At 41.4% G+C, this 65,026-nt stretch overlaps 2 protein-coding genes across 12 annotated transcripts; one reads left to right on the top strand and one right to left on the bottom strand.

Annotated features, from left to right (window-relative positions):
- The first annotated feature begins 14,067 nt into the window (after positions 1–14,067).
- Positions 14,068–22,119, top strand: LOC141586829 (putative helicase MAGATAMA 3). Of its 2 annotated transcripts, none has more exons than XM_074408211.1 (8): positions 14,068–14,320; positions 15,609–16,911; positions 17,626–17,814; positions 18,249–18,344; positions 18,445–18,610; positions 18,724–18,856; positions 19,019–20,785; positions 21,098–22,119. In XM_074408211.1, exons 2-8 carry the CDS (start codon positions 15,672–15,674, stop codon positions 21,374–21,376), a joined length of 3,870 nt encoding a protein of 1,289 aa, XP_074264312.1. In that variant the 5' UTR covers positions 14,068–14,320; positions 15,609–15,671; the 3' UTR covers positions 21,377–22,119. The 2 variants fall into 2 exon arrangements, with proteins under 2 accessions (XP_074264312.1, XP_074264313.1); XM_074408212.1 differs by having other exon boundaries at positions 14,141–14,320; positions 15,651–16,911.
- A 22,918-nt stretch (positions 22,120–45,037) lies between these two features.
- Positions 45,038–55,185, bottom strand: LOC141586828 (uncharacterized). Of its 10 annotated transcripts, none has more exons than XM_074408204.1 (12): positions 54,862–55,185; positions 54,686–54,756; positions 53,829–53,961; positions 53,002–53,202; positions 52,693–52,815; positions 52,494–52,531; positions 52,301–52,412; positions 47,519–51,481; positions 46,957–47,100; positions 46,251–46,352; positions 46,022–46,164; positions 45,038–45,546 (listed from the first exon to the last, which is right to left on the bottom strand). In XM_074408204.1, exons 3-12 carry the CDS (start codon positions 53,904–53,906, stop codon positions 45,270–45,272), a joined length of 5,181 nt encoding a protein of 1,726 aa, XP_074264305.1. In that variant the 5' UTR covers positions 53,907–53,961; positions 54,686–54,756; positions 54,862–55,185; the 3' UTR covers positions 45,038–45,269. The 10 variants fall into 10 exon arrangements, with proteins under 10 accessions (XP_074264305.1, XP_074264310.1, XP_074264304.1 ...); XM_074408209.1 differs by having other exon boundaries at positions 46,957–47,097; XM_074408203.1 differs by having other exon boundaries at positions 53,829–53,923.
- Positions 55,186–65,026: the final 9,841 nt, after the last annotated feature.

Here is a 65,026-nt window from a genome sequence, read left to right as displayed (position 1 = left end):
AATGGAGATCTTATATATAAGTCCATTTTGAGTGTCGACATATAATATATGATTAGAAACGAGCTCGTGGACCGAACGTCCATCCATTAACATGAAGTCAATCCAAATTATGAATATTGTAAAGAAAACTGTACAGTTTGCATTTTAAGTCATCATCATGTGCATATAGATAGTAACATTATCATTCTGTCTTAGTTTTACTATTTACATTATTATAATTATTCCATTGTTTAAGAATATGTTATTTAGAAATTTATCATTTCATATGCATGCACATGTTTACTGATTTTGTTTTAAATTGGTATATTATATATGAGAAATATATTTTACTTATATGAGGATAAACTCCCTGAAGGAGCCTCTAACGAATAATCATTAATCGATAAAAGTTGATCAATTTGAGTGTTTGGAAAACTCATGATGAAATTAATTTATAGACCTCTACGATACACTTGAAATATTATCGTTATTATTTCCATAATAGAATATTCAAACTCCTGAAGAGTTTGCTTGAATTATTATTGTCTCAAACTAAAGTTTGAACATATGAGCTTCATACATAAATGAATTTCAAGCCAAATATGTGAAAATACTTATGGTCCAGGAGTATCATAATAGTTGAAAAAATATAGTGATTGTCTATAATGATAATGTCAATCTATACAATAAGATTATTTGGTAAGAAAGATCAATTATTTTTCAAATGAATTGTTAATAATTGGATTGATTCTCTTGAAGAGAATGAATTCAAGAATGATAGCTACATCCTTTTTCCCTTCGATTAGGTTTTTGTCCCAATGGGTTTTTCCTAGTAAGGTTTTTAATAAGGTAGCACGGCGCGTTAATACACTATAATTATGATCATCATGATTGTTGAAATGACAATAGTTATATACATATAATATTATGTCATTCATTGAGAAGATTTTTTTATTACAAGCGTGACTATAAGATTTGAAATGAAGACTCAAAAGTCATCATGAATGACAATATACAAATTGCGAGTTCCGTAAAAATATTTTATTGAAATTACCAAGGATTGACATTGACCGAAGATATCATGTTTATCATCAACTACGGTGGATTCTTTTTCAACGATTGAGAAGTTACGTCAAAAGATGGTTTTCAAGTTATTTCAAGTTATGTAATTATCAGGGGGAGTAGACACGCGATGTAATCTTTTTCCTTATCCATGGTTTTATCCCACTGGGTTTTCCATGGAAAGGTTTTAACGAGGTATCTTATTATGCGTGTTTGGAGGACATTATACTCTTTTCCTTTCTAGTGTTTTTCCCACAAGGTTTTTCAAGTAAGGTTTTTAATGAGGCAAATTCACTAACGTATTTACAAAAATGGACATCCAAGGGGGAGTATTATGAGAATTATGGTGGTTGTGCATAAGTCATGTGCTAATAAATGTCAATTACTATATGATTATTCTAGAATGTCTCTTTACATTTCCATTGTATAACTCCTCATTGTATATTTGTATATATACCTCATATATGCTAATAAGATGTACACACTTCTATATTATCATACACTTAATTCTTTACATTTCATAACAGTTTATGACTATTTATTTATTGTTAATTAATAAATATTATCTTTTATATAATGGAGTCATCACAGAATGCGAGGATGTCTCAATTATTGTGTATACAATTTGACATCATAGTAGTATAGCAAACAACAAACTATCAAACACCATGCAAGTAAGAGTAATATTGTTATATGTAAATAATTATTATTTGTGTAGTAAAAAAAGCATATACTAATAATAATGGTCACAATCTACTAAAAAAAGGATACGCTTATTAACAACATTTATGTAAAAAATGAAAGTCATTTGGAGGAACATTCAATAATCATAATTCACAAAAAGAAATATACGAGGGTCCATTAAATATCTCTCTCTAGAACTTTCCTCTCCCCTCTCTCTAAAAAATAAACACAAAACCCTAATTAATCTTTTGAGCCGCCGCCTCCCCTAGCCACACGCTTCCCCTCATTCTCCCTCTGCCCGTCGCCGGAGTTAGGCTCTCTCCTTGGCCTAACTCCGGCGAGGTCATGCCTCTCCTTGTGTTTCGCCCGTCATGCTGCGATCCTTCTCCTTCTCTTTAAATTTTTTGGATTTCTCTCTCGGTGGTCCGCTGCTGCGACGGTCTACCTTTACGATGCTCCAATGCCGATCGTTCTTTCGTTCCCCTGTCCTGTCGTCGAAGTCTGGCTGGCAACCCCCTTGTCTCTTCCCCTTGTTTGTCTCGATCGTCCTTGGGTGGGTCGATCTTGCTGATGGTCCATTGTGGCTATCGGCTGGCTGGGGTTGGGTCGTTCTCTAACGGGCCCGCCCTTCCGTCCCCTTGTCCTGTCACCGCCGCTCTTGCTTCCATCCCAGAGGTGATCCCCTCATTCCCCCATCTCTGGGATGGCTTGCCTGTTTTTGTTTGTCTGTCTGTGTCGATAAGCATAGCCCATCCGTCTGCTCTCTTATTTTTTCTTTGTGGTCGTATTTTGGGTCAGATTAGGTGATCCCTCCCATTCCCCCCACCTGTCGATCCCAAGTTTTTTTCCACCTTTTTTGTCAGTTTCGTTTTGTCTTGTTGCTTGTGTGACGGTGGTCCTGGGAGGGGTCTGTAATACCCGTCCTTTTAGGGAACTCGTTGACCAACCTTGGCCGATCTTTGGGACAGGTGATAACCTTTAGGAATGCGTGGAAGAGATGCCTTGTGTCTTGTTTAACCTTGGGGATAAGTGGTACTCGATCGAGTAGCTTGGGTACTCGATCGAGTAGGTGCCACTCGACCGAGTAAATTAGTTACTCGATCGAGTAGCGTCTTTTCAGCTAGGGTTTATAATCGTGTTTTGATAAATCGCAATCATTTCCGCCTCTTTCCTTCAGACTTAGATACCGCCTTTCTCCTTTCCCTTCACCAAATACCTTCCATGGGAGCCTTTGAGGATGCTAGTGCCTTGAGGATGAGTTGCTTGAGTCGGGTAATGTTCTTAACGCCGATCTAGGATGCGTAGGTATGTCATCGTCTTCATCCTTGTCTTTTTTGTTCCTTGTGGGATTGTGGTAGTAGTAATAGGCTTTTGTGCTGTTTGTATAGGGGATGCTTGCTTGGTTGATGTCATGTGTTTGATCGAGGAATTGATGCGGTTGGTTAAAGGTAGGTTCAACTACTCAGTTTGTGTTGGTGGTCTAGTGTGTCGGTTGTTGTATTTTTGTTGTGACCGTGTGGCTGAGTATACGTGGTAATCGGTTGGTGTATGTTGTTTTGTTGGTTGTTGTTGTATTGCAGCTATTTGTGATTTATTGTCTTTGGTTCTCGAGGTGCGTCCTCGGCTGAGTGGAGTCACTTGCGGGAGTGGCTTCACGCCCTAGTTTCGCCCTCCGTGGAACCCGCCACGGGAGGGGATGTGCACATTAATGGGACAGGGTTTATCGCTCAGTATGATGAGCGGGGATTTGGTGGGTACGGCTGCGGTCCCCCACTGGCAGGGCTGGTCCAGTGGACAGTCGGTGACGGATATTGGTTGGAGTGGTTGTGACTGTGTGTGTGTGTGTTTGGTTGCGTTTTTAATATGTTGGTACCGTTTATTGTGTCATGCCTCAGTTACTGACCTTGTGTGGTGTGTCTTGTTTGTTTTGTTGTGTCTGCCGTGATCCCTTATGATGAGCAGTCCGTCTTAGCAGGTGTTGTCTTTGATGGTAGCTGGAGTCCTGGCGAGGATGAGTCTTCACGAGTAATGTCAGAAGTAGTTATATAGCTTTGACGAGTTGTACCTTTTGTTTTAGTAGTTTGGTTGTATCACTTGTAAAATAACTTTAAATGTTCTTTTATTGACCTTTGATGATTACTTTCCTCGGGCAACCGAGATGGTGACGCCTCTATATGCTAGGGAAGGTCTTGTTAAGGCTCCTTGGTATATGGAGGTGTCACAAAGTGGTATCAGAGCGACGATTTTGGAACCTGTAACAAATGAGCCTAATGAACGTAGTGAGTCTAATAAAATGAACCTGGTGTATGCATATTGGGAGCCCCAGCCGATGCTAGATTTTGGGTGAGTAGGCGCCCTCATTTCAAAATCATGGCCCCATTGTGCTTAAGCCAGTCACTGGGTATGGGAATGTTGAGTCGGCAATTATGTGCCTAATGTGTATAGTGGTCATACTAGAATTGTCCGTGGTAAAGTTTCTGCTGAAGTTAGCACGTGTGTAGTGATTATGTTAGAATCATATATGATAAAGTTCCTAATGGAACTAATATGTGTGTGTGATGCTAATGAGAAACGTGAAAGGTTTTGCGCGATAGAAGTGTGTGTGTGAAGAGAGTAGAGACGTGGGATAGGGTATGGAATGTAGTGATGGCTGTCTTAGCTTCAAATTGTTAGTAATGGTAGTTCTTATAAGAATCTATAAGTTTTACAATAATAATAGTTAAAAGTTGTGAATTTGTGATGATAATTATCAAAATAGTAATGGATGAATGTGACATAAAAATGGTTGAAAGTTTCCGCTCGTAACCCGATTAATTTGAGTATACTCGTTTAATTATGTGAGGCATAGTCACCTGGCTAGTAGACTTGGACGATGCATGAAAATTTAATGATGAATGAGTGTTTAAAGTAATGTAATTGTAAGTTTTATTAGTGAAGTTGTAGCCGAAGAATTAGACATGGAATAATGTGTCAAATGTATGTGTAAACGATTTAATGATATGATAAATTGTGTTGTGCGAAGTTCGTTATAGAATGATATGGTATGTATCTTGGTTGGGTGAAACAGTGGCGCTACATTTGAGTAGTAATAGTGTGATGTGAATGATTATGGTAACATGTGACGACTTCCGAACTTGGTTTGGAGTCGATACGTGATGTCGTTTTGTAGGAATCTTCAGTTAATCTCGTAGTTCCAATCATGTACCTAACCTTACTTGGCCGAGTATGAGTGCCTACTAGACCGAGTAGACCTCATTCGATCTAGTTAGGAAGCTATGACGTCGAGGAAGTAGGAATTTCCTACGGAAACTCGGCCGAATAGCGCTTACTCGATCGAGTAGAGGCTACTCGATCGAGTACCCTACTTACTCGATCGAGTAAGTTACAGTCGGGAACTTCCGCGGGTTCATAAACCCTTTCTTTATTCATTCTTCTTATTCTTTCCCTTATTTTTCGCCAACCCTAATCCCTAAAATTCCTCTCAAGCTCCTTCATTCTTGTGTATGTGGTACTCTTATTGGGTGATTTTCTTGCCTAAATTCGTCCTTTTACTTCCTAATCAAACAAGGTATGAATGTTTCCTCTATTTCAATGTTTTTGGTTAATTGGAATCACCTAAGATGATAGAATATGTTGAAAATTGATTTACATGTGTTAAAACTTATTTCTAATTGTTGTAATATGATCTAAATGCTTTCCTTGAATGATTATTGATGTTAATAATATAAAAATCGAATTAAAATTGAGTATGAAGTGGGCCGAGATTTTTAGGGTTTGGTAAATTGAATTGAATTTTTGGTTGTCTATTGCATGAAGAAGGATAAAAATTGAGTAATGTGTGTTGTATATATCATGAATAAGGTTGATTTTGTGATTTTCACCCCAAAATTTGTCTTAAAGCTCCGTCTTAAAAGTGCCCCAAACTTAAATTCGTCTCATATAATTGGAAATTTGAATTGTACATGAATGTATTTTGAAGATTTGAGTCCTAAAAGTTGTAATAGTTGAGTTAATTCATGTTAATTGTGTCAAAATTGTCACGGCTGTAGAGACCGTATGTGCTATAAGAATTTGAAATTTTACTTGTAATTTGGGGAAATTGTTGGTGATAGTGTGTACTTAGATGAATATTTCATGATTTAATATGTGTACTTTACATGTTTTGGTGAATATGTGTTGGTGTATTTAAATAGTATGTTGAAACAGATGCCGAGACTAAACCTAGGGACCAGACAAAGTAAGAGAGGTAGGGCTACCCGGCCCGAAGTTGGGGAGGGGAGTGGACCGGTGGTACCAGCTGTACCAGAGTACCCTCTGTGGTCTTTGTAGACTACGCACAAAGGGATAGGCTTGTAGCTTTCCCATAAGATGAGACCGACTCGTTGTGTGGACACGACTCTTTTAGAGGACCTGGATATTGAGACGGATGTCCGTCATATCTTCGAGACTTTGGGATTCACCGGGTTATACCATTTACGGAAGCATTCGTATGCTTTTCTGACCCTTGAGTTCATAAGCTCGTTTAAATACGAGCCGGCTGAGCAGAGTGTGTAGTTCCGTCTTATGAACATGCGTTTTATTTTAAACATGGACCTGTTTGCTTCCCACCTTGGTTTGGCTAAGCCTCCCAAGGGATCCCTTCATGACATACCGTCTGAGTGTGGAGTTTGTCGCCTTATGCCCTGTATCACCGGGAAATCACCCCCACCGCTAGTAACATGTTGATCAATGATGTGCAACATGTCACCTTGAGGATCTTTCTTCGTGTTGTGTCGTGTCTTCTCTACGAGAGGTCTGATATGAGCAAATTAAACTCCCACGAGTTGTTGCTTCTGATGGCTTACCTTAACCCTGAGCGGACTGAAAAAGTGACCTTCAATGCTCCCGCTATAGTATGTGCCATTCTTGCCTTGATGGCTTCCTCTAGCACTAGGTTTCTGAGTTGTGGTGCTATCGCCACACGTTTGGCTGAGAAGCTAACTTCTTTTAAGGCTTCCTCGGAGTACACCCCTCTAGCCACCCTGGAACCTACCATGGACAGAGATTACTTTCTCGACCTGAAATGGTTGAGAACCTTGGAGGATGGTAGTTTAGCATGGAGGGTGTGAGGAATGAGTTGGATGAAGATACCAGCTCCTGAGCACCTCCCACTGACAGAGCCTTTACCTGCGGCAGTGGTAGCTGTCGATTCTGATGAGGAGGAGACCGAGGCGCGTCCTGCGAGGCAGACGTACTTCATCGACCCGGAGATCCTCCGAGTCATGCCTGAGCCAAGGAAGGGGGAGAATGTGAGAGCTGAGGAGGATCGCCCTATGATAGGGAGAGGGCCACGCCGAGTGCGGGAGAGGATGGCTGAGACACAGCCACAGCCGGCAACACCACCATAGCACCCATTTCCTTGTTACCCTTACCTTGATACCCCGGAGACACGTGAGAGCTACCTGGGAGAGAGAGTGTCCTCTACCTTGATGCTCCGGAACATGCATGAGATGGCGTATGCTCAGGGCAGTGGGACCTCGGGACCGCATCCAGTTTGGTGGAGGGGAGTTGGGGATTACAGCGGGGTTTTCCACTCTTACGGGGTGGACGCGTCCACATGGGGAGCACCTCAGTCATACCCCTACGGCGGCTTGACCCCTTGGTACGTGAGACCAGATGCTGGAACCGGTGGTGATGTGGGTTTGGGCGCATCAAGAGCAGGCACCTCGGGTGATGGTGGAGATGAGGATTATGTCATGGATGAGCAGCAGCAGTAGCAGGAGTGATACTCCGTTTCTTTTATCATGTTTGTAGTTGTGTTGGATGTTAGTTTGTTTTGGTTGGTACTTTCTCTTTTAATACTTATCGTATTTGGGTTGTATTGGTGGCCATAAGGTCGTATTTGCTCTTTCTGGACTTGTTTTGCAGGATTTGTAGTTGGGTTACCATCCCGACTAGTGATTATGCGAGCATGTATGTTGTGATAAGGGAGTTTTGAGTAGTTTTGACCTGTGGCCACTCGACCGAGTGCCCCTCACTCGATCGAGTAGCTGCAGGTGTGACAATTAAAGAGTATTCTGATCTTGGGCTACTCGATCGAGTAGCTAAGACACTCGATCGAGTACCCAGTACACTCGATCGAGTAGCACTATTAAAGGCATTATTCGAAAATTTAAATAGTTTGAATGCTTTTATTTTTGCATATTTTGATGTTTATCATAGTTATGGAAGATTAGTAACATGTTTGGGTCGTCCTATTGGTTATGCTTGGGTCCGTGCTTGACTTATAGATGACATTTGGTGAGAATAGATGTGACACAAAGGTTTCTTTTATTGCATTCATTTTACATCCTCAACGTCTACAAGCAAGCCTAACTTATTTATTATCGAAAAGACTTGTTATTTATTTCCTAAAATTTCCATAATTTCATTATACCCAAATTGATATATGCATGCCTTTTATGGTTCTTGATAATTATTCTCGTAAAGAAGCATATATATATATATATAAGACAATGCTAATTTAAATTAGTGAGTAATGTCGATAAGTTACGATATGTGCCCGGTTAGGTGTCTGGAAAGTCGTTTGATGGTGAACTTCGGGGACGAAGTTCCTTTTTTAGAGGGGAAGAGTGTCGCAAAAGAAAAAGCCAAAATTATAACAATTGTTGCCATATGTTTGTAATGTTTTATAACGTCCTTGTTATATTTTATGTACGAGTTTATAATTATTCCTAATAATTTTGTAGAATAGTTTACTATATTTCTAATGCGTTTTATAATATTTAGGGAAGAAATTTGTTGCGTTTCTAATGTTTGAGAAAATTCGTTGAGTTTAAAATGTTTGTGGAAATTGTTGTGTTATAATGAGAAGATGGTCATAATGAGACGACGATGTCTTAAACAGTAGCGAGGTTGTCATCGGTAGTTACGTTGCGCATCTGTGAATCATACATTGTTGAGTCTGGGATAGGATTGTTTGTCGCATGTGGTGTGTTCGGTAATTCAAATAGTGATCTTTGGAGGTTGAACATGTGGTGTGTGTTAAATAGTTAATGATGATGGTATAGTGGGATGATGTTTCTAGGGAGTTGGGAACCTATGTCGAGTAATCGGTGGTGTCGACCTTAGTTTTGTGTCATGTGGTTCGGGAGAGGATGAGTCGAACTTCGGGGACGAAGTTCTTTTTAAGGGGGGAAGACTGTAATACCCGTCTTTTTAGGGACTCGTTGACCAACCTTGACCGACCTTTGGGACAGGTGATAACCTTTAGGAATGCGTGCAAGAGATGCCTTGTGTCTTGTTTAACCTTGGGGATAAGTGGTACTCGATAGAGTAGAGGCTACTCGATCGAGTAGCTTGGGTACTCTATCGAGTAGCTTGGGTACTCGATCGAGTAGGTGCCACTCGATCGAGTAAGTTAGTTACTCGATCGAGTAGCGTCTTTTCAGCGAGGGTTTATAATCGTGTTTTGATAAATCGCAAATCATTTCCGCCTTTTTCCTTCAGACCTAGATGTCGCCTTTCTCCTTTCCCTTTCACCAAATATCATCCATGGGAGCCTTTGAGGATGTTAGTGCCTTGAGGATTAGTTGCTTGAGTCGGGTAACGGTCTTAACGCCGATCTAGGATGCGTAGGTATGTCATCGTCATCATCCTTGTCTTTGTTGTTACTTGTAGGATTGTGGTAGTAGTAATAGGCTTTTGTGCTGTTTGTATAGGGGATGCTTGCTTGGTTGATGTCATGTGTTTGATCGAGGAATTGATGCGGTTGGTTAAAGGTAGGTTCGCCTACTCAGTTTCTGTTGGTGGTATAGTGTGTCGGTTGTTGTATTGTTGTTGTGACCGTGTGGCTGAGTCTACGTGGTAATCGGTTGGCGTATGTTATTTTGTTGGTTGTTGTTGTATTGCAGCTGTTTGTGATTGATTGTCTTTGGTTCTCGAGTTGCGTCCTCGGCTGAGTGGAGTCACTTGCGGGAGTGGCTTCACGCCCTAGTTTCGCCCTCCGTGGAACCCGCCACGGGAGGGGATGTGCACATTAATGGGACAGGTTTATCGCTCGATATGATGAGCGGGGATTTGGTGGGTACGGCTGTGGTCCCCGATCGGGTAGGTCGGTCCAGTGGACAGTCGGTGACGGAGATTGGTTGGAGTGGTTGTGACTGTGTGTGTGTGTGTGTGTTTGGTTGCGTTTTTAATATGTTGGTACCGTTTATTGTGTCATGCCTCAGTTACTGACCTTGTGTGGTGTGTCTTGTTTGTTTTGTTATGTCTGCGTGATCCCTCATGGTGAGCAGTCCGTCTTAGCAGGTGTTGTCTTTGATAGTAGCTGGAGTCCTGGCGAGGATGAGTCTTCACGAGTAATGTCAGAAGTAGTTATATAGCTTTGACGAGTTGTACCTTTTGTTTTAGTAGTTTGGTTGTATCACTTGTAAAATAACTTTAAATGTTCTTTTATTGACCTTTGATTATTACTTTCCTCGGGCAACCGAGATGGTGACGCCTCTATATGCTAGAGAAGGTCTTGTTAAAGCTCTTTGGTATATGGGGGTGTCACAGAGTCGTTTGGTGAAACGGGCCTCGTTGTTGTGTCTTGTCTTGTTTTTTGTGTAAATGAGCAGAATCTTGCAAATTTGGAAAAATTAAACAGAAGCTACACAGTCTTAAAAGATTTGTTGGTTCATAGATGTCAAGTTGCTGGTTCATTCAATTCCTTCAACTCACCGACAGACTCGACTGGTAAAACAAGAAAATTCTGCAGTGAAAATTGAGTGAACCAAGTCTTGCATTCTGACCTCTTAAATCATATCTTCCTAGCAACAGAATTACTAGATTTACTGTCTGCTAATAGCTAATCAAGTAACCATGCAAATCCACAGTTCATGGTTTTAGGAGATGAATACTCGATCACCGTGCTAAAATGTTTTGATACTATCGAGTACGGAGTACTAATTAGGCGAATGTTTGGGTCCCGAGGACTGGAATCTAGTAGGTATAATAACCGGCTTCATTGGGAGCTTTGAACAACTGGAAAGATGGTGTTTGTGATCCATGACCAGAACCGGCTTGTTGTCTGATATCCAGAAGTCTGATGAAATGGGTGGGCCACCTAGTAGGACCGGATCCATGGCAGGAAAAGACTGCAGAGTATGGTGGTCAAGTTGGGCCTGGTGAGGGTCGCATGAACCCCAAGTACATGTTGACAGAAGAGAGAGAGCACAGAGTTCTTAAGCCGCGTCTACATTGGTTATCAGTTGTTTGGTTCGTTTGTTATCGATTGTTTGGTGTCTGTTTCGCGCCTAGTTGTGCCTTTTATGGTTTGTTGGTGTGTCCGTCTTTTTCTGGTGTCGGAGTGTGCTTGTGGCTGACTGGGTGTCCCTTTGGTGGGTTTGAGGCGTGATTGGTAGGGTGGAGTCGAGTTTTTTGGAGTGTCGTTGGTTTGGTCGGGTGTGGTGGTTTCCGTTTCTTTTCGATGATGCATTTTTCTTGTTGCGGATTGTTTTCTTTGATTACTCTAATAATAACCACCCTTTGATTATGGGTGTCCTGTCCCGTAATCTATGAGGTGAATCGTAGGGTCGTGTTATTAGCTCTTATGGTGATCGTTGGTTGTGAGGTGTGGGTTGGTTTCAGCATAAGTTGTCGTTTTATGCCCTTTCTTCTTCGCACGGTTGTTTTATTGAAGTGTTGGTCCTTTGGTCAAAGGGGTCGATTTCTAAGGTGTAGGAGATTTATCTCCATCGATGGCAGACTTCGTCGTCTTGATCATCTCTTTCTTCGTTCTTTTCGCAAGAGCGGAAGTACACCTTGTCCTCGTCTTCCTGCAGCTAGTTGGCATCGATGTATTCTTAAAGTCAAGTGTGTTGTTGAAGCCGGCTTGGGTGTTCGTTGCCAATCCTCCTCTCTTATCCATCCTATCATCAAGGTGCTCGCTTATCTTATTGTTGTAATTTAAGTTTTAAGTATTTATTTTGTATGTGTTAGGTATGGCTTTGTAGTGTCAGGCTTAGGTGTAGGTTGTCTGGTGCTACCTAGTCGAGTAGCTTACGTTGTTACTTGTAAAACATTGTAAGTTATTCTCATGTCGTTGTCAAAAAAAATAAATAATGGAAGGGTTACCGACAACACATAAAAGGTGTAAGGAAAAAATGGTTTCTTAATAATTATATGGGAGGCCGTCTCTCCCAAGTTTTTGTGATAAAGTATATACAATTAATTGATTCAATCGTTTTTTTAACTATATTGCACCCAACGACTTTTCTAATATTTCTTGGTGACATAATTTAATTTATTAAACTGAAATATATTAGATACCCACCATCTCAATTCCTTAGTCCATACTCCCTCCGATCTACAACAAAAGTATCACTTGCTTTTGACCGTATATTTCTTCATATATACGTGACTTTTTTGTACAAAAAGTAAAGTTTTATAAAAGACTTTTTCATACCAAATCTATATATAAAAGTTTCGTCAAAATTTTGATGTTTAACTACCAGAAAGTGAATGTTACCTTTGACGTGGATCGGAGGGAGTATTTTTCTTTCACTTAATTGCTTCTTTCTTGCTTCTAAGTTGTCGTTGGTCAATTATTTAATCATTAAATCACAAGAAAGACATCTATAGAAAAATAAACAACGTAGAATGAAGCAAAATACGGAGTATAAGACAATTAAGTTGTATGACATGGAATATATGAGATAACTGATACGGGCTATAGACATGTACATCAGTACGTATATAGTCATGCATCCACATATAGGATTGATTTATTTAAAGAATAAATACACCAAAATCATATCAAAAAATTATTATTTCACAAAACATTTTACAATGAACAACTTTTACCATTCTGAATGACTTAATTAAATGTCAATACATTATCTACTTACATTTTTTACAAACTCGCTTAATAACATAACATTATTTAGTTACCCGTGCAGCGCACGGGCATGAAATCTAGTAATCAATAATAGAAAAAATAACCAAAAACTAGGACGTACCACGCTTCCAACTATCTATTTTTTTCTTCAACAACCTTAAGTATGCATTTTGCAATTTCCCGCTTAAGTGGTTTGTAGCCTGATTTTACGGATATCCTATGTTCAGAGATTTCCATGTCTGTCATTTTTTTTTCTTTTGATAAAGAAAGGAAACTGGGGATGATGAGACAGTAATAGGAGTTGAAGACTTCCAAGTTACCATGAATATCATAATATGAAGAAAAGAAGAAAAAGACACAAAGCAGAAAACTTTCAAAAGAAAGTTCGAAAAGTTTCGGACTACTCTCAACTTCTAACAAGCAAAAAAAAAAAAACAAAATTAAGTTTAAAGATCGCCAGAACAATATGCTTTTAAAGAAATAAATTAGTGGAAACAAGAAACAAATTTCAAAAGCCCAAAGAAAGGAAAAAACTTCTAGATCTGTGAATCTTCCATCACGATTGATAATCGTGTTTTACAACAAACAAATTATAAGCTTCCAAATCTCATACTATATATAAATTTATCTCAAATAAATTTTCTTGCTTAGTTTTCCGATCTAAACCTTCATTCTTTAGACATATGACAAAAATTTGCTCTCCTAGGCTAAAATAGAGAACAAACGAAGTCTAATTTTAAAGAAGGTAAAAATTAGAAAATTAGACTAAAAAAACTGCTTTTCTATTGAAAACATTCTCAAAGAAGCTTAGTGAAATTGCATTTTCATGGGCAAAATAAATGAACAAGAGTTTGAGAATAGAGATGAAGAAATAAGATAAAGAAAGACAAATATATCATTTAAGATCCATTTCTTATTTTATAGGTTACTGTGATTTTTAAAGGATTTTCTCCCTCTACAATTTTAGAGTTCTAAGTCCGTCATTAACATTTCCTTGTATGCCTATGCAAACACACATTTAATTCTCTCAAAAAAATTATGATTTATTCTCCCTTCTCGTTAATCCGAAGTGATTTCCCTAATAAAGTAAAAAAAAATTCTTACCAATCAGATTTAAACCTCAATATGGTAGAAATAAATACAAAATCTGGTTGCTCCTATAACGAACTTTCAAATTAATACGGAATCCAATAATACATCGAAGGTTGCTACTACAACGAACTTTCAAATTAATACATAATCCAATAATACATCGAAAGGTATAAACTCGTGTTCTTTTTTTTTTAGCTCGAACTTAACAAAATAAATAGTAGGCCTCATGAGAGATTGTCTCCCACTAATTTAGCGGGAAACATAATAGGAAAAAAATAAAGTCGATGGATCCATCACCTCAACATGTGAGAGGTCTCCTAATAATGTTATTGAGAAACCGTCTCCCCAGAGTTTTTGTGATAAATAAAACCCGAAATTGTATGATTGGTGACCTTGGTGAGAGAGTGAGACTAGGAAGAGAGGTACCTTGCCTATATATATCAAATCAACAATTAGTTTGCAACATTATAAACTCATCAGTCATCACCCAATTCATTCATACTCCGATAGACAAGACGGACTTCGGCTGTAATTGTGTAGGACGAACTCCACCTTATAAACCCTATACACATCTTTGTACACAATCATACTTGATTAACATAATCTTTAGATCCCAATTAATTGATTGACATTCATTTTTTGGTAATTCCTTCATTTCTCTCTTCTAATTATTACAACTTTAATTTAATTGTATAAATTGCGTATTTTATTGTTGTTTTCGTATGTTTATTGTTGTTTTAATTTTAAATTGCACTTTTAATTATCCTGTGAATTGGGTCATTGTGAAATTGATTGCTTATCTTGATCGATCATTGTTGTGGCTTGTTGGGTCTGGATAATTGGTGCAGTTAGTGTAAGAGATCTGTTTTCTGTGGGGTTTGTGATGGTGGTTCAATCTAAATGGAAACTCTTTGGTCACATTTTAGTCGGAAATCGGTTTTCGGGTTTGTGACGGCGTTGTATATGGGTGGGAAGTATAGAGCCTTCTAATAGTTTTCGGGTTTTCCAGGCCGTATTCGCTATGTTAACGTAGGGGGTAGAAGGTTTCTGGTATGTGGCTGATAAAAAAAACAATTAGTCTTGTTTATGGCGGTTTTATCCATAGATTCTGTCAAAAGAACCCAATTCACAAGAAAATCATGACCTCTGTTGGTGTAATAGTAGTAATTAGAAGAACCTGTTTTTCAATATACTTGTGTAAGGCTGCCTGACTATAGATTTTTGCTTGAGGGATTGAATTGAATTGCATGGGGTTTCAGTTTCTGGTTTGAGACCGAGTCTTGTTCCGTGTGTGGTGTCATTTGGACAATCCCTGAACTAGTTATACTTGTGTTTGTTTGCTCTATATATCTATTATTCGGTTATGTAAACGTCGGAGTACTACTTGTCTAAACAGGGAATCTCCACTGCCACGCTTCTTACATAATTTGATGTATGGCTTGCCAGGCTGCAAGTGGCCTCCAAAATTATTCATGCACAGTTACTTGTTATCCATTGTGGAATTAATGATTTTATTTTTGTCGCCCCTAACTTTCTTCCAGTTTGATGTTGTTTGACAACTTTTCTGCATGTCCTTTGCGTGGAAGGTTATGTCTAATGACTATAATCTATGTTACTCAGACTTGCTCAGATGTAACTGACACGGGTGCTTGTCTAAGTGCCGGATTCCGTGTTTCTGTGAAAAATATGCAATTTTGGCTTAAAATGAGATGTCAAGTGTCGTACCCATGTCCAGGTGTCGAGTGTTAGACACGGGTACGTGAGGGAATACAGAGTCGGAGCAAAGTGTCTAATTAAGACTTATCGTTTTTGGTGATGACAAGAACAGTAAAATGCGTTTTATTCAATTGTATTTGTGGCTTTGTGCTTTTAATCTACTATTTCAACACGTCTACAAATTAGCTCATATTGGTATGGTGTTTCTGTTTAGGTGGAAAGAAGCCGAAGTTCTTATATAGGTAAAACTTTTCAGGTTTATGCATATATGTAGGAAATGGGATCACGTGGGAGGCCATTTTTTGATCTTAATGAAACCCCACTGGAGGAAGATGAGGATATTGATGGTTCATCTAGTGTTCAGCCCCAGAAAGTTCTCCCTTCTCTAAGTTCACGTCCTCCTGATCTGCGTGGGGTTTCAGTAGGTCAGGCCAGCATTGAAAATAATAGTGCTTTTTCTCATGCTTTTTCCGTTTCTGGTTTCCAACCTTTTGTTAGATCCAGTAACTCTTCTAGTGTAGATAGAACTGATGATCAGGGCCGTGTGAATACATTATCTCGTGAAGTAGTGAATGGCAGTGATAAGAAAGAGATGCGATTGATAGGATCGAGTAATTTGAATAGGCAGGCGTTAGATAAGGAAGAAGGTGAGTGGTCTGAAGGGGAATGTTTGGATCCTCGAGTGAACCACAGGGTACAGGAGAAGTCACTGGTGAGCGGCAACAAACATTTAAAGGAACATGAAGTTGCCATAACTAGTGGTATTGTTGAAACCAACAAGAATTTGAATGGCAACGTAGGTAATACTTCTTCCATGGTTGCTCATGGAGATTTAGAGTCAGTTTCTAAAACAAAGGATATCAAGGGATCTGAATCTAGCTTTCCCGTGAAAAATTTGAATCATTCTGGAAAGCACAAGCTTGATGAACAAAAAGAGGCGATGTTAGGAAAGAAACGGCTACGAAAAACAGTGTTTATAAACATAGAAGATGCTAAGCAAGCTGCCACTGCAAAGTCTTCAACCCCTAGGAAGCAGAGTGTTCTCACACCTGGTATCAATCGCACCATCAAAGGAAGCCGTAATGTACGACTCTGTACTGAGCGTAACGGAGAGAAGCCGAATGATTCTGCAATTAAGGACCAGAATCAGGTTGATTTATCATGCAATGAAGAACGTAGTTCAATGGAATGTATTGACGGTAAATCTGAAAGCAACAGTGATGTGAATGCAGGTCTTCTAGCCAGGCCTAGAAGATTGAACAGTTCTAGTGATCTCTCAATGGAGGGAAGCCTTAGACAAAATTCGTGGAAGCAACCCAGTGATTCTAGGCAGTACAAAGACCAATCAATGTCATCACGGAAGCTAGGTTTTAATATTCAAGCTTCGACTGATGTTAAACCAGCAAACAAGAAAAATCCTCCAAAGAGGCAAACTGTGACCAGTAATCAATATCACGATACATCAGTAGAGCGTCTCTTGCGTGAGGTGACAAGTGAAAAGTTCTGGCATAATCCAGGTAGGCTTCACTTCTCGGCTTTTCACATATGGTTGTTGGCACTTGGCTGTTGTATTATATTGATGTTATGGCTAACTCATTTGATGTTGATTATGATGATATGTTGTTAAATGATGAGGCATGTCTGTTTAATGATTATAATCCGAACAAGAGAGCAAATAATTTGTCTGTCTATAAAGATTTAAATAATGCTACGTGTTAGTTTTATTAAATGATTATTATGATTATTACTTTTTTTTGATAATAAACATAACCCAGCGTCATCTTGTGAAAATGGTGGAAGCTAAATTTGATAAATTGAAGCTTTGATCTTTGTTTGTGTATCCCATTGCTGGCTGACCTGTAGATCGTACAACACTCATCTATTTTTCTCCATTGTTTCTTGTACTATCCGACTTGCTTTGACGAGTACTTCAAGTAACTGTATTTAACGATTCTAAATAACAATAAAAGGTAGATGATTCTGCTTATAGGTATAGTATATTTGTGTAGGCCGACGATGCTCTTACTGGTCTTTTTGCAAGATTATTGTGCCTTCCTGGAAGAAGTACTCCATGTAAAATTTTCATTATACTTGGTAATTCCAAAAATGATCATACCGGTGTAGGGATGTGGGAAGTCTGGGAACCACACGAGGGCATTTCTGTTTTTTTGTCTCTGTTTCTGTCTTTGTTGTTTGAATCGTCTTTGACTCTGTTTCTGTCCGTTTTATAGAGGAATCTGAGCTTCGATGTGTTCCTGGTCAGTTTGAATCTGTAGAAGAATATATTAGAGTTTTTGAGCCGCTTCTATTTGAAGAATGTCGGGCACAACTTTATAGCACCTGGGAGGAGCTAACAGAAACATCTTCTAGAGATGCACATGTGATGGTCCGCATAAAATCTGTCGAGAAAAGAGAAAGAGGTAATTCAGTAGACCCTTATTTACTAAACTTTTAGTATTTACCTTTCTAGGTTTGTCTTTTTAAACATTTCAAGTTAGCTATTTTGTGGAAGAAGCAAAAGCTTAGTTGTTTTATATTGCCTTTTTTATATTTGCTTGTGAATGATGTACTAGTGAAGCAAACAAGTAATAAACTTATAAACCATACTCGGTGCATCTTACTGTTGTTCTAGCTATAATGGACGAGGAGCTTCATAACCGTCGCTGTAATTTAGTAATAGCTGAAAATAACAATTTTTTGGGCTGCCTTTCTGACTTTCTCAAGTCTTACTTAGGTGCTCTCTATCCTTTTCGCAATGTATGATAGCTGTTTTGTTAAGAATTAATGTAAGATGTAATGTCTTGCTGCTGAGCTTCCTTCTCACCTGACTTTGATGTTCACTTTTGGGAGCTAGGATGGTATGATGTGATAGTTCTTCCTGCAAATGAGACAAAGTGGAGTTTCAAGGAGGGTGATGTTGCAGTTCTTTCTACTCCGAGGCCAAATTCAGGTTTGTGATACGATTCTTGAAATCTTGATATCCTTTATCTTTTCATGTTTCTATGGCTTCATTGGCAGATACATTGTGAAATTGTATGCTATATTTGCAGTGCGATATAGAAGAAGCAGTAATCCATCCGCTGAGGAATCTGAGGAGGCTGAAGGAAGTGGGCGCGTTGTGGGAACAGTCAGAAGACACATACCCCTTGACATGCGGGACCCTCTTGGAGCAATAGTTCATTTTTTTGTGGGGGACTCTTATGATCCAACTAATAGGTGGGCTGAATTTTTCCAGGATGATTATACTCTATTCATATACTGAAGTTTAAGTTTTTACCTAATATGACTTCTATTTGAACGTTCGTCTCATTAATATACATTTGCTACAGTACTACAGATAATGGCCATGTTATGAAGAAGCTTCAGCCAAAAAGCATCTGGTTCTTAAGCGTGCTTGGTGCATTGGCGACAACTCAACGTGAGTATGTTGCATTACATGCTTTCCGACGACTTAACGTACAGGTGCACATTCGCTTTGGTCCTTTTGTTTTAATTGTTAATTGTGAACCATGATTCTGAGTTCACTCACTGTTTCAATTGCAGTTCTCAAGTTTTTGCGTTAGTTTTTCACGTTCTTTTGTGTATAATATTATTTCACTCTAAGATTTTAGTTATCCCTAACAGATGCAAAATGCAATTCTCAAGCCAAGTCCAGAACACTTCCCCAAATATGAAGAGCAGACTCCAGCGATTCCTGAATGCTTTACTCCTAATTTTAATGAGCATATTCATAGGACATTCAACGGGCCCCAGCTATCAGCAATCCAGTGGGCTGCCATGCACACAGCTGCTGGCACTAGTAATGGACTGAGCAAGAAGCAAGATCCATGGCCCTTCACTTTAGTACAAGGCCCACCTGGAACTGGCAAGACACATACTGTGTGGGGGATGTTAAATGTGATCCATTTAGTTCAATATCAGCATTATTATACAGCATTACTTAAAAAACTGGCACCTGAAAGCTATAAGCAAAATAGCGAAAGAAACACTGACACTACTTCTTCAGGATCTATCGATGAAGTTCTTCGTAGCATGGATGAGAACCTTTTTCGTACCCTGCCAAAGCTTTGCCCTAAACCTAGGATGCTTGTGTGCGCTCCATCTAACGCTGCCACCGATGAACTACTTGGCCGTGTCCTTGATCGTGGATTTATTGATGGTGAGATGAAGGTTTATAGGCCAGACGTCGCTCGTGTTGGTGTTGACTCACAGTCACGAGCAGCACAAGCTGTTTCTGTCGAGCGTAGAACTGAACAGCTTTTAGTGAAAACCCGTGAGGAAATTTTTGGTTGGTTGCAACAGCTGAAAGGCCGTGAAACTCATTTATCTCACCAGATGGCTTCTCTCCAAAGACAACTTAATGCAGTAGCAGTTGCTGGAAGGTCCCAAGGGTCTGTTGGAGTGGACCCTGACGTTCTTATGGCACGAGACCAAAATCGGGATTCTTGGTTGCAGAATCTTGCTGCTGTAGTTGAAGAAAGAGATAAAGTTTTGGTTGAAATGTCCCGTCTTCTTATTTTAGAAGGAAAATTTCGGCCAGGCAGTAGTTTCAACTTGGAGGAAGCTCGGGCTAGTCTGGAGACAAGTTTTGCCAATGAAGCGGAAATCGTCTTTACGACTCTCTCAAGCAGCGGCCGCAAATTGTTTTCACGCCTTACTCATGGTTTCGATATGGTTGTGATTGACGAGGCAGCTCAAGCTAGTGAAGTAGGACTTCTTCCTCCTCTGTCTCTTGGTGCAGCACGCTGTGTTCTTGTTGGGGACCCACAACAGCTTCCAGCTACTGTCATTAGCAAGGCTGCTGGTACTTTGCTATACAGCAGAAGTCTTTTTGAAAGGTTTCAGCAAGCTGGCTGTCCAACCATGTTATTGTCGGTCCAGTATAGAATGCATCCTCAAATCAGGGACTTCCCTTCAAGGTACTTTTATCAGGGACGACTTACCGATAGTGAAAGTGTTGTGGGCCTACCTGATGAGAGATATCACCAAGATCCTTTGCTTAGGCCTTATCTCTTCTATGATATAACTCATGGCCGAGAGTCCCACAGAGGCGGCTCTGTCTCTTTTCAGAATGTACACGAAGCACAAATTTGCCTTTGTGTATATGAGCATCTTCAGAAAACAGTGAAATCTCTTGGATTGGGTAAAATTAGTGTAGGCATTATCACACCTTATAAGCTGCAGCTGAAATGTCTTCAGCGTGAGTTTGCTGATGTTCTTAACTCTGAAGAAGGGAAGGACCTCTACATTAACACGGTTGATGCTTTTCAAGGCCAGGAACGTGATGTCATCATTATGTCATGTGTTCGTGCCTCAACTCATGGGGTTGGCTTTGTTGCTGACATCCGGAGAATGAACGTCGCACTTACTCGAGCACGAAGGGCTTTTTGGGTAAGCTTATATATTTTGGATATATTATGGTTGCATTTATCAGAATTTCATATTCGTTAGGAAGGAGTATTTCTTTTGGCTCCATCATCCAATTTTATGGAGGAACATGATGAAGGCAGGCAAAATGGCTCATTAAGCTGGTCGTCTCTTGTATTTTATAGCAGCACCCCGACGGTGCAATTCTCGACGTAATTATCATTTTGGGGCATTTAGGAACCAAGTATTTTTTTTTTTTTTTTTGTGTATGGTCATTAATAGTTACTCTAATATTTTATGTTAGTATGGTTGATAATAATGCTTTTGTTTCTACAGGTAATGGGGAATGCTAATGCTTTGGTGCAGTCTGATGACTGGGCAGCTCTGATAGCTGATGCAAAAGCTCGAAATTGTTACATGGACATGGATTCCTTACCAAAAGAATTCTTGGTTACCAAAGGACCTGCATATGATTTTGCACCTAGTAAATTTGCCTCTGGTGCAAGGGGTTCAAGACATGGAGGTCCACGGTCAAGGTTATTTGATATACCTTCAGAGTCCAAACCCGGAGCAGTTTTGGAAGAGGACAAGTCGAAGCACTTCTTTAACCGTTAAGGATTGAACATTTGAACCACTAATTGCTTCAGATATTGATTCTTTGTTTAACCAAAATAGCACTCCGTCTTGGTAGTTGGAAAATTCCTTTACATCCAAGTTGCAGAGCTTCTCTAGGCAAGCCATTAAAAGATCTGAGATACTGAGCTCTATTTCTCTGAAGTTCTGGTCTGCTCTCTGTTCTGAGAAGAGATTTTTCGGCAGGATTAAAACAGTCGATGGCAAGCGTAGGTTGTCAGGTTGATCAGCTCGATACATGGCGCAGAACTTTCATGGAACCTCATCTGGGAACTTGGCATTCATATTCCGTCATAAACAGTGATCAGTTTTTCGAAGTGGAAGAAGCCTAATAAAAGGTGGCCCCTTCGACAAATTTGTAGCTGATTTGTTTTCAAGAAGCAAATTGTATAGGCTCGTGGCGAACACTGGAATATAAAGGCTTCAATTGGATGCAAATACATCTGCAGGTGTAATATGTTGAAAGGTATTACCTTTCAGGACCTGCATTATCAGTTTGACCTTATTATTTAGACTATCAGGAAATCACTTGTCATTCATTACTTCCAATTTTATTTTTATTTTTCCTGAAACCAAGTTATAGAAGAAAAAGCAGACATAATTATGTACAAGAAAATTCTGCTGGGAGGAACAAAGTATTAAAGAATGCTGGTAGAATAATTTTGTACAAAAACAGTTCAGCAATAGATCATTTTTTTAAAAAATATTTTATTGTCTTGCTGGTTCCTTGTGTATATTGTTTGGGTTGTGCTTTTTCACATACGCATTTTACCTTTTCACTTTTTATGGTTTTACCTTTGTCATTTTTTCTCATCTTCTCACCCAAAATCAATTACCTACCCCTTCCCTTCCCACCCACCGGCCTATGCAACCCTCCTACCTACCCTCCCCCGCTCCGGTGTACCCAAGATAACCACCAGTCACAAACTCGCAGGACACGAATCCAGAGACAAAATGAAAGACTGCAGATTAATGGAAATTGTCGGGCAACACAAATTGATGTGATTAATCAGTATCATTAGCACATCGCAAACTCTTGAAACTGGTTTGAAATCAATAAGTTTTAGACGGTCATGAAAAACGATGTCCTAAAAATGAAAAATTAAAAGTCCAGGCTTATACCATTTACATTAATGATGACTGACTTTTTATAACTAAGAACAATCTAAAAGATTCTCACTTCAAAAGATCAACATTTTGACTTGCTAAACATAATCAAAGTACACTTTTAGTCACATGGTAATGTGATTGTCAAATAATGTTGTGGAAAGAATTCATTATACTCAATATTCGTATCATTTTGTGGAATCATTCTACTGTTCTTGTTTACGTATATCCATTAATTGGAAAATTAGAATTTGTTGTGCAAATCCTTGGAGGAATTAAATTACGTTTATTAAATTAAGTTTTAGGGGAAAGATGGTGTAAAAATTAATTTGATTAGATTTTAGGTATGAAGGGTATTAGACGGAAAATTAAAATTTATAGAAAAAACAAGGTATGATCTTTTCTCATAGTGAAGAAGTAAAGTTCGTATGTGAAAAAAAAATGTAATTATTGGGCTGTATTGTTTTATGTCTCTAAATACATTTTATTTAATAAATTTATTAACGATTTAAATTAAAAAATTTAATGTAATTGATGTCTTGATTAGTTGATTACTTGTATTTTTAATGTACTAGATTTAATTAAATAATTAAAAAACGATATTAAAAAATAGAATTTAATTAAATAATTAAGAAACGGGCCAAATCTCGGGCCGTGCGTCGATCTGCCGTGCGCCACTATGTTCCTCGTTGATAAAGAGATTTATCTCGTTCGTGCCGTGCCCGTGCCCATATTCTTGTGTATGTTCCTTGTTGATAAAGAATTTATTGAAATTCTTGTATAACTATGGAACTGTAAATCCCGTGTATAAATGTACGATTTTTTTAGATTGAGATGTTAGACAACTTAGCAAATAAAGATGATAAAAATTTAAAGCGAATTTAAATATTTACTCACTATAAATAATATTTAGGATTATTCAATAAGAATACTCTGAACTATAAGGATATTACTCAAAATACTCCAAACTCTTATTTAACTAGCAATAAACCTAACTAGTGCCCCCTTTGCTTATATTAGAATATGGTGACTCACTAGCCGCTAAGCATGTGAATAAATTCTTACCCCCTCCTTTTCGTTTTATTTCTCTATTACCTTTTCACTTTCTCCTTTCTTTTTCACCTAATCACCATTAAACCTCACAGTCTTCTTAAACAACGTCATTGATGATCCTCACCAACACACTTCATCGATCATTTTAATTCAGCTTCTTACTTGCATAAAATCTGCTTGTTGAAGGGACTCATTTTCACTCAATGACCCAGAATACTACCTAATCGCCTTTTTTGTTATTTTGAAACTAATAAATTCTAGATGGGAAGGATATATTGTATAAGAGAGTTGTATTATTGAATGATATGATTCTTAACTTTGCTTATTTCGTTCTATCTGCTTGGTGAAGGGACACCATTCCATTGATTTTGTTATTATTGTATGTACCTATTGTGGAAATTAATTTGAAAGTTTTCCTCTTTGGTCCTTTTTGTTAGGTTGTAATTGATTGACTGGGTGTTTGTTTAATTTCATTTGTTGATGATGCATTTGATTGTCAAAATAATGGTAGGTCTCATTCTGGGTATTAAAATAGGAGAGATTATAATGGAGGATTTTGTAAGAAGAGAGAGATAAAGGGGATTTAAAGTGAAAAAAATGCAGAAGGGATGTTGTGTATAAGGAAGAAAATAAGTTGGGATTTGCGTTGTAATTGAAACAGGAAAGTTGGTTATAAATAAGTTAATCGGGAGGAAGTTGGGGGGTGTAAGGAGGAACAATAATGAAGGAAATTGGGTATAAAAAATTTGTGTCAGTTCTTGAGGTGGAGGATGGATCAAAGTTATGGTTCTAGTAACAATAACGCAAAAGACCCTCTATGGGGAAGTATATGGCGTCTCTATGTTCAGGTGAAAGTCAAAAACTTTAATGTGGCGCGTATGCTGGTAATGCGTTGCCGTCAGGAGCGAACATGCAAATGAGAGTCCAAACTTTTAACCCCACCTGCCACAGATGAGGAATAGCAATGGAAACTGACCAGCAGCTTTCACATTTAGGACCTGACTGACATTGATATTGAAAAAGAAGGAGAAGAGGTCATGGCTATAAGAGATTGGGTGCGTGCCAGGGAAAAAAAGGAGCGCTTAGAGGGGAGTCTGACGATATGGAATGAACACAATGCGGTTTTCATGTTGAGAGTGCAAACAGATATTATGCAAACTTCATTGAAGTTTATAATGGGAACGAGGCAAGAGAGCGTGACTCAATGGCAGTTCATGAGACGGCTTGGACTTTACAACCCGAAGGCTATTGGAAACTTAATGTGGATGCAGCATTCTTTAATGATAAAGGATGTGAACTTGGAGTTGTTTTACGAGATCATCGAGACATAGTTGGGATGTTGGAGCGGCAGAGGCAAAGGCGGGCTGGGCTGTTCATGGCCTTTCCATGGCTTGGCAAATGGGTATTACTAAAGTAATTTTGGAGTCAGACTCATTGCAATTTATCAAGCTACTTGCCTACTTCAAAGTTCAATCTCATACGACTCCTATTATTTGGTCAACGTTGTCGAAGAAATACGGAGACTCATTGATTTGTTAAACCTAGCGGTAACTTAGCTGCTCAAAGTATTGCGCATTATATGTCTTTGGATTACTCGTGGACTTTGTGTCGAGTTTTCACTCAAAAATTTGTACAGTTGTTTACCTTGTAATTGCAGGTGGAAGAAGATGAAGTTGTGGGTCTCACATTACTTTAGGTTAAAAAGAGGGCAATTCTATTGAAAGCGGAAGGGTGTAATAGTCGGGTATATTGCTAGTTAAATTAAAGTTTGGAGTAATTTGAGAAGTACTCTAATAGTTTGGAGTATTCCTGTTAAATAATCTTAATATTTAGGAGTTGTTTGGTTGATCAAGGAACTTCATTTTCCTAGGAACTTCAATTTCATGGGAATTAAGTTCCTGCATCCAATTCAGGTGAATTTGACAAAAGTGTTTGGTTGCTCATGTAGGAATTAAATTCCATGGAAACTTTCAATGACCAAGGGGGAGTAGGTAAGTCAATTCCTACATCATGTAGGCATTGGAAGTTCCTGGGAACTTCTAATTCCCCCATCTTTGTGAGTTTGCAAATAGGCGGGAAAACTATTAAGAGTTTTTATTCTCTTAGTAGTAAGGGAGTTACAATATCTGGGAATGTCATTGCATCACAGTAGAGTTGTAGATGTTTTAAGGGTTATTACAACTGCCTTATAAAATAATATTGTCCGTAATTGTGACGCAACAACTAAGCTCAAGGTAAGAACAAGAGTTATAGCTTAAGAGGTAAGAGCTCTTACTCCAACGATGAGGTTGGGGCATGGGTGTTCGATTCTTACCCGCGACATAATGTACTCATTTGAAACAAATAATAATAATAATAATAATAATAATAATAATAATAATAATAATAATAATAATAATAATAATAATAGCTAAGCTCAAGGTTTGACATTCAAGGTCAAGAGTGGAATGGATAATCAATGCTATGCTTGTTAAACCAGCTTAATTATGAATGTCAAAACCTTAGAAGGATTTTCTTTTCTTCTTGGTTCTTTCTTCGTTCCGTTTATTTGTTTATCTTTAGTTTAAAGTTGAAGCACACAACCCAAGAAGTAGATTTCCAATTATAGCTATTGTTAACGGATGACAAGAAGATTTTAAAAGAAGATGACCAATCATACCTCCCTGCCAATCGAGTCCTAAGAAATAATGGTATTTATGTAAAGACCTGAAACGAGAAATGAGACGGAAAACTACTACAAATATGAGATTAACTGATAAGAAAATACACTACTCAAGAACTGATATTACGGGTACAAGTTTTAACAATTCCCTTAGGAGCATACTGGTGGAAAACTTTTTTTTTTTTTTTTTTATGACGAGGGGGTTAAATCCCCTCCCCCCATGCATTCGCGCACCACCACATGGACCATGTAAGCCACCCCTTTCGGGGGCTGCAGTGGCCAAGTGATCATCGCCTCAACTGGTAGTCGAACCCGGGACCTCTCAACTCCTGCATTTCTGCAAGCTTCAAAGTTTAACCCGGCTACCACTGGACTAACACCACTTGGTTTCTGAATGTTTTGATAATTCAATAGCTATGAAGGTGTACAGTATATATAGGAGTATACATGGGTTAATTATGGATAGGAGCCTATACAAAAATAATTACAAATTGATCTTTTCTATATTTACAATATGTATGTAATCAATTAGCCTTGATTTGAGGGGATTGCTTTGTTGTAATATTATTGCTGTTAATACGCCCCCGCAAGATGGACGTCCGAAGGGTAAGTCCAAGTTTGTTTCGTAACTCATGATAAGGACTTTTGTGCAGCGGCTTAGTGAGGATGTCTGCTAGTTGGTTCTTGCTTGCGACATGGTGGAGGCGGATCTGACCAAGTTGAAGTCGTTCTTTGACGAAGTGGAAGGAGAGGGCCATGTGCTTCATTCTTGAGTGAAAGACGGGATTTTTTGCATAGAGAGTGGCGGAGATATTGTCACAGTAGATGGTCGGTGGTTTGGTAGCAAGGATGTGGAGTTCAGACAGGAGGTTCCGAAGCCAAATGAGCTCAGTTGTAACAGAGGCAACTGCCCTAAATTCAACTTCAGTGGTGGACAAGGCTAAGCAGCGTTGCTTTTTTGATGACCAAGAAATGGGGTTACGGCCAAGGTAGATGATGTAGCCAGTGGTGGATAAGTAGTTATTTTTGTCGCCTGCATGATCGGCATCACAAAAGGCATGGAAACATAGAGGAGTAGCACGGTATAGTTGGATGCCATAGTTGGGTGTACCTTGTAGATATCTGAGGAGATGTTTCAAGGCTGTCGAATGTGTAGTCGTTGGGTGGTGAAGAAATTGAGCAAGACGATTGACCGCGAAGGTTATGTCAGGTCTAGTGAGAGAGAGGTATTGAAGACTTCCTGTAGATACCCAGTATCTGCACCTTCCAAAAACCACCCGATGATGATCGGACTATAACGTGTTTTTGATATGCGTGCGTGGATTGGCTATATATGAGACGGTTTAATGCACTACTCGGATATGAAAAATGATTTCAAAAGTTTTATAACTTCATTTGCATTAAAATAACACTATTTAGAGTTAAAACCATCTTCGGACTCAAAACCGACTCAGAAACCCGCAACTCGAGTCAACCTGAGTCAACCTGAGTCAAACCAAATCTTGAATGTCAAAAATAATGCCATGAATGTCTTCATCATGTCATTTCCATTAAAATAACCCTATTTAGAGTCTAAATTGACACCGAGCCAAAAACCGACTCGAAATTCAAATCCCGACTCACACGGGTCAAACCCGAGTCAAAGACACAAAATACCTACCCCAAATATCACCCAAGAGTAAGATTACACGGCTAAGCAAACCTCAATGACCACAAATCACAACCAACAAAACATTGGTTAGAACAAATGCAAAATCCAAATTTGTGAAAGGGACAACACACCCTATTGAGTCACAAGGTGGCTCGCGCCTAAAGCAGGTGCCTGCTTAGTTTCTACGCAAACTCAACCGACCTACCATCCCAAATTTCTCTATAAATACCCACCATCACACACCATAAACTTCACGCGAGCGTCCGCCTCCTCACATCTCTCTTAAACTTCTATACTCGACTTCCTAAGTCACAAAATCGACACGTGTTTACGACCTACCGATCGTAAACACAAGCCTTACACATATTGTTTGGTACCGTCGCCGTGCATTCGACCGACCCTTTTGACCAACTCAACATTAATCAACATGTTTTAATTAACATGCTTTCAACTCATTTTCAAAACAAAATCCTTTTTTAAGGCACTCTTTTTAAACTTCTTTGATCGCGATTAGTCACAACGAGAAAACCGTCTCTAAAGTCGTCTACTTCGCAAACATCAATACACGTAAGTTTGAAGGTGTAAATATCTTATTTATTTCATGTCTTTACTGTTTTCATAACTTTATGAACATGAACAATGCATAACACGGTTCAAATATAGGTTAGACGAGCCAAAACTGAGTTTTGGCCTGAGACAGAAGCTCCTTGCTATGCAAGGGAGCTCGCGCCTCTTGTGGATCTCGGGTCAGACTCATCCGTGTTTGAGTTCGTCTTTCCTTCAACACTTTCTTTTATTCTTACTTCTTTCCTTTTACGGTTTTTACCATTTCAAATGTTTTAATTAATTTTTATGATAAATATATTTTGACCATTACAAAAATCATCCTTGGTTCTTTATACCATGACGGTTTATTCCATGACTCGATGATATTATTGGTTAATTACATTTTAATGGGTATTTTAACACCCTTTTCTTTTATTTACCATTTTTCTCATTTGTTTACATTTGTAAACATATTAGTCATAATTCATAATCATCCTTGGTTCTTTATACCATGTCGGTTTAATCCGAGTACGATGACAAACTTGACTAATTACAAAGAATTGAACTTAACATAATTAGTTCAAATCAAACATTTCACATTTTTATTTGTAAACTATACTTTTCAAACATGCAAATCCAACAACGAATATTACTAATATAATAGTAATTATTCCAAGTCATGCAAATCATGCTTGCAAATCATTAATCACAAATAGGGTTTTAAACAACCTTTTCAAAAACCAGGAGACGCCCCCTTGGGTCGGCTCATGGCTCGCGCCCCAAGAGGCTGTCTGTTTTCTACATTTCAAAACCAGGGCAGAGCCCCTTCTATCGCCAATAGGCTTGCGCCCCAAAGGGGCTGCCTGGCACTGTTCTGCCTCGTTTTTAGCATTTGTCTAGGACGATCCCGATTACGGTTAATCCGAATATATGACGGATCAGATTGATAAGTTCACGTTTTTACACTTTGTCATTTGACATCCTTTTTCAAATAAATGGATCGTGTTAAGCATCATAACCCGAATTTGGTAAATGGATGTTTAATTTCCGTTTTCACATGCAAATCAATCTAAATCCAACTTGACATCTTATGCTTGATATTTGGATTAACAAACCGACTTAGAAAGCTCACATGTTAGGTTAAGACTTTTGAATGTGCATTCATGCATTTACACCGTTTTATCAACTCTTGCACTTAAACAACCACAATCGATTAGTAGAGGCCGCTAACGCGGGCGGGATTGGGTGTCCAATTAAAGGGCTTCCCAATACGTACCCTCACCCCTTACTCAGAACCTTTGGATAGTGGATGGCCTTATCCAGGGCGTACGAGAGTCATTTTAGGCATAGAATGCTAAAAGGAGGACGAGTCCTTATCTTTAGTACCTATGTCAAACACCGCTTTTTGCCTTGGTTGACCTAGGTATAAAGTGGATTTGAACGGGTTCCAAGCATCCCACAAATGCTTGGTGGCGACTCCAAACATCTCTACATCGTTTCGCGGCCCTTGCCGAGACGATACCGACCGATCTAAAGCGATCCGGTCGAAAGCATTTTTACGCCGCCGAGCGTAGCTTTCAAGAGACCTCTGCATGTCCACAGATTGGTCTGGCGTGCAGGTGGCCCGTGACTACGGACCGGCTTGTGGCCCAAATCCGTAGACCGAGACGTGGCCCATGTCCACAGATTGGCGACTCCGCTGGGGAAAACTAGGACACTTGTGTCTTTGTGATCCTTAGAGGTGAAACTCGAACGAGGTCGTGGTTTAAAGTGCATTAATTGATATTACAGTCATAAGTCGGATTCCTTATCCGGGCCCACAACCTAACCTTTCCGACCGATTGGCTCGTCTCGTCGGCGTGAGTTTTTCTCATCCCCGCGTTTCGAATCCCGATTGAGTCAAGCATACCATTGACGTTACACATTTCTGTTTCGTCAAAGGGCTTTCATCACTTTCGAGCACGAGACTAGGGCACCCTCCTTACACATTTTGTTTGGATTGGTATCCCTCTCGCAAATCGGGGTTTGATTGCTTGGTGTGTAACCCACCCTTTCTAAGCCAAAACCCGTGTCAACATGATGCATAATATAATGAAACTGTGAGTGCTTATGTGCTACTTGATCATAAGTCCTTCCGTGTCATTTTCAAACTTTCAAAAACACCTTTTTGCGCCGTTATAATGGCCATTTCAAAACCTCGGTCTTTTGCCGACCGTTGCACGCCTTCTTAGGCCGTCATAATGACGATTTTCAAACCCGGTTTTTACAACCGTTCAAAACACCTTTTTGCGCCGTTATAATGGCCGTTTCAAACCTCGGTCTTTTGCCGACCGTTGCACGCCTTCTTAGGCTGTCATAATGACGATTTTCAGAACCCGGTTTTTATAACCATTTCAACACGCCTTTCTTGGCCGTCGTAATGACGATTTTCAAATCCGGTTTTCTACAATCATTTCAACACGCCTTTCTGGGCCGTCTTAATGACGATTTTCAAAACCCGGTTTTTACAACCATTTCAAAACACCTTTTTATGCCGTTATAATGGCCGTTTCAAAGCCCGGTTTTTTATAACCATTTCAACACGCCTTTCTAGGCCATCGTAATGCCGATTTTCAAATCCGGTTTTTACAACCGTTTCTAAGCACCTTTTTATGCCGTCATAATGGCCATTTCAAAACCCGGTTTTTATAACCATTTCAAATGCACCTTTTCATGCCGTCGTAATGACGACTTCGAACCTTGGTTTTTACAAACCATTTCAAAATCCCCTTTTACGTCGTCATAATGGTCATTTCAAACCTCGGTCTGTCGCCGACCGTTGCATTCTCAAAGCGCCTTTTTATGTCGTCATAATGACGAATTCTACCCTCGAATTTTTAAAATTCGAAATCAATTTTTACACAAAAATGGTTTTCAAACCGTCGTAATGACGATTTCAACCCGTGCAACTTTCCAAATTTCAAATTTCGCCTTCGAAATCAAATTTGGCTTTTCTAACCCGTCGTAATGACGAATTCAATCCTCACGATTTCCAATTTCAAATCTTGAAAATAATTTAACCATTTTCAAATTCCATTCAAAATCAAGTCTTTGAAAACAAATTTAACCGTTTTTAAATTCCAATTCAAATCAAATCATTTGAAGGCCAATTTAACCGCTTTCAAATTCAAATAAAAAATCAAGTCATTTGAAAACAAATTTAACCGCTTTCAAATTCCAATCAAAAATCAAATCATTTGAAGGCCAATTTAACCGCTTTCAAATTTCAGATCCAATTTCAAATCTTTTGAAGACAAATTTAACCGTTTTCAAATTTCAATCAAAATCAAATCTTTGAAAACAAATTTAACCGTTTTCAAATTCCAAATCCAATTTCAAATCATTTGAAAACAAATTTAACCGTTTTTAAATTTTAATTCAAAATCAAGTCTTTGAAAACAATTTAACCGTTTTCAAATTTCAATTCAAAAATCAAATCTTTGAAAACAAACTTAACCGTTTTCAAATTTCAATTCAATTTTAAATCCTTTGAAAATAAACTTAACCGTTTTCATGGCCATTGTGATGACGATTCCAAATTATTCGATTCTCGATTTTCTAATTTGTGATTCGAAATTTCAAAAACCGTCTTTGGAAACAACACTTTGTTTTCAGAGCCGCCGCAATTTCAACTCAAACCGTCTTTTGAAAACAAACTTAAGACAACTCTTCAACTGATCGACTTTCGAAGATCTCTACTCTTCGGAAGCCGTCCATAAAACGACAAATGAACCTTTTTGAAAATTTCTATTTTCGAAAATTTCAGTCCACCTTTCCGATTCAGCCTCGAGTCGATTAGAGTCCAATCGATTTCAAGTCAAGTCGTCTAGATAACGTCGAACCTCCGCCAAAGTTAGTACCTACCCTCTGGTCCAGGCCGTGTCTCCTAATTGTCGAGACATCTTCAATGGCGTTAGCAGAGTCAAAACCTCTTGGGTATTAAACCCATCTTTCCCCTACATTACGGGTCAAAGGTCAAGTTTGTATACATGTCTCGTCCAATGGCGTCACGCCATCAACGCACATCGAAACTAAGTCAAGAGTCGTTTGTCTGGGCATCACTATGCCAAAGTTTACACTCGAGTCTAAGTTCAACGTCATGCATCAAGAGTTCAAACACAAGAGGTCATTCACGAACTTTAATGAACTCCTAACCTAGTCACACTGTCGCGTCTTCACGACATAACTGCCTTTTGTACATATGTGTCGCACTTGCCTTTGTTTGTGCAATCCCTTACCAAGACAAGTTATAACGCCTATCGTTATGTTAAATAGGAATCCCTTGGGTGCCATCGATTGCCAACCAGGAACTCAAGAAGCTGATCCATCTGCATCCGCCATGACTCCTGCTGAAACCAACAACATGGTCCTTTGACTCCTAGCTACCGTAGAAAACTTGAGCACTCGTCTCTCCCGAGTTGAGGACAAAATGGCAACTGAGAATTTTCTCTCTTCTGATATTGAGCAAAGGGTTAAGCTCCTTGAAAGCCGGCTACTGGCCAACGACCAAACCAAAACCAGACGACCTCATCGGTCCTTCCCTGATTTGGGTATGCCTTATGCCACAACCTTGGAAAGGCTAACCTCCCAAGGAAAACTCAAACCGGTTGGTCCAACTCCAGACCCTCTACCAAACAAGCGAGGACGTAGATGGGACGGAAAACTGTTTTGCCAATTTCACCAAGGTCGCGGACACGATACTGAAATGTGCCTCCCTCTAAAAGGTGTCATCCTTGATATGATTGAAAAGGGAGAATTACCACTACCCCCCTCAACAAATAACAAAAAAACCCTCCAGAAAACCTTATTGGACACAGTCAGGAATCTCCCCTAGACTGCTCTCACCTCAGTCCTCCTAACGATGAGGAAATTCATGCAATTGAAGAGGATGACCTACAAAGCGCTATAATGATGCTCTCCGTCTCCATCAACAACATATTCTCAAAGTTGCAAGTTGCTATCAATGACTTGAACACCCGGGTAGCTAATTTGGAGAAGAGGTTTGGTAGTACAGAAAATGAACCTGACCATCAAGGAAATCAACCCTTGGTTCACCAACCAACAGCTGTTGAAAATGAGGAGTCATCCGATGGTCCCCACATCCACGAACCTACCAACAAAGAGCATGAAATAACCTCAACAAATATCCTTTCAAAATACCAAGCAACATCCCAAAAACTTCCCATTGACAACAACCAAATCCTGCTTCCGCCCAGGATTGACAAAATCAAAAACAAAAACAAAACTCACAAAAACATCCCAAGAAACACCAATGTGGGAACCACGGGAAAACATCAAAGGGTATTCACAGATCTGGGAATAACATATGGCACCGCTCTGGAGATACTTGCTTCAGAAGGAATGCTCCAACCTATTGGTCCGACTCCGGACAAACCCGAACACAAAAGAGCCCGATTCTGGGATGGTAATGCCTATTGCCAATACCATCAAGGCAATGGCCATGAGTCCATGACACTGAAACCTGTTTCAAACTCAAGCATTCCATTCAAGATATGATTGAAGCTGGCAAAATCATAATTGCACCTCTCAATCAGGACAATCCTCCTGAATGTCTCAAGTCAAACAGCAAGGTTGAACGTTCTCAAAGGACATTCACCAACCTCAACACGACCTATGCCGAAGCACTTCAAAAGCTCATAACTGAAGGGAAGCTACAACCAATCGGGCCCACTTCGGACCCGTCTGAATGCAAGAAATCCCGTTTTTGGGACGGCAATGCCTATTGCCAATATCATCGAGGAAATGGTCATGACACTGAAACATGCTTCAAACTAAAACATGTTATTCAAGATATGATCGACAACCAGGAACTGATAGCTTCATCCCTATGCTAACCAAGTGATGAAGACAACCCTAATGAACATCTCTTTCTGCAAGGAGATAAAAGCCTCATCGACTATTGTCCTCATATAATTCCCAACAACGAGAGTGAAGTGCTCAAGTGGGTCAATGCTCAAGACCAGACATTCAAGCCGTTGGATGCTGCAAAGGAGACCTTCGAAGAGGAAACATGATGATTAGGAGTTCGTATCTACGATTGAGTCTGAGTCCGAGTCCGAGTCCGAGTCTTAGGCTTTCTCATATCTATCCTAGTGTCTGTCCTTTTATTCCTAAGTGACAAACTGGGGGCCGTCCCCATAATTCACATGTATTCATCGAGTTTGTGCTAACATCTTATTTATCTAAATAAAAGCAAAATTTCCAGCTATCATATATTCTCCTCTTTACCATTTCCCGCTGACAACGAGAATTGATTTGAGAGTTGATTTAAAACAAACAACATGTTCCAATTCAACGTGAGTACACTCGAGTGACGTTCCGTACCGAGTAAGCAAAGGACCCGAAACTCCGTGTCCATTCTCTTTACCTATTCCATGTCTGGAAATAGAAACCTTTCATTAGCACCCAATTTAGAACGAGCTTCTATCAACGGGATCCTATGACGAACCCAGATAACAAACCAGAACATCTCCCTGTTCATGATCAATGACGGAAGGCAAGCCCATTCCCCACAAAAACATCCCATCACCAAATTTCAACCTCTCACCAACGGGTACATCCCCATCCGCACCTTTATCTGCCTCGAACGAAGGACGGCAAAGAACCAATGCATCCAAGCCAAAGCTAAATCAAAAACCAAAACCAAAAGGTCGAAAGCCATTCGGCCAATCTCCAAACCAAAGTCAAAGCGAAAGGCAAAAATCAAAGGCCCAAGCTAATAGTCATTCACCCAAAGTCAAAGCGAAAGGCCAAAATCAAGGCCCAAGCCAATAACCATTCACCCAAAGCCAAAGCGAAAGGCCAAAATCAAAGGCCCAAGCCAATATCCATTCACCCGAAGCCAAAGCGAAAGGACAAAATCAAGGCCGAGGCCAATAACCATTCACCCAAAACCAAAGCGAAAGGCCAAAATCAAAGGCCCAAGCCAATATCCATTCACCCAAAGTCAAAGCGAAAGGCCAAAATCAAAGGCCCAAGACAATATCCATTCGCCCAAAGCCAAAAGTTCAAGGCCAAAGCAAGAACCGAAGCCGAAATCAATTCGCTCAAAGCAAAAAAACCAAAGCCAAAGGCTACTCACCCAACGTCAAGGCTAAGACTCAAGCCAAAATCAAAACAAAATAAGATTGAAACCCTTTTCCCAAAAAAGCCAAAATCCAAAGAAAGCATCCAACACACAAAATCCTGGACAAGTGAGTCCAAAATACCATGTCCAGGACCAACAAGTCCAAAGCCCAGGACCAACGAGTCCAACACATCAAATCCCGGACCCACAAGTCCAAAACACCAAACACTAAAACCTCAACCAAAACTCCTTCACCCCTAAGTCCTTCTACATACTGTTACAAGGAGACCTATCTAAGATCTTGGGGATTCCCCTCAAGATCATAACCAAAACTGCTTCACCCCTAAGTCCTTCTAGAGACTACTATAGGGAGACCTATCTATGCTTCTGAGGATTCCCCCTCAAGCTCGTAATATCACACCTTAACCTTTAAGGTCCAGACATGGAAATCTGATCCCATGTTATTTACCAACCATTTCGTGCTCAGGCCACATCAAGCCGGAGACCCCATTCCGCACCACACTACAAGTCGTTACCCTCCAGCCTAAATACCACAAAATTCTTGCTCCGATTTTTATCCATTAAAACCCATTATTACCAAGCTCCACATTCCCTAATGTTGAAGCCATTTTTCACCACAAACCCCACGGAGTCCTCGAATGCTTTGCTATCGAGAACGGGACATACCTAATCTACCCTTAGAGTCCACTTTTTAGTATGCTCAAATGATAAGGAACATTTTCACAAATTACACCTCTTCGATTCATGATCAAGAGGTATTTATCTCCAATCAACCTTCGAGTCACCAAACGGAATTTTCCGTCGTGACGCTCAACTCCAGATTTTTATCTGTCAAACAAACCATTATTACCAAGCTCCACATTCCATAATGTCGAAGCCTTTTTCATCCTGACCCAGATACGGAGTCCTCGGATGCTTTGCTACCGAGAACGGGACATACCCAATCTACCCTTAGGGTCCACTTTTTAGTGTGCTCACATGATAAGGAACATTTTTACAAATTACACCTCTTCAATTCATGATCGAGGGGAATTATCTCAAATCAATTTCTCGAGTCACCAAACGGCTTTTACCGTCATGACCTCCACACTTAAAGGTCTCAACATCTCGCTTAGGCGCACAAACACGTTCAGAACTACGATCTGGTTTGATTTCACTTCACGTGAATACGTAGGCAGTCCTTCATGGACACAACCATACACCTCAAAATCACTTCAAGGTCCTAACAACTCGCTTAGGCACACATGCAGAACTACGATCTGGTTTGATTTCGCAAACACGCGAATACGTAGGCAATCCTATTACGAGGACACAACCACACTCCCACACACATTCAATTTTCAAACCTTCAATTTGCAACCCATTGCACACACAGCTTAGAATTACGATCTGGTTTGATTTCGCAAACACGCGAATACGTAGGCAATCCTATTACAAGGGCACAACCGCATACTCCTTTCATAACATTTCCAATTTTCAATCCTCAATAACCAGCGCAGAACTACGATCTAGTTTGATTTCGCACACACGCGAATACGTAGGCAGTCCCTCAACAAGGACACAACCGCACACCCATTTCAATCTCAACCATCACCATCAATCTTCAAAAGCCGCCCACCCAGCCGCAAAAATTAATCTTATACCTCTTTACTGGGGGCTTCTTCCTTAAGACGTCGCCCATTCCTTGTTCTCAAGTTCCCACCTTCTCACTCTGGGGGCTTCTCTTTCAAGACACCACCCATCATTTATCCTCAAACATCTTTTGAGTCTCAACTACAGTCCAAAATAAAACCGCCCATAGCCTAGGGCTCGGTTCGGACGATGACAAGGTCTTGGTTCCGCTCTCCGAATCATCATACCTCGAGAAGGGATCTCAAACAAGCAAACGGAGGCAAAGGTGTCTGGCGAAGTTAATCAATTCTTATTCCCCAGCCAAGCGGATCTTCTACTCCGATGATCTGATACGCGTTGTCACCGTATCTTGGCTAGGAGTTTCACTTACATAAGCAAAGTCTGTCAGGGTCATCCCCGTGTCGTGTCAATACCGACTTTATATCACGTTCACGACCGTCTGTTTGTCAGTCTGTCAGTATGCGTCCCTGTGAGTCAAATGTCACAAAGGTCACGTGTCTCCAATCTATCAAATCACATATCTACGAGTAACAAAGCTCGCCTTTAAGCTTCAAACCTTTCAAAACTTCTATCTCCCTTTGCGTGAGATATTACATGCTAGTTGCTTATATGCTAACTGCTCACATGCTTATGTGCTTATATGCTTGCATTCAACATGTTTGTCTATACGACTACGGATTTGTGTGGTCACTAACCATGCAGGTAATCTTGAGAAGACAAACTCACTCCAATTGAGTACTGGGTTCTTCCCAACAAACGGCGACCCATCAAGTCCAAGGGCTTTAACCCCGTCGATTACATGGCATACGCTACGTCCCAACGAGCAGCAACTCATATCCCCGGCGAGTCCTGAGAAGTTTCTAACTCCCCAGCGAGTGCCGATTTTCAAATGGATGTCACACATGCTATTTCCCACAGTCGATCTTTCGACCACCATGGTTGGCGAGCCTTTGTCCGCAAACAAGATACAACTCAAGGACGTATCCCGAAGATGCCTCGGGTACGACTCCTTTTCACAGGCTGGCGAGCCTTTGCGCGCAAAAGATTCAAGGACATATCCCGAAGATGCCTCAGGTATGACTCCTTCTTATGGCTGGCGAGCCTTTATACGTAATCTAATGGACTTTAAACGACCCGAATCAGAAGTCGACAGACTCTAAAATGTTCCCGACGGCAAGTCCTTGACTCGAATCCTCGAGTCGCCTCGACGTCGCCCTTCCCGACGGCAGGTCCTTGGCTCAAACCTTTTTGAGTTGCCTCGACGTCGCAATGGTCTTCAGGTTGTAATCTTCGATTAACTTGGATATCATACTTTGACTTTCGCCCTGTCCAAGCCTCAGTCAAAGTGGGGGCCCTGTAGATACCCAGTATTTGCACCTTCCAAAAACCACCCGATGATGATCGGACTATAACGTGTTTTTGATATGCGTGCGTGGATTGGCTATATATGAGACGGTTTAATGCACTACTTGGATATGAAAAATAATTTCAAAAGTTTTCTAACTTCATTTGCATTAAAATAACACTATTTAGAGTTAAAACCATCTTCGGACCCAAAACCGACTCAGAAACCCGCAACTCGAGTCAACCTGAGTCAAACCAAGTCAAACCAAATCTCGAATGTCAAAAATAATGCCATGAATGTCTTCATCATGTCATTTCCATTAAAATGACCCTATTTAGAGTCTAAACCGACACCGAGCCAAAAACCGACTCGAAATTCAAATCCCGACTCACACGGGTCAAACCCGAGTCAAAGACACAAAATACCTACCCCAAATATCACCCAAGAGTAAGCTTACACGGCTAAGCAAACCTCAATGACCACAAATCACAACCAACAAAACATTGGTTAGAACAAATGCAAAATCCAAATTTGCGAAAGGGACAACACACCCTATTGAGTCACAGGGTGGCTCGCGCCTAAAGCAGGCGCCTGCTTAGTTTCTACGCAAACTCAACCGACCTACCATCCCACATTTCTCTATAAATACCCACCATCACACACATAAACTTCATGCGAGCGTCCGCCCCGTCACATCTCCCTTAAACTTCTATACTCGACTTCCTAAGTCACAAAATCGACACGTGTTTACGACCTACCGATCGTAAACACAAGCCTTACACATATTGTTTGGTACCGTCGCCGTGCATTCGACCGACCCATTTGACCAACTCAACATTAATCAACATGTTTTAATTAACATGCTTTCAACTCATTTTCAAAACAAAATCCTTTTTTAAGGCACTCTTTTTAAACTTCTTTGATCGCGATTAGTCACAACGAGAAAACCGTCTCTAAAGTCGTCTACTTCGCAAACATCAATACACGTAAGTTTGAGGGTATAAATATCTCATTTATTTCATGTCTTTACTGTTTTCATAACTTTATGAACATGAACAATGCATAACACGGTTCAAATATAGGTTAGACGAGCCAAAACTGAGTTTTGGCCTGAGACAGAAGCTCCTTGCTATGCAAGGGAGCTCGCGCCTCTTGTGGGTCTCGGGTCAGACTCATCCGTGTTTGAGTTCATCTTTCCTTCAACACTTTCTTTTATTCTTACTTCTTTCCTTTTACGGTTTTTACCATTTCAAATGTTTTAATTAATTTTTATGATAAACATATTTTGACCATTACAAAAATCATCCTTGGTTCTTTATACCATGACGGTTTATTCCGTGACTCGATGATATTATTGGTTAATTACATTTTAATGGGTATTTTAACACCATTTTCTTTTATTTACCATTTTTCTCATTTGTTTACATTAGTAAACATATTAGTCATAATTCATAATCATCCTTGGTTCTTTATACCATGTCGGTTTAATCCGAGTACGATGACAAACTTGACTAATTACAAAGAATTGAACTTAACATAATTAGTTCAAATCAAACATTTCACATTTTTATTTGTAAACTATACTTTTCAAACATGCAAATCCAACAACGAATATTACTAATATAATAGTAATTATTCCGAGTCATGCAAATCATGCTTGCAAATCATTAATCACAAATACGGTTTTAAACAACCTTTTCAAAAACCAGGAGACGCCCCCTTGGGTCGGCTCATGGCTCGCGCCCCAAGAGGCCGTCTGTTTTCTACATTTCAAAACCAAGGCAGAGCCCCTTCTATCGCCAATAAGCTCGCGCCCCAAAGGGGCTGCCTGGCACTGTTCTGCCTCGTTTTTAGCACTTGTCTAGGACGATCCCGATTACGGTTAATCCGAATACATGACGGATCAGATTGATAAGTTCACGTTTTTACACTTTGTTATTTGACATCCTTTTTCAAATAAATGGATCGTGTTAAGCATCATAACCCGAATTTGGTAAATGGATGTTTAATTTCCGTTTTCACATGCAAATCAATCTAAATCCAACTTGACATCTTATGCTTGATATTTGGATTAACAAACCGACTTAAAAAGCTCACATGTTAGGTTAAGACTTTTGAATGTGCATTCATGCATTTACACCGTTTTATCAACTCTTGCACTTAAACAACCACGATCGATCAGTAGAGGCCGCTAACGCGGGCGGGATTGGGTGTCCGATTAAAGGGCTTCCCAATACGTACCCTCACCCCTTACTCAGAACCTTTGGATAGTGGATGGCCTTATCCTAGGCGTACGAGAGTCATTTTAGGCATAGAATGCTAAAAGGGGGACGAGTCCTTATCTTTAGTACCTATGTCAAACACCGCTTTTTGCCTTGGTTGACCTAGGTATAAAGTGGATTCGAACGGGTTCCAAGCATCCCACAAATGCTTGGTGGCGACTCCGAACATCTCTACATCGTTTCGCGGCCCTTGCCGAGACGATACCGACCGATCTAAAGCGATCCGGTCGAAAGCATTTTTACGCCGCCGAGCGTAGCTTTCAAGATACCTCTGCATGTCCACAAATTGGCCTGGCGTTCAGGTGGCCCGTGACTATGGACCAGCTTACGGCCCAAATCCGCAGACCGAGACGTGGCCCATGTCCACACTTCCCACTATGGCACGATAAGTTGATTGGTCATGAACTGGGTTGTTGTCTTCACGAAGGAGAGGAAGAGAGGTGGCCATCGGGGTGGTGTTTGGTTTGGCTTCGGTCATCTTGTATTTTGTCAGAAGGTCATGAATGTATTTAGACTAGTTTAAATGGATACCAAGGGAATTGGGTGTAACCTCGATTCCAAGAAAGTACGAGAGTGGTCCAAGGTCTTTCAGCGAGAAACGGTTAGATAGGGTTGTTATAAATGTTTGTAATTGTATAGTGTGTGGTCCGGTGATAATTATATCATCGACGTAAATTAACATGTAAATACTTGTTGATTTTGTTTGTAGGATGAATAAGGATGAGTCGGAAATAGATTGTTTGAAACCAAGAGTTGTAAGATATTGTTTTAATTCGGTGTACCAAGCTCGAGGAGCTTGCTTTAAACCATAGATAGCTTTATTTAATTTACAGACATAGTCGGGTTTGGATTGATCGACAAATCCAGGTGGTTGGGCCATAAAGACATTGTCGGTTAAGCGCCCTTGGAGAAAGGCATTATTTATATCTAATTGTCGTAGTGGCCATGATTTGGTGACAGCTAAAGATAGAATGAGACGAACAGTGGTTGGTTTAATAACCGGACTAAACGTTTTCGTATAGTCTATACCCGGTCGTTGATGGAAGCCTTTGGCAACAAGGCGAGCTTTGTGTTGCTTGAGGGTTCCATAGGGGTTATATTTGTTATGAAATACCCATTTGCATCCAATTATATTTTGAGCGGAAGAGCGAGGGACTAGTGACCAGGTTTTGTTCCTATCTAACGCATTATATTCATCTTGCATTGCATTTCGCCAGTGAGGTAAAATGAGTGCTTGTTTAACGGTGTTTGGAAGGTTGTCAGGAGTTGGAGATGCGTGAGCGAGATTGAGAGTTTTCGAGTATTTCGGGTTTAGTTTTCGAATATTGTTATCGAGTCGAGTTGTGATAGTTTTTGCGGGTTGGTGGATGACTAGGTGGGGGTTGCGTGGTGACAGGGTCAGGAGTGGACGAAGACGCATTGGGAGGCAATGAGGAGGGCGAAGACGAGGGTGTGGTGTGTGGCTGCTTGGGTCGGCGTGAGTAGACAATAGTAATAGGTGGTCTGTCACGGCGAGGAATGTTGGTGGTGGTGTCAGTGGTGGCTGGCGGTTGAGAAGATGCGATGGAAGGGAGGATGGGAATAGAAAGGTCACACCAATCTTCGGGATTGTTGTGAGCCGATGAGGAGATAGGTGAGATGGTTGTTTTGGCAAAGGGAAATTCATCATTAAAGAATTTAACGTGTCGGGATGTGTAAATGCGGTTTGTTTTTGGATCAAGACAGTGATATGCGCTTTGGGTGGTTGAGTAACCGACGAATATACACGGAATAGAGCGGTTTTCTAGTTTGTGCTTTGTATATGGCCTTAGCCAGGGGTAGCAAAGACATCCAAAATTGTGAAGTTTGGTGTAGTCGGGTGGAGTTTTATGAATTGTTGAATAAGGGGAGTCGTCGTGCAATGTTTGTGTAGGTAGGCGATTTATTAAATATGTCGCGGTGCTAAATGCAAATGGCCAATATGTGGTCGGGAGGCCAGCATGGTTTAGTAAAGCGAGGCTGGTTTCTACAATGTGATGGTGACGTCGTTCTGCATAACCGTTATGTTCCGGAGTAAGGTGGAGATGTAAGGTAGGAAATGCCATGATTAAGGAGGCCGTGATTTAATTTAATGTATTCACCTCCGTTATCAGAGAAAAAACGTCGGATTGATTTTTGAAAGTATTTTTCAACTAACGCTTTAAATTGATTAAATATTTGAATGGTGTCAGATTTACGTTTTAGGGGGTATAACCAAACATATTTACTAAAGTGGTCAACGAATACAATGTAATATTTATAGTGGTCTCGGAAAAGGACTGTGCTAGTCCATAAATCAGAAAAAAATAAGGTCAAGTGGTCCGTTGGATTTGAATAAAGAAACAGAGAAAGGAAGTTTTTTGCTTTTTGACAGATTGCACGCTTGACAATGGGAAAAATCCAAAATAACAGAATCTAAATTTTTATTAATCATCTTAATTACATTATAACTGGGATGCCCTAGCCTATGATGCCAAGGAATTGGAGCGGTGTTTTTCACAGCGGCATAGACGGTTGATTTCATTGGACACCACTCGTACACTCCGTGGTTAGCGCGGCCCTAGAGGAGGGTTTTCCCCGTCGATATTGCCTTTACACAAAACGAATTATGTGAGAAAATTACATAAGCTTGGTTGTCTTTGCATAATTGAGATATAGAGAGTATATTTCGTGAGATATTAGGAACATGTAATACGTTATTAAATTGAAGCGATTGGATAGTAAATTTACCGATATTTGCAATGGGTAGAGCAGACCCGTCTCCAATGAGAAGGTCATCCAGGCCGGTATATGGAGAGTGGAATGCAAGAGTGTCCAAGTCATGGGTTATGTGGTATGATGCCCCGCTATCAAGGAGGTATGCTGGGTTTGGGTTTGGTGGTCCTTGAGTGGCTGCGTGGGCTTGAGGTTGAGTCTGCTGCTGACGATTGGTTGGTGGTTCCGGGAAGGCAATATTGGGAAAAAGTCGGCGAAAGATAGGGCAGTTGGCAATTACATGACCAGTTTGTCGACACCATTGGCATCGACCTTTGAATGGTCTGGGATTTGGGTTTGAGTTTGGTTGAGTAGGTTGCTGATAGTTTGTGTTGTAGTTATTGCTATAATTATTATTGTTGTTGGTATGGCGGGTATAGCCACGGTGGTTATTATTTGACCGAAAAGTCGGGTTTGCAGAAGGTGCAAAGTGGTTTGTAGTGGGTTGATGTTTAACAGTGAGGTCATGGTTGAGTAATTTTTCGTGTAGCACCTCAAACGCGACGGGTGTGTCGCGGGCGCGCACGGTGTCAATGACAAGTTTGTAGGTGTCATAATCTAAGCCTTTAAGGACTTTAGCAATGACATCCTCTGGATCAAGGGTTTTGCCCATAAGAGCCAATTGATCAACACGGGCTTTGATTTGATTCATATACTCGGTGATGGTTTGATCCGTCGTTTTTACGATGGAGTCAAGTTTCTCTTTTAGTTGGAGAATATGGGCGCGGGATGGGTTGGCGTAGGTATGGGCAAGAATTTCCCATGCCTCCTTAGCGGTTTTAGCGCGCACTATTAGTGATTGGAGCGCGGAAGAAATCGTACCCATGAGGGCACCTAAGATTAATCCGTCCTGTTTTAACCAAGTTAGGTAAGCCGGGTTTGGTTTCTCTTGTTTGTCACTATCAAGGGTTGTGGCAGGTGGTGGTGACTCGGTTTCATCGAAGAAACCGAGTAAACTGAGACCAAAAAAGATATTGGTCAATTAAAAGTGCCATGTGGTGTAATTAAGGGAGGTTAATTTGACGACATGGTTGAGATTAGGTGCTGTCAAGGGTTTGGCAGCCTCGTGTGGGTTAGGGATTAGGGTGTCTTGGTTAGGGTTGGTCATGGTAATGGTGTTTCGGTGATGTGAGGAATAATGGCGTTTAAAGGCAGCGAAGCGTGGTTGAAGGTGATTGGGAGTGGATCTTGAGTGACTCGTGGATACCATATACAAGGTCATTTCTGAATGTTTTGATAATTCAATAGCTATGAAGGTGTACGTATATATAGGAGTATACATGGGTTAATTATGGATAGGAGCCTATACTAAATAATTACAAATTGATCTTTTCTATATTTACAATATGTATCTAATCAATTAGCCTTGATTTGAGGGGATTGCTTTGCTGTAATATTATTGCTAATATTATTGCTGTTAATAAACTTCACTCAAAACTGGATTGATTTCCCGAGTAAGCTTTAATTCTAAACAAAATTTGATTTTTAACACTTGGATACTGTAATCATATACGGAGTACTATACATGACATTAATACCAAGTTCCCAGCTCGAAAAGCTCCAGGTATAACCTATGAAACGGCCATAAAATGGATAAACAATGTAATCTAAACTAAAATGGAGTGAAATAATACAATGTTCTTATTTACACCAGCTACACAATACTTTCTGTGGATGATCATGAAGATAGTTCCTCGTGGCTAGATGTAGGGGACCAACTAAAGAGACGTTTAGATGGGCGCACATTCTTGAGCATCATTGTGAGCTTTTGTCGTTCTCCCTCAACCTCGGCAAAATGGAGGCTCAACTGAGAATAACGGTCATGCATGTCTTTAAGTTCTGTTTCCATGGCAACATGTCTTTCCTTCATCTCGAGCATATCTTTGATCAGTTCATTTATGTCTCTGAAGCTTTGGAATACTGCAGCCTCATCTCTATGCAGCTTCAAGAAAGAGCTATGCAATGGAAAATTCCGTAGGAAACGTTAGTTGTCACTTCTCCTATTGCTGAAGTTTCACATTATTTAAGATATCTCAAAATATACGAGCGTACAGTAGCAAGTACTCGTATACTATATTGTGTGTTTTCATTATGAGTCTAACCATACGTTTCCAAATTTTCTAAGCACCCTTTGTCTAAAATCAAACCATCATCTCAAAAAGGTGGAACGAACACTGTAAAATATTGGAGGGGGTGCAAGTTTTTGAGCTCTACCTCTGTAAATTATACTACGTCAAAGATCCACCGCAACTTTATTGCCCACATCTAACTTTGGCGATGGTCAGCCCAGATAACTCTGACGGTCTGACCATTAATTTTCCAAAATAAAAGCGGAGATGCAAAGTAAAAATTGTCATGACTAATTTATCAAAATAACTTCCCAAGTTCTAACAGTGAGTAACATAGGTTGTAGTATAAGTGTGTATTCACCTCTGAAATTGGACGCTTGGTTTCTTCTTCGCCCGCAATACTTCCGCAAGCTCCAACTCCAAGGCAAGCACTCTTTCCATTGAGTTCCCACTTCTTGAAGATTCATTATATAGAGAAGATATATTTTCAAGTTCCTCGCTCACCTGTCCCCAAAACATTACATCATTTGACAAATTAACCAAGAGGTTTGCCACGATGATTGGCTATATATAGGAAAACTCAGTGTTACCTTCTCCAACTGCGCTTGGTCTCTATGTAAAGCATCCTCTGCCAGCTCATTTGGATCTCCGTCTCCTGGAAGATGAGTATTTTCACTTTTCATCCGTTCCAACTGTAAGAAAAATCATAACTTAGCACCCATCATCAAACATTCAAACTTCAATAGATGAATCATTTAACAGCTCTTTTACTGGATGAATAGGTGATGTACTCTTCAAGTCAGCCAGTTATAGACAACTCAGCTACGGAAGGTTATTTTATTCGAGGATATCTGATGCACAAAGGTTAGAAGATGACTGCTACGAGTTCCCTACAGAAATGTTGCCGCCATTCCGCATAGAGACAACACAGATATAAAAGTGTAAAAAATACCGTCTTCTTTCCATTGTTATGGTCCTCTTGAAATTGACAGTCAATTTTGACCGTTGATCTCTCCAAATATACGTAAAATGTCAAAATGTCAAATTTGTTATGTTTATATTTATAAAAACATTAATTTTCACATTATCCTTTTGAAAAAACTGAAACTATGTTATATTGCGTGAAAATAACAGTAAAAGTGGATTACCAAAGTCAAAGGGGCAATACAAAATGGAATACAAAATGGAACGGCGGGTGTACTCAGTAACAAATAGGAACACATTACTTATAGTGAGACAAGAAAAGTATTATGTCATCAAGTGGGCATCAGTTCACTGAAAAGTGAAAATTATTACCTCTTTTTGAAGGCGCTCTATGCTAGACAACAAAAATTGTGGTTTCAGCTGATCGTTGAGGAGATCCCTATTGTTCTCCACATCATTTTCATTATATCTTAGGTCTTTAAGTTCTTCAGTGGCTTCCGTTACCATGGTTTCCTGCTTTAAAACGAAATACTCAGTATTAAGAACTTACAAAACAAGGGATAGTATAAAAGTAAACTCCACAATTAAATGGAATTGGTACTTGCGTCAAATAATAACATCATGAATATGATCAAACAAAGCAGGCATATCTCGTCTGCTGTCTTTATATTACACCATGAGGATAAAGGAGATTGAGTTTGATCATTAAAAGCATGGCAAAACACCAGATATGTCAAATGTGAGAATAAACAGAAGTCATCCTACAACGGGGGTGAAAGATTATGACGAGAAGTTCGGGGAAACACTTGGATATGACATTCCGATGCTAAGATGGCTATACCATTACGGATTATTTACGGCTATACTACACTTTTGTTCATTTGCTAAGCTACAGTTATCAAACAATTTAAATGACATAGCAGAGCAAAAATACCTGAGCTGCTCCTGGAATAGTTTCTCTCTCATCTTGCTCATCCAATTTCAAGTTCTTACTATAAGCTAAGTGGCTAGCTTGATTATTGGAAGAGTTACTCATAACCCCGTCCTCTGATGCTTCTACTGTGTTTAAAAGTGAAACTTCTTCTCTTCTCATGGATGCTTTGAGATTCTCCACTTCATCTGCCAGTTTACGTTTGTAATCATTGCATTCCTGCAAAGATACCATCAACTGATGTTTTTCTTCCTTGACGCAGTCTAAACTCATAACCGAGCAATCCAACTCCGCCTTCAACTGCTCATATGCCATAAATTTTTCCCGATTATCAGAGACAACCAATTGTAACTCAGCCTCCAACTCTGTAATTCTCAGCATGAATTCTTCAATTCTTTTTAGCTGAGACGCCTCACATTTCTTCTTGTTCTCGAGCTCCTCAAGAGCATTTTGTAATTTCCAAAGCATCTCTTCACCGTGCTTTTTGGAAATTGACAACTGCTGACGAATTTCCTGAAGCTTGGTTTCATACTGTTCTTTGATGAACGCTATTCTCAAGGAGTCTTGGGAAGCAACTGATGACCCTTCACTTTCCCTCTTTTCCCGTGCTCGAAGATGGTCGGCCTCAGCTTTGTCTTTAAGCTCTTTTAGATGAATGGACAAGTTTTTGAACTCCTCTGCCTTCAAAGTTTGTTCAGACAGCTTACGAGTAAGATCACTGCACTTTTTGTGAAGCATTTCTTGCTCTTCTCTACATTCTCCATGAGAGATCATATGAGCACTCATCTCATCAACTGTTGTTTGCATTACAAGGAACCTAATCTCCTGTTCTTCTTTTGAGAATATCAAATTCTCGATCTCGTTCTGAGAAGTTTTAAGCAAGCAATTAAGCTCTTTAGTTTCAAACTTGTGTTCCTCGAGTTCCACCGCCATACTACGGTTGGATGTCTCAAGTGCTTGAATCAAAGCAATTTTATGTTCCAAATTGAATTTTAGAGAAGAAAGATCGGACAACAGGTAAGCATTTTCTTCTGCGTAGTTTTCTTTGTCCGCAAGGCAGTTGCTTAGTCTAGAAGCAAGATCAAGATTCCTTCTGTCAACCTCGTCAAGGTTCTGGTGCAAGTCCTCAAGTTGCAGTAGTAAATCTTGAACATGAAGCTTGTACTGTGTCACTGCAACAGTCTGTACAACATCTTCAGCTATCAAAAGTCCATGAATCTCTGTCAACTGAAGTTCTAAATTAGTAGAAAAGCCTGTCTCCAGTGCTTCGTCTAGTCGTTGCTTCAAGTGATTTATGTCAGATTCTTGCTGATCATGTTGGCCCAACTTCTCGTCTTTCTCCTTCAACTGACAATTCAGATTCATTATCTCGGCATCAAGTTGGTCTTTTACTCCTCTCACAAGAGTCATCTCATCCTTCAGGCTTTCCACATTTTCTTTTAAACAATCATGCTCCTTGGTAAGCATATCGCATTCATTGACCTTGTATTTTAGTGATTCTGTTAGATTGAAATTTTCCTGTTTTAGTTCATCTAGCATGACTTTATAGCCTTCTAATTCATCAGATACGCTTCCAAAAAGCATTATTTTGTCTTTGAGATCCCTATTTTCCAAAGTGAGCTCTTTTAATGAATCTTCCATCTTAGTGAAATCAGACAAAAGATCCCTGGTAATTTGAGTATATTTTTCCTCGGCTTTGAAACTAACCTGGAGCTTGTTATTCACAGCCTCAATGTCAGTTTGAAGCTTCTCCACAAGAGCACTAGATGCATTCAATGCACTGGCAAAAGACACACTAGCAACATCTCGTTCATTCACAAGATTTGCCTTCTCTTCCTTAAGTTGGAAGATCTTACCATGGAAGTTTTGTAGACACTCCCCCAAGCTCGTGATAACACTCGTGAATTCCTCGCAATCTGTTTGTTCGTCTTTAAGCAAAACATTGACTTGTTCATCACCATATGCCAGTAGATTATCCAGATTTCCTCGCATATAACTCACCAATTTCTGCAACTTCTCATTTTCAATGACTTTGACCTTCATGGTCATCACTTCTTCCTGCAACAAGGAAACTTCATTTGAAAGAAGATGTTTATCTGTGGCAGCTTCCTCGAGTTGTTTTGCCAATAGTGCCTTTTCACCATCACAAATTTCATAATTGGATTTATACTCTTTATATTCAGTCATCAGAGATTCTAATTCTCCAATTCTCTGACTAAGAGTACACTTCTCATCACTGATCCTCCTTAACTTGGCTTCCAATTTTTGATTCTCTAAAGCAAGATCAGAACTTCTGGAAATAGAGAGTTCCAACTTCTCTATAATATCATGCATCTTTGTTCTACTATCGAAACCAGCTTCCAGTAAAGCTTGATGAAGTGTCACTGAGTAAACATCCAGATTCAAGTTTGCAAGATGCATTTCAGAAAGTTCTTCCTGCATTTTCTTGTACAAGTCTTCCTGTAATGCGAGCGAGTTCTTTAAGTCCTCCAACAATTTATCAGACCCCAAATGATGATTTCTCTGAACAATTTTACAAATTGGAGATTCCATAGTTTTGCCAACATCGGCAGTTATCTCATTCTCTTCACAATCTTGAAGGAATGGTAGGGAAGCTTCTGAAAGAGCTTTCCGAATGACGTTTTCATTTGTCTCGTACATTGAGACGACCTGCAAAGAAAGAACTTCGAGATCCTTCTGTAACTGATTTACGGCAACCGAGTAATTTAATCTTGCCCTTCTCAATGCAGCTTCCGAATTAGAAGCTCGTCTTTCCAGCTCTTTGTTAAGGGCATCTAAACTGCATCGTTCCTCGGCAAATCGCAAAATTTCATTGTTCATTTCCTGATGCATGGCCTCCATCTGAGCTTTAGTGGATGATACAGTATAAATGCAAGAAGAATGTTCATGTCTGAGATTCTGGAGTTCACCAAGTATTTGCTTCTGGTTTACCTCTAGCTCTTGAATAAGTGCTTCATAATAACATTCCATTTGATCCATTTTTTGTACAAGGTTCTCCCGATCGGCTTTCGACTCATCCAACTCCCTTAGTAGTTTAAAAATTTCTCCTTGCATTTCATTACTAACATCCACACAGCGGGTCCCAGAAGTCAGAAGCCCAGGTAAAAGTACACCTTCTGGATGACACAATTCCACACCTAGACCGGTATCTGATATGGCATGATCAGTTGTCGTTGAACTTGTTTCTATGATAGTTGCTTGTCTAAGATCTATAATTGCACCACGAATCTCCTCAAGATCTGACTTCAGAAAGATTAAATCTTTCCCATCTAGCCCATTATAGGCCTTATTCTGAAGTTGACATATCTTATCCTCCACATCCTTAAGGCCCTTTAGCAATCCCCGACTCAAGTCTTCATCTTTAAGTTTTGTCCCAATAACAGGAGGATTCATTTTCAAATTCCTAACCCGTTCAAGATCATTTTTAAACCTCAAGCACTCCAACTTTAGCATAGAAACTTCTTTCGCCATATTTTGCTCTGAACATATCTCAACAGCTATTTGTTCGGTCAAATTATGTGTTTCAACACTTAACCCATCAGCAAAATTTTGCAGAGAGACGATCTCTTGCCTCAGCTCATGGATGGATATGTCAGCTGCTTCCAGAGCTACTCTAAGCCTATTGTTTTCTTCGTAAACAAGAGTCATATCTCTTTCAACAGAGTTTTCAGCACCCCATTGGTGAATCCAATCACTTGAATTGTGCACCATTGTCGGGCTTTGAGAGGTAGACAACCCTCCTAAATCCCCGGATGTTGTGCTCTTGACACTGTCAATTTCTCTTGTACTAGAATTATCCTGCTTCTCTGCATATAAACTTTCCGAGGTATTGGATGACCCATCAAAGCCAGCTCCTGAGTCAGCATACCCTTCACTGAAGCCTGTCTCTTCTTCAAGTGAGGGAAGCTCCTTAGACTCTGGTTTGAATCTAACTCGTTGGTTCCCCTACAAATATAAGAGATATAATATGATGGACTAACAAAATAAGCGCACTGCATAATATCTTTAAAAGCTTGAGGGGTCAGCTATAAAAACTACGTCCTGCATTTCATCTATATATTATCCCCATTTTACTTTGGTGGTTAACCGAGGTTGACTTTAGAGCAATAATTTCTCACAATATACAATAATTATTAAAAAGAAAGGATAATGTAAAATAGTTTTTAGGGTAAGTCAAACATGACAAATTTTACATTGATATGTGTGAACTCAAGTTAATCTTCAGAAATTCAGTTTTGCAATCTTAGAAGCCACAGAGGAAGGGAATGGGAAAAAAATTGTCATTCTTCACCTATCAAACAAGTCTCAAGAACACTTACTGTTCAGGTGGCAATATATTATCGTGAGTCGTGACTTCTTCCAGATATTCAGAAGGTTTTATATAACTAACCTAAGCAGTTTAACCACTTCAAATGCATAACTAGCAACATTTTTTATTGTCTTAGATGGTCTTCAGAAAGAGATCAGTTATATCTATATTTTTGTATCAGTCAATGGGTAGTACAGGGAAACCACCATTTATAGATTATGGGCAAGTGCATACAGCCTTACCGAATATACAAGCTAGAGTTAGCATTGGTAATTATTTCGATGTTACATTCTTGAACAATTAGTAGACATCACTCAGCTTCCTAATTTGTGTCTAAGCTTTGAATCTTTTAGGCAGTGTGTATTATACATTGTAACCATCTGTTTCCATCACTGTATATGTCAGCAACTTTATGAAAACGCTCCTATTTATCGCCTAACAAGAAAATCCAATACCTTGTCGGCACGAGATACAACTGCTTCCCCTGGTGTCAATAATTTTCCACCAACATGATCAGTATTTGCAGGCGAACCTCTGTCACTGACCTCTCTCTGCTGCTCAAACTCCCTGAACAAGCAAAAGATACATGTTTGTAAGGGGTCACATAGTGGCATTGTAATTTAACTCTCTAATCAGTAACAATGTTACCTGAAACCAGTTTTCGAAGTTAACAGCTGCACTGTAACCTGAAACCAGTTTTCAAAGTTATTAGGATGTATAATACACACTGCCTAATTCATGACAATTAACTTGAATTGAGAAATCATATTTTTTTCAAATCAAGCTGAATATTCAGACAAACAAGGAAACACCATTTTCTACTAGAATTAAGTTTCTGGTTATTTACATGTAAGATTGCTCCAGAGTCTGACCCATGAAGAGGTAACATAACAACAGTTGGCTTTGATGCATCCACATAGTCAGAAAGATTTATGGTAGCTTCACCAAGGAGACTAGATCTTGATGTACCCTGACAAAAAAATGTCGAGAAAGAAATGAAAGAGAATCATTTATAAGCAGAAAATGAGTTTGTACCATTTATCGGTATAAATATAGTGATCTAACCACCACGAAATAATTAACGTATCCAAAATAAAAAAATAAAAAAATTATTTACGAGTACGGTGCTACTAAGCAAATGTAACAAAGTCATTACCATAGCAACAACAAGTTTATAAAGTTTTTCTTCATATTGCTTGCTTTTAGAGTCTTGCAGAAGCCTAGTAGTTTCATAAATCGGATCTGCCCATTTGCATGTCCCGTTTCTCACATTTGCCTTATTAGTCTTTGCTGATGCCTTGCCAGTATCAGATGGAATGAATGATATGAACAGATTATTCCATCCAGTATGTGGGATCTGTACAAGAAAGGGATACATGCATTTAGGCTTTAGCCAATTTACAACATCAGTTTTTTTCTCGATTAACATAGGATATTAGTTATAGAACACCAAAGAAGTGACACCCATGTATACAAAGAAACCAAGAGGGTAACGGTCATTTACAAAAAGCAGAGCAAGACGATTAACCTCTCAAGACACTCCTAAATTAAACAATCAGAAGCTTCCTCAAGCACCTCACGGTTCGCAATGCCTAAAGTACTTGATCATTACAACTTGATTATTACTGTTAGCCTAGTAATGTCTAATACTCTAATGTCATCACGATTCATTTTGCGTCATAAACTCATTTTTCAGAATCATAAGCTTGTCAGCAGGTAGCATCTATTATCTACTGTGTTACTGACTTACAGCAATCTATATCCAGTGGACATGCTATTTATAATGTGAGGAATTCAAAAATATCGCAATAAACCTCAAATTAAAACAACAATTCCTATAGATAGACTAATGGTTCGGGAAAAGAACAAATGCTTGCACAATCATGCATAACAGATAGTACCATCGGCGAGTAAGTGAGTGTCAAATTAGATGTTCCCACTCCTATTCCCTATGTTAAAAAACACAAAAAGGCAAGAACTTACATGTGTAGCATTGAATTGTAGTCGGAATACAACTTTAACCTTAGTTTTCTCGAGCTTCCACCTTGTATTCCTCGACATACTCGCTTATCAGAACACTACACAGCAAAAACCATCATGCTCAGCTTCGCCAGAACTGTTCATCAATTTCAATGGGACTTAAGCAATTTCCTCTAATGCTACAGCTAACCAGCTTTGGGACAACTTCTCATATTCCAGAATTCCATAACCTCGACGAAGATAAGACCGGTTCACAACAACACAGCTATAAACAGACAATTATTCTTAAACATGTCAAGGATTCACTAACTTCTTCTAGGGCTAATAACTAATCCTAATTACTTTCATCTACCAAAAATGTGTTCCATTCTCAAATTTCCCCCACAATTATATATCTACTGTTGGAGAAATGTGATGATCTGATGATCCAGAACCAAAGCAATAAGCCAATAACCATACAAAGCTAAAAAAGTGTACAAATCTATTAATTATCAAGTCAAAACCTCATAAAAGAAATTCAACAAATCTCACAACTTTACATTAATGTGGGTCACTTGGGCCACAACCCCTTTTAAGATTTTTATTAATTGCATCAATTTGTTTAATTAAACATAAAAAATCACACTAAAGCCAAATTATTTTGAAAATATACAGTAATATTTTCCAGCATGTCACCCTTGGATAGTTGACCTTGTATACTATCACATATACTCAGGGTATCTACCCAGTGCGTACCAAAGATAGCGGCTCAAGAGACTAAGATGGAGTGAACATTACAGCAGATCTTCAACTTAAAACTCAAAATTGATACAAACCCAGATCAAAACAACATAAAAATGAAGAAAACTTGAGAAATTTACCTCAAAGTTTCAAACTTGAATCAAATTTGACCCTGATTTCAAAAGGGTATCTCCTAATCAAGCCCAAAAATCTGAAAAATCCATTAATTTAAACAATGTGGTTGAAATCTTGGAGAATTAAGAAGTTAAATTGATGAGAATTGAGTGTATGATTGAAGGTGAGGAGACATACATACCCAATAAAGTGATGAACTGAATAGAGGAGAGGACCACAGTAACAGTAAGTACTAGAAGTAGGAAAGTGTTTGTTTAAAGAAAAAAAAAATAACAAAAATACAAAAACAAAAGCAGAAATGTGAAAGTGAAAGTAACAAGTTTTTTTTTTATTAAAAATTAAAAATACTTTAAAAATTCAAATTTAAGTAAAAGAATATGAGTAATAATTATGAAGTAATTAAGTAGATGGAAGTATTGATTAGAAATGCACCTAATTTTGGATTGTTCATATGATAGGGGTGCAGGGGTGGATTAGAGGTGGGACTTGGGAGTTAGATTGGATTAACGTTTGAAGTAAGCAATAATGAGAATCTTTAGTCACAAGTTTTTCAAACTCAGTAGTTTAATCTTTGACTATCTTCTTTTATCTTCTTACTGTGTAAATGTATTTGGCCAACGCCGCCAATATGGTTGGACTCGGACTTACACTCTCATAGTCACACATCATGTATTGATGATTAAGCCGAAGTTGTTGTGGATAATTGGTCTTAACTCTTAAGTTTGAATCCCGTATCTATCAATTTATAGACTATACATTTGAGGTAGTACCTCTTATTGTTTATTTTCTGAGTTTTATTTTAAAGTTTTTGAATTCTGCTTTAATATAAAGTTTTTGAGCACATTTACTAAAACATTACACTAAAAAAATATAATATTGCTCAAAAATTATGTAATATGCTCAGAAAAAATATGTTATGCTCAAAAACATTACACTAATTACCTCAGATGCGTAATCTTTTTTCTCCGTATCTCCTCTATTGTAATGCGACTACGTGCGTGCTTTGTTAGGGAAAAAAAAACAGTCTCATATCATGTGGAAGTTGAAAATTTAATTGGAGTAATTACCGTGTCGGATCATTGTATGACGGGTTTTTGTATGTTAAACTTGAGTACATTGTCCATTGATAATATGAATGATTAACGGTCTAACTTTGTAAGACAATTTATTTCTTTATTTCTTTATAATTTGTGTTATTATAAGTGATGGGGCATATTCTGCACCGCTGACCAAGTCAACATGGTTGAGCAAGGCCAAAGATATCCACAAAGTCGTCAACGACTTATGCGACCTAGCCAGCCGTCTGACCCATCGGCCCGTCGGCTGGGTCTCGGCATGGTAACCTGCCAGCCGGGACATATACCCGCGTACTCATATCCAAGACCCCTCGGCGGCGAGCCAACAGGATCCGCCGGCCAGCCATAGGCCCCTCGGCCGAGGGGTAGATCAGTCTTTCCACCTGCTAGCCACTTGGCCACTACGCGACAAAAGGTGAAAGCCTATAAATACTCCTCAACCTTCATTAAGGAAGGGATCCGAACGATATACACAGCAAAACCTAAATACACTATTCATCTGGTAATATCTTCTTTATCTCTCTACAATACACATTCAGCCAAGTAACAACTTATCTCTTAAGTTTACTGACTTGAGCGTCGGAGTGAGTACGCTTGGCACAAAGCCAAGCCCTCAGTTCGTCCATTGTTGCAGGAGAGGCCGTGAGGAACGATTGAGACCAAAGGAGAATCCAACTCAAGACATCATTCAACAAGCCAAGGGTGGTAACTATACTTGATCTGGAATTACACCCGGAACAATTGGCGCCGTCTGTGGGGAAGACACTATAAGCTAGTCACATTCATTCCCAAACAAAAAAAAAAAACAACAAAAACCCACCCAAAAAGCTAAGAAGATGTCAAAACAACAAGACGCGGTCGTGGCCGACGAAACCCCATTCCACCAGGATGACACCTTCAACCATTCTGGAGTCATGCAGCCCTCCACCGGCGGGGTAATCCAACCGGAGTTCGGCATGCCAATAATGCCGGACACGCCGCGACCCCAACCAGTCACCATCATGGGACATGTGGTTGACATAGCGAAACTGAAAATGGTCCTGGACCTAATTAGTAATACGCCCGCTCACACATCGTCACGCCGACAAGAGCGGCGGAAAACGCCCGAAAGACCGGGGCCCAAACGTAACTCCGAGAAATTTGAACGGAGCACTGGGAGAAGCTGACCCGGCCAAGTCGCCGGGGGAGCCCAAAGTGGGCGTGGTAGACCTAAGTCCTTCCCGCACTCATGGGAGGACAGCGTCCCCACAACACGAACGAGGCTTACCCCGGAGGAACCAGAGGAGTCCGACTCAGCAGAGTTGGAGAAGAAGTCCGAGTCGAAGAAGGAGTCCTTCCCGCTACGAGGAGAGGAGCCGGATTAGGAATGCGAGGAGCCGATCGCCGCGCGTCGTTCGATCGCGGTCGACAACCCCTCAACGCCTACGTCCTAGACGTCCGGTGCAACTAAGCTCAAGTTACCACCTCTATCATACAAGGGAGACAAGTGATCCGGCCGACCACGCCGAGGCTTTCGAGTCTTACATGTCGGTATGGGAACGGCCCGATGAGGTCCGGTGCCGAGTCTTCCCCACAACTCGCGTGGGATGGCTCAAAGTTGGTACAAGGGGCTTCCCGACGGCTCGGTATACTATTACGCCGACCTAAGAGACGCCTTTCTAGCCCAGGACTCTTGCAACAAGAGAAGGGCCGTGGAGACATCGGACCTCCTAACTATCAAACGGGGGGGCGAGTCTCTACGAAGCTACGTGAAGAGGTTCGACGGAAGGTCCAGCGATTCGAGAAATTAATCCCGAATTGGCGGCCTTGGCGATGAAGGGCCTCCCAAGGGGAGACTTGAAAAATGAGCTCATCAAGTGCGGAGGGCTGAACTTGGACGCCGCTAGAAAAATGGCCGACCAGGCCATCAAGGTAGAGGACTATCACAAGACACAGGTAGGCCCAGCGAGGCCGAGCACTCGAAAAAAGAGTCACCGGGAGGACAACCCGGATGAGAGGCGCCGTGACAACAACGGGTCACGGTCCGATGAAAGACGCCGTGACAATAACAGATCACGACCCGACAAATCTACCAGGAAACAGAACTCGACGGATGCCGGGGGAAGCTCGGGAACGTACTACAAAAAACGGTACGATGGTCACACCCCCTTAGTCGTATCGGCCGCCGAAGTCTTCGCGTTGAGCAAGAACGAGGGCCGGAAGTGGGAAAGACCCCTAGGCCGAGGAGTGACGGTGACACGAGCCAAGATCTTGTGAGTACCACGCCACACCGGACACTTAACCAACGACTGCCGTCATCTGAAGAATGCCATTGAAGAGCTGATCCGTAAGGGGAGCCTCGGCAAATATGTAGCCGGGGGCCAAAAACCAGATGCCGGCGGGTCAAAGAGCAAGCCCGTCTTTGAACGGGTAGGAGTAATCCACGCGGTCATCGGAGGCAACGGGAACGATGGGTCCGCTCATGGGCACGAACGGCACCTGAATGAATCATATCAGGCCATCAACTTTGTGCCCAACACAGCCACCCCCGCTCCCAACATCCCCGATATGACCATCGGGCAGGAGGACTACGAGGGAGTCATCGCTCCTCACAGCGACCCACTTACAGTCCACCCGGACATAGCCAACCATTTGGTGAAGAGGTGCCCGATTGACACGGCGCCTACACAAACATTATGTACGAGAGAATGCTTTCTCGGCCTCGGCCGAGAGTCGAAGATTTGAGCCCCGCACCAACCCGCTATACTGACTTTTAAGGGGTCGGCCTGGTACCCCAGGGTCGGTCGACGCTGCGGTGAGGTTAGGCGAGGGAACTATGACCCGGGAATGTTATGTCTGAGTTTATAGTTATCGACGGCACATCTGCCCACAACGTGCTCATAGGTCGGGTCACTTTGAGTGAAACCGACGCCGTAATTTCCATCCGGGCCTTGACATTGATATACCTCTCGGACCGGGGGGAAGCACATAAGCTCGTCTCGAAGAACGAGAAGGACCCCGGCGTATGGGAGATACACACCAACGGCCCCTCCAAGACGGATAGCTCGAAAGCCAAAGATCGTTATTTTTAGCCCAAGCGGAGACGTGTTTGAGCACGCCTTGAAGCTTACCCCCTTGACCTCAAACAACGAATCCAAGTACGAGGCGGTGATAACCGAGTCGGGCTAGCCGCCGAGCCGCCGGGGCAGAGCATGTCGTGGTGAAAACAGATTCGCTCTTATTGACCAACCAGATCAAAGGAAAGCACAAGGCTCGGGACTATAGGACGACAAAGTATCTAGAGAAGGTGAGAGCTGGCGCTTCAAAATTAAAATCCTTCTAGATACAGCACACTCCCAGGTCCGAGATCGACCAACCATCGCATGGTTGAAGGAGCGAGAGACGAGGAGGTGGAGATTGACCCAGTGTCGCACCGTGACCGTCGGTGTCAACCGGAACCAAAATTCGAGCCAAACTCCTGGACTGCTAAGGAAAAATAAAGACGTTTTCGCCTACTCGGCGGCCGAGATGCCAGGCGTGAGCCGGGAGGTAATTATTCACAAGCTAAACGTACTCCCCAACGCTCGCCCTGTCAAGCAAAGGATGAGGAACTCCTCAGTCGAGAAGGATGGGGCCATCAAAGCCAAGGTAGATAAACTACTTACGGCGGGCTTTATTATGCCCTGCACTTACCCTGAGTGGTTAGCCAATGTTGTGATGGTAAAGAAATCATCGGGGGTATGGAGAATGTGTGTAGACTTTACCCAACTTAATAAAGCATGCCCCAAAGATTGTTACCCTTTGCCTCGAATAGATAGCTTGATCGACGCCACGGCAGATACACCATGCCGAGCCTCGCTGACGCCTTCTCGGGGTATCACCAGGTATTCATGGCTGAGGAAGACATGCATAAATGCGCATTCATCACCGCTAATGGCACATACATGTACAAAATGATGCCGTTTGGTTTGAAAAACGCCGGCGCCACGTATACAAGACTGGTGGACAAGGTATTCCAAAATCAGAAAGGACGAAACATTGAGGCTTACGTCGACGATGCCATTGTGAAAAGCAAGTCGACAATGAGCCCGGCCGATTTACACGAAACATTTTGTTCACTAAGGAAATACAAGATGAAGCTCAACCCAATGAAATGCAACTTTGTCCGGGCGGCGGTAAATTCCTCGGTGTACTTGTCGGTGCCGGGGGCATCGATGCAAATCCGAGACAAGATCCAAGCAATCCTAGACTGCCGGAACCAAGGAATCGAAAAGAGGTTATGATCTTGGCCAAGGAGAATGGCGGCTCTCGCCCGTTTCATCTCTCGGTCGGTACCACAAGAGCACCCCATTCTTCAAGGTATTGAAAGGGAACAAAGACTTCACTGGGGGAGGAATGTAGCACGGCTTTCAAGCAACCGAAAGCTCATCTTCGACTCTCCCAACTCTGTCCGGCCGATCTTTGGGGAGACGCTATACCTATACATAGCGATTACCTCGGCCACGGTCGGCGCCGTGATCATCGGGGAAGAGGACAAACAAGAACACCCAATCTACTTCGTCGACCATACGCTGTTGCTCGCCGAGAGAAATTACCCACTAATTGAGAAAGCAACCTTCGCCGTCGTCGTTGCCACAAGGAAGTTAAAACCCTACTTCGACGCACACCCCGTGACGGTCTTAACCGATCGACCACTTGAGAAAGCTTTGGAAAGATTCGAACAATCCGGCAGCTTATCAAATGGGCGGTGGAACTCTCTGGTTTCGGCATTCAGTACAAACCAAGGCCTTCGATAAAGGGGCAAGCACTTGCAGATTTCCTGGCCGAATGCACATATCAAGAAGAGCCAAACCCAGGCATATGGGAGGTTTACACCGACGGCTCCTCCACGACGAACAGCTCAGGAGCCGGCATCCTTATCATCAGCCCAAACGGAGACAAGTTTGAGTACGCCTTGAAATTCACCTTCCCGGCCTCGAACAACGAATCCGAATACGAGGCGGTGATAACCGGAGTCGAGCTAGCTAGGGCCGCCGGAGCAGAACACATTGTGTTGAAGACAGACTCACTGTTGGTTACTAACCAAATCAGAGGAGAGTTTGAGGCTCGGGACGACGGAATGGTAAGGTACCTAGAGAGGGTAAAATCCGACATAGCGAAATTGAAATCCTTCCAAATCCAATGCGTTCCCGGATCCGAAAACAACCGGGCCGACGCTCTCTCTAAACCGCCACTCAACCATCAAGAATGTCACCAACCGTGCTTTGGTAGATATCGAGAATACGAAGAGCATCACGGACCGTCGGCATGGTAGGCAACATAGAGACCGAGACAACGTGGATGACCCCGATCATGAAAAACAAACTCACGGGTGAATTGCTTGGGAGGGCCGCAATCCCTCGGCCAAAATAAAAAGGATCGCCACCGGTACTTGGTGTTCGAAGGGGAACTGTACAGAAGATCCGTAATAAGACCACTCTTAAAGTGTGTCGGTCCGGTAAACAGAACGGAGCATGTGACAGAGATTCACGATGGCATCTGTGGACACCACATGGGGGCAAGAACACTAGCCCACAAAGCTCTCCGAGCCCGGCTACTACTGGCCCACCATGCTTCAAGATTCCCGAGAACAAAGACCAAGAAATGCACAAATCGTCGGATGCATGCCCCGTGTACACACTCCCTCCGGGGACCTACAACCGTGCTTAGTCCCCTTCCTTTCGCACGGTGGGGGATGGACATGCTAGGACCCTTCCCCACAAACCTCGGAGGAAGGAAGTTCTTAATCGTCGCCGTTGATTACTTCACCAAATGGGTAGAAGCTGTAGCAGACCCGCCGAAGACCACAGCCTGTCGTCGAAAGGTAATTTGGGAAAATGTGATAACTCGCTTTGGGTTGCCCCAAGTTATGGTATTCGACCACGGCCGAGAATTTTGGAGCGACCTGATAATGAACTGGTTAGAAGAGCTTGGCATCAAGTTTGCGTACTCCTCCGTCTGCCACCCACCGAGCAACGGGCGGCGGAAGCGATAAAAAACAATCCTCAACGGTTTGAAGAAAAACAGTTGAAGACCTTAAGGAAGGTGGGCGACGAACTACCGGCGTCTGTGGTCCCTTCGGACCACGGAGAAAGAAGCAACGGGGTACACCCCTTCCACCTGGTCTACGATTCCGAAGCGTCCTACCAATTGAAGCAACGGTGCCGACATTCGAACGGCTACCTTTAACCCAGTGAAAACGAGGAGGGCCCGAAAGCCTCCCTGGGACACAGTCGAAGAAAGCCGAGATACGAAGACGTCTCAACTTGGCGGTATATCAAAACCGGATGAGAAGAGCCTACAACCGAAGGGTCCACAAAAGGGACTTAAAAATAGGAGACCTAGTCCTAAGGAAGTCACCGCCACCAACAAAGGAAACATTCACGGTGGCGACGGCCAACTGGGAGGGTCCCTACAAAGTGGTTGAAGAGATGAGGCCGGGTACATACCTACCGACGGACATGGAGGGTGTGCCTTTGATGAGCCATTGGAATACCGACAACTTAAGAAAGTACTTTGTATAGCGGCGGAGGTGTCCAAGCCCATTGTGGACACCCCAACGCGTAATCATAACAAAGGAAGAATCACCCAAATTTTCCATCAAAGTACTTGTCCCCTCCATAAAGTTGCCACCGGTCAGTCACCCAAAGAAGAAACGTATACTCAGTGCAGTTGAGACGCAGGTCCGGCGGTCAACATGCCTACAGTTACGAATGCTATCGAGCCATAACCCCGATTACCTCGGCCCTAGCCGAGAGCGACGGGGACACAATGACCGATACGCGCTATCGAGCCGTAACCTCGATTACCTCGGCCAAAGCCGAGAGCGACGGGGACACAACGACCGATATGCTAGCGGGAACATAGACTCGGTGCGGCCGAGACGCAAATCAAGCAATACACTAAAGACGTTAGACACGGTTGAGATATGTATTCTAATCGCCTCGGCCATGCCGCGGTAAAAACGAAGGCACTCAATTAATAACGCAAGAAAAGCAAAGGTTCGTGACCAAAGTCCCGGCCAAGCCGAGGACCGAAAAGACAGAACTTTATTAAAAATGGTTGCAAAGAGAGTACAAACGACGGCCGTCCCCTTGGGAATAGCCTAAACTCTACCTACCAAAGCTTTACAAAAGCTACGAAACAAAAAAACAAAAGGTTACAGACTTGGGATTTAAAGCGCCAAAAGATGGCGGGGAGAGGAGGCTCAATAATGGGCCCCCGAACAGCTAAAGCTATCCGAGACGCCGGGTGAATCCGGTGACGACCGCCCGTCTCCCTATGCCTGTTGCTTCCCTTCATCGAAGACATCTTGGTGGCCGGCTCGGAAGAGGGCTCGACATTTTCAAGTACCTTTAGCCCGTCACCCTCCTTCACCCCCGCGCATCGCAGCCGCCTTGGACTCGGCTATCCGAGCCGCCTTCGCCGCCTCCCGCATCCGGCGCTTCCGGCATCGGCCATCTCATCCGAAGGCCGTCAAATTTATCCCACGGAAAGGTGCCGTCGGGGAGAAGTTTCTTAATTGCCTCCCTGGTCGCCTCCTCGGCCCGGTCCCGAACCGGCACACATTTTAGGGAGGAGATCATCTTGAAGCATTTCGATATCCTTCTCCTTTTGGGCAACGGCGACTGCGCGACCACGAGCGCCTCACTGGTTGTCAAACCGATCTTTCCACCGATCCCTCTTGGCAACCATGGCGTCATAAGCATCCTTATACCTGTTCCGCTCTTCCATCATTTTGGCGGTGGCGGCATCGCTTCCTCAACTTTGGCCTTCTCGGCCCCTAGCGACTTCTCAACTTCCTCCACGCGCTTCGTGGCGGAAGAGAGATCCAATTTAGCCTTCGCGCTTCCCCCTTTGCGGCAGAGAGATCCATTTAAGCTTTGCGAGCGGGCGCACTTGGGCCATAGTTTTCTCCTACTCCGTGATGTAGGAGCCGGCTGTTGGTCCACCTCCCCGACTTCTTATACGATTTCGCACCCTCCGCCACAAGCTCGGAGGCGAAAATCTTCGAGCCGAGGAGTCAACGATGACATTTCCAAAGACCCGCCCTCCCAATAGCCTTCTCAGTCGCTTCCTTCGATTGCCGTTCGGCAAGAACGGTGGTCGCCGAGGAGGATCTACAAAAATTTACTGAGCATCCATATCACCTTGCATTGACACATCGAAAGCCGGTCATCGGGGATGTCCAACGAACCGCTAAATCCGAACCGCAAGTTAGATCCGTACCCTTTGGACCCTCTTAAATGGAGGGCCGGTAGGCTTCTCCCCGGCAACGGTGGAAGCAGGCGGTGGCTCCTTTCTCTTCTTTGGGGAAGAAGGACCCTTAGCAACGGTCACCACCTTGTCGGTGATGTCGATAATCTCCACATGATCCTTCGCACCACCGGGGTCGAGGAGGAGTGGACACCGATCCGCGTCGCCGCCGGACGCTCCTTTCTTTGTTCTCTTCGGCACGCCTCCGAGAACCCGTGCTTGGGCCGCCGACAGATCCATCGACTTCAGCTGCTTCTCCATAAGGTCGTTAGGAGCCGGTCTACGATCACTTTTTTCAGCCGTAGGATGTCACTGGAACGACCTTCCCGTCCTTATCAAGGCCTATCCTCTTTAAGGTACTCTCGGACGATTACTGGCCGGACCGGTCTAAAGAAATCAAACAAAGAATTACATGAAAGAAATGAAACATAGCTCTAAAACCAGGAACATAAAGAGCTAAGATGGGCCTCACACCGACCCCACTCACCCCGGGCCGAGGGCGGTATGAGAGGCCGACGTGGCTGCGCGACTCATCCCGAAGAATAATCGAGTCGGGGCGCCCATCCCTTCTCGGCGTCAAGCAGTGCACGCCCGCTTCTCATCCTCGATGAAGGACCATCGAAGCATCCATCTTAGCCTTACCCCGGAGATACATTTATCGTACTCTTCCCGCTCTCACACCGAAAGTGAACAGGGCTCGGAAAGACCGAGGCAAAGGGTAATCCTCCGCACTTGGACATACACCCACCGCCGTTGCCGCCTTTGCAAGAAGTAAGCTTGTTCACGGAGACATAGCTCTGCTCCATCTCGTACGCTTTGTACCACCCCACTTTACCGGAAATTGACGGCCGAAGGTCATGAAGTCGGCGGAATAAGTTGACTGTCGGGATCTCCCCTAAAGAGACAAAGCCGACAAAGCCAACTATCGTCCTCACGGCCGCGGATGTAGTTGGGCCACCGCGACGTTCATAGCACCGATAATGGCCACGACGTATT

The sequence above is a fragment of the Silene latifolia genome, chromosome 6 (assembly GCF_048544455.1).
Source record: "Silene latifolia isolate original U9 population chromosome 6, ASM4854445v1, whole genome shotgun sequence".
Lineage (NCBI taxonomy): Eukaryota > Viridiplantae > Streptophyta > Magnoliopsida > Caryophyllales > Caryophyllaceae > Silene > Silene latifolia.
The sequence above is the reverse complement of the archived record's forward strand: the minus strand, read 5'-3'. Positions and strand labels throughout refer to the sequence as shown.

Bases quoted from the DNA above. Each gene is read 5' to 3' on its own strand.
- LOC141586829 (XM_074408211.1), top strand. From the start codon at position 15,672: ATGGGATCACGTGGGAGGCCATTTTTTGATCTTAATGAAACCCCACTG. The intron at 17,815-18,248 runs GTAATTCAGTAG...TTTGGGAGCTAG, and splicing joins TGTCGAGAAAAGAGAAAGAG to GATGGTATGATGTGATAGTT. The intron at 20,786-21,097 runs GTAAGCTTATAT...TTGTTTCTACAG, and splicing joins GAGCACGAAGGGCTTTTTGG to GTAATGGGGAATGCTAATGC.
- LOC141586828 (XM_074408204.1), bottom strand. From the start codon at position 53,906: ATGTCGAGGAATACAAGGTGGAAGCTCGAGAAAACTAAGGTTAAAGTT. The intron at 52,816-53,001 runs GTAATGACTTTG...TTTTTTTGTCAG, and splicing joins ATAAACTTGTTGTTGCTATG to GGTACATCAAGATCTAGTCT. The intron at 46,353-46,956 runs GTAATAATTTTC...TTTTTCTTACAG, and splicing joins TAGAGCGCCTTCAAAAAGAG to TTGGAACGGATGAAAAGTGA.